At 34.9% G+C, this 72,089-nt stretch overlaps 3 protein-coding genes across 8 annotated transcripts; 2 read left to right on the plus strand and 1 right to left on the minus strand.

Moving 5' to 3' along the window:
- Window positions 1–22,945: 22,945 nt before the first annotated feature.
- On the plus strand, window positions 22,946–24,688 carry LOC145805446 (uncharacterized). The gene is made up of 2 exons (XM_082900577.1): window positions 22,946–23,789; window positions 24,165–24,688. The coding sequence occupies exons 1-2, from the start codon at window positions 22,946–22,948 to the stop codon at window positions 24,686–24,688; spliced, it is 1,368 nt and encodes a 455-aa protein (XP_082756703.1).
- Window positions 24,689–35,493: 10,805 nt separating this feature from the next.
- LOC114262040 (SNARE-interacting protein KEULE) lies at window positions 35,494–48,753 on the plus strand. 3 transcript variants are annotated; one of them, XM_028202372.2, is made up of 21 exons: window positions 35,494–35,893; window positions 38,136–38,194; window positions 38,733–38,814; window positions 39,950–40,028; window positions 40,525–40,575; window positions 40,718–40,814; window positions 40,941–40,973; window positions 41,609–41,734; window positions 41,815–42,006; window positions 42,099–42,182; window positions 42,277–42,375; window positions 42,454–42,530; window positions 43,378–43,474; window positions 43,800–43,925; window positions 44,008–44,103; window positions 45,497–45,616; window positions 45,727–45,804; window positions 46,850–47,043; window positions 47,276–47,366; window positions 47,462–47,551; window positions 48,316–48,753. In XM_028202372.2, exons 1-21 carry the CDS (start codon window positions 35,821–35,823, stop codon window positions 48,367–48,369), a joined length of 1,998 nt encoding a protein of 665 aa, XP_028058173.1. In that variant the 5' UTR covers window positions 35,494–35,820; the 3' UTR covers window positions 48,370–48,753. The 3 variants fall into 3 exon arrangements, with proteins under 3 accessions (XP_028058173.1, XP_028058176.1, XP_028058175.1); XM_028202375.2 differs by having other exon boundaries at window positions 35,533–35,893; window positions 38,733–38,829; XM_028202374.2 differs by having other exon boundaries at window positions 35,628–35,893; window positions 38,710–38,814.
- A 386-nt stretch (window positions 48,754–49,139) lies between these two features.
- On the minus strand, window positions 49,140–53,962 carry PHR1 (photolyase 1). Of its 4 annotated transcripts, none has more exons than XM_028202376.2 (9): window positions 53,457–53,962; window positions 51,935–52,275; window positions 51,592–51,832; window positions 51,151–51,308; window positions 51,005–51,041; window positions 50,714–50,772; window positions 49,803–49,884; window positions 49,645–49,716; window positions 49,140–49,542 (listed from the first exon to the last, which is right to left on the minus strand). In XM_028202376.2, the coding sequence occupies exons 1-9, from the start codon at window positions 53,763–53,765 to the stop codon at window positions 49,369–49,371; spliced, it is 1,473 nt and encodes a 490-aa protein (XP_028058177.1). In that variant the 5' UTR covers window positions 53,766–53,962; the 3' UTR covers window positions 49,140–49,368. The 4 variants fall into 4 exon arrangements, with proteins under 4 accessions (XP_028058177.1, XP_028058180.1, XP_082758501.1 ...); XM_028202379.2 differs by having other exon boundaries at window positions 51,592–51,791; window positions 52,059–52,275; window positions 53,457–53,899; XM_082902375.1 differs by lacking the exon at window positions 49,645–49,716 and having other exon boundaries at window positions 51,592–51,791; window positions 52,059–52,275; window positions 53,457–53,899.
- Between the last annotated feature and the right edge of the window lie 18,127 nt (window positions 53,963–72,089).

Raw genomic sequence — 72,089 nt, forward strand, 5'->3', positions numbered from 1 at the left:
GACATTTCCTAACTTGGCCCAATTTGTTCACAAATTACCCTCTCAATTGCCCCTTAATTCCATCTACGTAACATGATTGGGATTATTTTCCTGCAGCCGAGCTAAGAACGCCCAACTCTACCAAGCTAGAAAAGTTATTTAGTTTCATAACTCGTCTGGCCCTAATAAGTCTTGTCAGTTGCTCAGCACGTCCTTTCACCAATCTGACATGTCTAACACGATGTCATTCTTAGGATATATAGCAATCCCGGTTTTGACCTGACCTTTGTTATATTCCGGATCGGGTTTCGTGGTTTAATATTGTTATCCATGTCTTGTTTTCCCTCATTTGTCTTTGAGTTTGAGTATTGGAATGTCTTGGGCATGTTCGGAGCAGGTTAGTTGCTAGTTGTTCAAATTGCTGTGTCTAGAAATTTGCTTCTTCGCTTGAGCGAGGTTTCTTGCGCTCTAGCGAGCTTTGAGAGTTCCCAGTATTTTTTTCTCCAGACTTGCAAAATTTCTGGAAAGGTAATGCTCTTCGCTTGAGCGAGGCTTCTTGCCTTCGAGCGACGGTGTACGTCTATAAAACTTCTGAAGGTATGTATTCTGCGCTCGAGCGATACTTCTTGCGCTCTAGAGCAAGGTCACTTATTGTGTCTGGTCGCTCGAGTGACAACTCCTTTGCTCGAGCGAGCCTCGCGTATATCACTTCGCAGCAGCTCATTTTTACATAGAATTTTTGTATATTTTCACCCCAAAACCCTAAATCAGCTTCTTCTCTCTCTAAAATACACTCTCTCTTTACAAATACACCTAGATCTAAGGGTCTCTCTACCCTACTCCCTTTGATAAAGAGTTGGAGCATCTCAAGGACTGCCCTTTTATCCGAGTAAGAACGAGTTTGGGTAATTTTTGAAGTTCTTCTTCTTCTCCTTTGGGCTTCTACTCTTGAGGTAGGGATATTATACACTCTAATATGGTTTTTAACCTAGATATTTGTTGTTATGTATAAATGGTGGAATTTTAGAGGATTTGGGTAAAGTTAGGGTTTTGATTCAAATTGAAAGAGGGGTTTCTATGTCGGGTTCTATAAATGGATTTGGAGCTTTGAACATGAGGTTACCTTGGGTTAAAATGGTGAAATTTGGCCTTAGGGTTGATATTTGAAAAAGGGAGAGATTTTTGTGTTAAATAATTATTTTGCATAAATAATGGAATGGTTATGGAAAATATGAAATTGAGAGGATGTATGAATGAATGGTGTAGTTGGATTTGTTAAATTATTCACTGTAGACACCTCATTTTTGACCGTCCTCAAGATTTGGACGTCATCGTTTGAATACTCGATGATCATCCATGATTCATGTTCGTTTTGAGTTCCCGGAGGTCTCGACTGCGCGCCTTGCCTCAAGATCTCTCAACTTGTCTATTTTGTGCTTGGTTGTGAACCAAGGACTTGTGTTTTTGCTCCATAAGGAAAAGGGTGGCTTGTTGGCCATTCCCTCAACCCATCGGCCAAGGCATAAAGCCATCGGCCTTGTTTTCTTGCCATTGGCCAAAAGTGTTGGCTGATCGGCACTCTTTTTGGTCGGTCAGCCCTCATGTTGGTCAATCGGTCATGTTTTCTGGCTGAACCCTGTTCATCTACTTTATGCAGATATTTTATGCCAGCTGTGACAACTGGTATGCACAATTCACCCCCTCCATACACGTGTATGGAGGGATTTGGCCCTTGGCTTAGCTACTCTTGGAAGCTTTAAATTTGGTTCCCTATAAGAGAGAACCATCTCCTCCTTCCTCAAGGGTTCTAAAAAAATAGGGTTAGAGAAGTTGTATCTATTTATCTCTATATTTCCCTCTCTTTATATCTTTGTGTGTGTTTTTGTGCTCTAAAGGGTGTTTTGTTCTCACTATTGCACACAAACACCTAGCAATACACCATCCTTGGTTGCTGAGGTGCTAGGGAGTTGGTGTTAGGGTTTTTGAGGTGATTTTGATTAGAGAAAGTTGCTGGAGTGGTGTTCTTGAAGAGGTTCTTCAAGGGTGAGCAAACTTGTTTTTAATACCCCATTCTTGCTTAAGCTTTTAGCCCTTCTTCCTTGTTGTTTTAAGCTTAGCTCTTAACTGATAAAAGTTCTATTTTTACTTTCTTTACACCTTTGTTTAAGGTCACTTTTTGGTTTGTGGTTGTTTCCCCCCTCTTAGGCCTTGTTCGGCCTTGTTTAGAGCCATCTTTTTTGGCCTTTGTTCTTGCCTTTGCATGACCTTTCTACCACTGAAATCCAGAGGATTTTCAGTGGTGGGAAGGTGGTTTTGGAGTCCTAAATAGGAGAGGGTCATCCCCTCTCCTTGTTATCTTATATGCTTGCATAAATGACTTATATTGGTAGCATGTTTGTTAAGCTTGTCTTAGTTTCATTTCAGCAAGTATTTGGTGTTACTTTGCCATGCTATACCTTTGTCTAACGTTGGTTTAGTGGCATTTTGCATGTACCATACACTTGTAGTGTAAATCACACACACTAGCTTTATATGCTTCTTGTTTGAGCATGTCTTTCTAGCCTATGTTGTGTTCATTTCAATATGTTTTGGGTCTTGTTTTACCATGCCATACCTCTGTTAGGGTTTGGTTTAATAGCTCCTTGCATGCTCCATGCACTTGTAGTGCATTTCCATGAAATAGCCTAATGTGTCTCATGCTTTAACATAGCAATTTAGCATGCTTTTGGCTTAGCTCTGAGAAGACTTTGTTTATGTTTTACCATGTTTAAGGTCTGATTTGTGTTGTTTTGGTCATATATGTAATGCTTTGTATAGCCATAAGGCATTCTAGCTTGTTAGCCTTAAGTGTCCAAGTCACTAGCATGCTTTACTTAGGCCGTTTCAATGATTTGGCATCACTTGTTATGTTATTTCAGTCCATATAGTATGCTCATATACTTGCACTTATCACTCTTTTAATGTTTTAAAGAGTTGATGTTTTATGCCTCTTGAATGGATCATTGTGTATGCTTCCGTGCTTAGGTCATTTGGATGCCATCTAAGTGGATTTTTGGGCTTATTTTGATATGCCATAGCTCTAATTTTATTGGTTTAAGTCATGTCATGTTTGGTTTTGATAGGTGTAGTGTAACACCCATTTTATAGCCTTGCATGCCTTATGCTTTTGGCATTGTGTTCTAGCTTGTGTTGGCTAGTTTCGAGCATGTTTTTGGTCTTGTTTGGACCTGCCTTGGGACTGTTTTAGGTCCCCTTGGCCCTTTGGGGCTTGTCTTGCATGGCCTTGGTTTGAATCCCTTGGCTAGCCTTAAGCCTTGAGCCTTCTTGCATGATTTGCTTATTTTGTTTGGTTGATTTGGCACCTTTCCATGCATGATTTCAGAGCTTACAATGTATGTCACATGTCCATGTTTGTCCTCTTTTAAGTGCTCTTGAAAGTTGCCCTCCTATGCCTAGGTGTTGGACCATTTACATGTGCATATTTGCTTTGTATTTTCATGCTTCCAATTCATGACTTTGGCCACTGATTTGGGCATGTTTGAGAGTAGCCCATTTTGGTTGAAGTCCATCTTACCATGTTGTTGCATGCTTGTTTCATTTTGCATGTTGTTGCATGCTATGCATGTTTGCATATTTAGGTTGTATGCCTATTGCATATTGTATGCTTGCATGCTCATGTTGCATTAGATTTGTATCATGCTTGAGTTACTTGCATGCTTGCTTGCATGCTTAGGTTGCATTGCATTGTGTGTGCATTCCCTTGCCTCTTGACCAAGCATTATAGAGGTTGGGGGCCCTTATGTGTTTTGTGCATTTCATTTGATATGAAATTGCACACTTGGCTCCTTTGGCCATCATGCATTGAAATGCGTGATTGGTGGTCCGAGGGTCAAGAACTACACACCTTTGAGTCTTAAACATGATAAGGGGTGTAGTCGTGCAGACATTGTCTTGTAAATGTATTGCCATGCTCTGTTTGTCCTCTGTTGCAGCAACAGGAGCTTTTCATAAGAATAGATGGTCGATCGACCACATTCAATGCCGATCGGCTACAAACATTTGGCCGAGAGCCTTATATTTGGTCAATGACCAGTTTCCCATGGCCGATGGCCCTATCTTCTGGCTGATGGCCTCCCAGAATATCCATGAGGTGGTTCAGAAGTGTCACAGAAGTTGGCACAGTTTCTAGAGGTACAGAGCAGTGCAAACAGAGGCAACATGAAGCATGACAATGGATTTCCGAGCGAAGCCGACCGAGCATGCATTCGTCCCTCTTCCCGAGGCTGTTTTACTATTTTTTATAGCTTAATTAATTTGTTTAATTAGTTAAGTGTTGTGTAATAATTAATTAGCTTGTTAGTTAGTTAATTAGTTAATTTGTATTATTCTTTCGGTCCCTTCGTCGAGAGAGTGCAATTATGTAATAAGCGTGCGTCTATGTGATGCATGTCTTCCAACTCCCATTTCTTTCTCCCTTTTACTTAACCGCTTACGATGGTTAGTTCTAGGGCATATTTCATTTAGCATTCTTATGCTATGCATGTTTGCATCATTCATCTGTATTGCATGCACCGGGCTCGGTGCATCATACTAACTGCATTGTATTTCAATTCCAATTTGAATACATGTATCAATTGTCGCATTTCACATGCCTTTTTAGATTAGCCGAGCCTATTTCTAGTTTTATTTTGCCTGTGTTGCATTAGCCATTTTGACATGAACTAGGATTATGCATGATTTCTAACTAGTTTCTTGTTTTGGCTTGGAGTACACTGTGAGTGTTTATGTTTTAGCATCTTGCATGAGTGTGAGTGTTAACATGACAACATGCTTTCCATGAGGCTAATTGCTTATGTGATATAACTACCTGAATGCCTGTGGGTGAAGGTTGGATTGCTCGAATTAGAACGATTCATTGAAATCTATGTTTTAGCCTACTTGCGAGTAGCAAACTTCAAACCATTTCCAAACGAATAGATATGCGATGCTTTGTTCTAAATTAGGCGATCTAGTCTATACTTGTGTGTTGTGCGCATCACATAGTAATTCTAGCTAATAACCGGAATAAGAATGCATGTGTTTTAAAAAATAAGATATTATGCTTAGTACAGGCCGATCTTTGATCGGGCGAGCGGGGGTGCTCATAGATGACCTTCCCCAATCGTACCTAAGTTCTCGAGTCGAGGCAACTTTGGTGATGACGGACACGTGGCCTTAGGCACGAGTCAGGGTTTCCTAGATTCTCCCGAAAAATAAAATATTTAGGTGGTGGCTCTGTATCTGGCAAAGCAGTCCATGTTTGGCACTTCTTTACAAAAATCAGTTTTCCAAAACGATTTGCCGGATTTGGACTCTTTGGTGATTTATCAATCTCACATCGCACATTGTGAGATCAGATTAAGAACCGTGACATTTGAGTTCGAATTGTAGCATGAAGCCCAAGGGCGCGTCTACAGTTTCTGGCAACTCTGCTGGGGAATTAGAGAACTTGACTCAAACTCATGATACCTTGTTTTTATTACACATATGTGTTTCTTTGCATTGCATGTGCATTGGTGCGCCTAGGACACCGTGTTTGCCGTATGCTATTCCTGAACTGTTTATCGGAGGCTTGCTTTGAAAAGAGTGCCATAAGGCTGACCGGTTACAGGCTCTGCCACGACGGGAACACAAATCTCGGTTTTTACCGGGGCACCCTTTTTGACCATTCGACCTAGTGCATATTCGGAATCCATAGTGACTATTCCAAACTAGGACAGGTTGCTTACCCGAATATAAGTTGTTTGAAACCGCTACGTGCGTAGTGAAACCCTAGCTCCTAACAAAATAGAACAAGGAAACCCTACCCCCAATATAGGGGTGTTTTGGCTCTCATTTGCTTGATTATGTGCTTTTAGAGTGTGCCTCTACAAGGAATGTACATATCAATTTGCAAGTCTTAGTATCAGGCCCACGAGCATCATTATTTTGAGAATCAGTTATATCTGCAGGTATCAGGTTCAGTTTTGGGACAGTAATTTGGGGAACAGTGATCAGTGGTCGAATACAGTTATTCAGCTATGCTTATGTCTGTTCTGGTGAAATTGGTTTGAGATGCTGCCTATTTTCTCTTTCAGTTTAGAGATTCGGTTCAGAGCAACTAGTGTTCTCCTTCGCTAAGGCAAGGCAGAAAAGGGCCAGTCAAGGCTCACCGGTTCATCAGATCTGTCAGCCACCAGTCACATCACCTCTGTTCAATTCAGCAGACTCATGATGACACAGAATTCAGAAGATATTGTGGTCATGGCAACGTCACTAAACCAAGGAATCACCATACAAGGTGAGACCGATGTTGAGATACAACGTCTGCCCAGGTCACCTGCCGCACATCCAATCTGGGAACCTCAATTATTTCAAACCTATGAGCCCGCCACTTTTGAGCTGATGGGAATGATCGACGATCTTCAGAGATCTGTTGCTGATCTGGCCTACGAAATATCGGTTCCACTGTCGACCATGTCACATGCCGGGAATTTCATGTCGGAAGAGCCCCCGTTATTGGGGCGAATTGTAATTTAACTCAGTCAACCCGAAGCCATCCCAAGTTCTGGCAATGACATGTCAACAACAACAGGACTTCGCACTGATATAACAACCCAAACCTTTGACCAAGCTGCGGCTAGTGGAAAGAACAAGATGGGGGCAGACACAGATCCCTATGAACAACTTCTGCAGGCTGTTGAGGCTTTGAAAGCCGGAGGGCTGAACAAACAACAAGTGCTCGCAATTACTATAAAAACTATGGATGACACTTTCGTCACTCAGAATAAGGGCAGTTCAAGCCAAGGGGAAAATTAGGAGAAAAACCGTCGTGCCAGAGTCGTTCCTCTCAACCCTAATTCTGTATCCGGGAAAGATCAGAAAACCAAATCAACGCCTGTCAATCCCTTTACTAGTGCGTCCAGCCAAAGTCCACAAACCTCGAAGTATCTACCTCGAGGTCGCAGGGTTTTCCATGCCCTCTATATGCCTTTGTCCAAGGCTCTTCAAGTCCTTGCTGAAAAAAGGCATCTCAAACCCCTTGAGCCTCGGCCTCTCCCTAGTCGTTTTCCATCAAGTTATGACGCTACTCAGTACTGTGCGTACCATCAGCAAACTGGTCATAGCACCGACAATTGCTTCCATCATCGCCACGAGGTACAGGACTTGATTGACAATGAGGTTATTCTCCCACCAAGCTCAGCAAAGTCTATTGTCACTGGATCAGTGAACCTGGAGGATAATATGATGTGATTAGGGGATGAACCACCTGCGGGCGGCACTCAGTTTACTTTAGATATGGCGTATGGCACGCACTATTTTAAGCATTTATAAATGTTAGTTTTTGTACTTTCTGACTTGGGTTTTCAGTCAATTTTGTTGTTTTGTATATAGTCAGTCTTTTGTGAACTATGTCAGTTGGGTCTGTCTTGTTGTATCGAGTCAGTCCTGTTGCATAGGAGTCGAGTGATTCCAGGGGGCACTACCTCGGATATCACTATTTTGTTTTGTGTTTGTTTTTTCGTTTTCTTTTGAGTCTGTTTCTGCCTTGGAGCCAGTTGTGCTAACAGATCTGAATGAAAACAGCAATGTTTTTCACACTTTTGTGTTTGCTTCTGTCTTGCGCCGGTTGTACCAGAAGTTTGAATGAAACGGCAGGGCATTTTCACCTACTTCTTCTGTGCCTTTAAGTCATTGTATTGACCTAAGTTTTTTAAAACTTTTTGAACACTGTGGTGAAAACAAAGAGGAAGGAATTCCTCGGGAGTTGCAAAATTTGATCAATTGAGAGAAAGAAAGGCACGCTAAGCCCTTAATGAATGAAATCGTGTTTGTTAATGTGAGTACTGAGAAGGATCCTGGCTTGATCCAAATTGGTTCCGCATTGTCTTCAGCGCGAGTGACTAGTCGCTTTCTTAAAAGATTTCAAAAAAATATTTTGCGCGGTCCTGCGAAGACCTGTGTGGAATCGCTCTTGAGATTGTGCAGCTTAGGATCGCTCTCAGCCTCGAGACTCGACCCCTTTTGTTTTCAAAACCTTGAACCTGGATTTAGAGTGTTCAAAAGTCAACTGCAATGTGAGGCCTGTGTGGCCAGGTTTGAAGCAACCCTTGGACTAGGGGCAAGAAAAGTCAAATCAAGAAGGTCAGACATCGTCAAAAGAAAGCTTGCAAAGCTGGATGAGAAGCACCCCTCAAACTAGGGGCAAAAGATGTTAGATAATGCGCTTGAAGAGTCAAAGATGAAGATCGGCAAGAATGCCAAATCCCAGAAGGGAGAAAAGAAGAAAGTATTGCTGAAGGACAACCGAGTTCCTATCCACAACATTAGGGGAAAATTCAGCCCCTATCGAATGGACTTCTACAGCATCAACAAACAGCAGTCGTTCTTCTGGATTCAGATGGCTTCGAGATCCAAAAACCATTTGGCATGGACAAAGCTACACTTTTACCCTTGAGAGACTCGCTGGGCCGAAAACCCGGAAGGGCGACCCAGGCAAAAGTTAGAGCAAATGAAAAAAGAAAAGAAAAAAAAGAAAAATGAAGAAAATGTGAAAAATGAAAAGAAAAGAAAAGATGAAAAAAAGAAGAAAAGAATTGAAATGAAAAGAAAAGAAAAACAAACCTCGCAAGGTCGAAAACCCAGAAAGGGCGGCCTTGGCAAAAGTTAGAGCGCAAAAGGAGAGGTTAATACACGAGTGTACCTTAACCGGAACTACGTAAGGCTTGATTCCCATGTTTGGGATACGTAGGCAATTTCATTCTGAAGTCCAACCATAAACACTTCCAAATCGACTGCGTCTATGTAATGGTTTTGATCATCTTTGTCTTCTCTGTATCCGAAAATTCAGTTGTGATCGTCACTGTGAGGACTAATCACAGTGTGCTGTGGCGCTATCCAAACAAAGGGCAATTTTCTGTTGCCATTCAATGCGCTGTGATGCCATTTAGACAAGGGGGAACTTTCCGTTGCCATTCAATGCGCTATGATACTATTCAAACAAGAGGCAACTTTCCGTTGCCATACAATACCGTTCAGACAAGGGGCAATTTTCCTTTGTTATGGATCCTAGGTTGTGCATCTTAAGAGTAGATTCTGCTTTGGTCGAGCAGTGGCCATTTGCAAAAATAATTTTTGAGAATTTTTACTGAGGTTGACTAATTTTCTCGAAAATTGCTCCACTTTTCCAAAACTGGACCATTTCTTGGACCCAAAAAAGGAAAATTTTAGTGCTCATAGCCTGACTTGCATGATTTTAAATCAGAAAGTCGAACAAGTGTGTTAATCTAACTCTCATCTTGGTCAAAATTGTTTTGGTAGAAAGTCAAAACAAAAAAAAATAGTCAAAATAATGAACTAGGGGCACAGTTGAGTCAGGTGTTCTTTCTTTTCCCCATTGCCAACATACTTGCCAGAAGAGCACTCTACCCGCCAAAAAAGGGGACAGCTGAAGATAACAACGAAGGGCTGAAAGCTCTCTCATCTTCCTAGCAACAAGGTACCAAGCCAAGTGCGAAGCACAAACCGGAATAGATCAAGATACTCCATTCCCTCATCCGGGGCATCGACTAGACGTCACCGGAGGAAATAGCCGCAAGCTAAATATGCTGGGCATGAACCCACAACCTTCTTGTTTATCCATCAACCACTCAGGGGGAAGGATAAAAAAATCAGAGAGATTGAAGAATAGAGAGATGTGCGTTGAGAGAAGAAATGAGAAAAAGGTTTTGAGAGAAAAACCGAGCCTGAGGGTCAAGTGATGTGAGAATCGCATATAAGAAAGGGTGGGAAACAATACCCGGAGAAACTGGCTCCTCATAATCTGAGAGGTCTCTCGTCTTTGTAATACATCTAAGTGTCGTGTTGGTTGTGTTGTTTTTCTCGATTCTTGTTTTGAGTCGTTTCGAGTGTTACTTGATGTGTTTAGGTTGTTTACCTTTTGTTTTTCTTTATTGAGTCGTTTTGGCTGTGGTCAGTTGTAGGCTCAATACTCGGTTTAGAACTCGTTTCTCAATTTCAAAAAAAATATAAATCGTTTTGTGCTCAGACTGCTGTGTCATTCTCCACATTTGTGCAAAATAGAATTCGTTCTTTCATAAACCTCAGGGTCCAACCTAGGTTATGTCAGAATAGTGGAACCAGGACTTATCTGAAGCTATGGGTTTCGGATTGCGAAGCAAAGGAAAATTCAAAAAATTCGGAGCATCTGAGTATGTTTCGACTTATGCAAGTTCCCTCTTTACATCTCGTGCGTTCAAAATGAACAGAATACTGTGTTATGAGCTGTGGGTTCAGAGTGAGCAGTGTTCAGAATGGGCTGTATGTTCAGAATAAGTTATGAGCAGAATAAATTGAGTACCGTGTTATGGGCTGTGTGTTCAGAGAAACAGAGTACATGTTATGGGCTGTGTGTTCAGAATAAACAGTGTACTGTACGAACTGTATGTTCAAAGTGAATCAAATACTGAGTTGAATGTTCCAATGCCAAAACGGCGATCAGAAGTGCTCTCCCTAAATACCAATCCCTGCCAGAGGCATCTTGGCTATGTTTGCAATGAGTTCCATGGAGATCAATCGTGATGGTGAAAACTAGAGTTCGAATGGTTGTTGCCTAGAACGCAAAGGTTTGGAATTTCAGAGACTAAAGTCTGGTTTGAATACCCAGGGGTGTATCCCTGGCTTGAAATCTGTATGGAAGCCCCATAGGCTGAGGTAACGGGTATGCATCTCAATTCTGGATACTGAACCAACCTAGTCTATTACCCCGTTGAAGAATAAGGAAAGTTGTGAATATGATCAAGAGAAAAAGCGGCATCCGTGGTTCCCCCAGCAGATGTTGCTCCTTGCCAGCAATTCAGAGCCTTTGAACTGTGAGTTGAGGGTTAGTGTTCGGGGAACACAGGGAGGATCCCCATCGGAGTAGAGCGGTTTATCGCCACTCACCTTGTGAGGTGCTTTCTAAAGCGCCGCTGTGTTGGTATTATTGTATTCTTTAATCATCTTGCATTGTATTGCATTCTACCTGTCAGGTTTCTTTCGTGAACGGTATTGTATGTACGGTTTATTCAATAGTTCCGGTTCAGTTTGACTGATACCTTTCTCCTCTCGCGTTTGGCGCGTATTTGGATACCTTCCCTCTCTCGCGTGTGATACGCTGAGAGGCTTACCTTTCTTCTCTTGGGTGTGATACACTGAGAATTTTTACCTTCCCTCTATCGCGTGTGATACGCTGAGAGGCTTGCCTTTCTTCTCTTGCGTGTGATACGCTTAGAATTTTTACCTTTCGTCTCTCGCGTGTGATACGCTGAGAGGTTTACCTTTCTTCTCTTGCGTGTGGTACGCTGAGAAATTGTCCCTTTCCTCTCTCGCGTGTGATACGCTGAGAGCTGTGCATTGTTTTGCACTTTCTTTCTTTCTGAAACACGGGGATATGTCCCTATGTTTCTCTTTCCTTCTTTTTCGAAACACTCGGATATGTCCCTGTGTTTCTTCTTTTTTGGTTAAGAGCACTTGGAATATGTTCCAGTGTTTGTACCACTCCTTTCTCTCTCTCACGTGTGATACGCTAAGAGATGTACCATTCCTTACGCGATTTCAGCGTGTTTGGAATTTATCTCAGGACGCGTGACGCCGGGCCTGAGTGGGTTTTATCTCAGGTTACGTTGTATACGCGGGCCTGGGCGGGTTGTTTTGGACCTCCTCTCACGATTTCAGCGTGGTTTGAGTGTCCCATTCCTTACACGGATTCAGCATGTTTGGAATTTATCTCAGGACGCGTGACGCGCGGGTCGGAGCGGGTTTTATCTCAGGTTGCGTTGTATGCGCGGGCCTGGGCAGGTTATTTTGGACCTCCTCTCATGATTTCAGCGTGGTTTGAGTGTCCCGTTCCTTTCGCGATTTCAGCGTGTTTGGAATTTATCTCAGGATGCGTGACGCGCGGGCCTAGGCGGGTTTTATCTCAGGTTGCGTTGTATACGCGGGCCTGGGCGTGTTGTTTTGGACCTCCTCTCACGATTTCAGCGTAGTTTGAGTGTCCTGTTCCTTACGCGATTTCAGCGTGTTTGGAATTTATCTCAAGACGAGTGACGTGCGAGCCTGGGCGGGTTTTATCTTAGGTTGCGTTGTATACACGGGCCTGGGCGGGTCGTTCTGAACCTCCTCTCACGATTTCAGCGTGGTTTGAGTGTTCCCATTTCTCACACGTTTTCGGCGTGTTTGGGATTTGTTTTTCCTCCTCTCATGATTCCAGCATGGTTGGAGTTTCTCACCCTATTTTTTTTTATCTGCTATACTATCATTTCATTGCACTGTTTTGTGCACCTTACTTGCATTTTGCATGCATTGTATTTTGCGTATCGCGTTATTTTGCGTACATCATATGCACCTGTTAGTGCATTACATATTGCATCATTCGCGCTATTTTGCGCATCGCGCTATTTTGCGCACATCATATGCACCTCTTAGTGCATTGCATCATTCGCGTTATTTTGCGCATCGCGCTATTTTGCGCACATCATATGCACCTGTTAGTGCATTGCATCATTCGCGCTATTTTGCGCACATCATATGCACCTGTTAGTGCATTGCATTTTGCATCATTCGTGCTATTTTGCGCACATCATATGCACCTGCTAGTGCATTGCATCATTCGCGCTATTTTGCGCACCTCATATGCACCTGTTAGTGCATTGCATTTCATTCTGCTATTTTGCGCATCGCGCTATCTTGCGCACCTCATCTGCACCTGTTAGTGCATTGCATTTCGTTTGCGCTATTTTGCGCATTACGCTATTTTGCGCATCACACTGTTTTGTACACCTTACTTGCATTTTGTGTGCATTGCATTTCATTCGCGCTATCTTGTGCATCGCACTATTTTGTGCATTGCATCGCGCTATCTTGCGCACCTTGCTTGCATTTGTTAGTGCATTACATTGTCATGAACACTTAGGTTGCATTGTCTTGTATCCCTTCCGCATTGTTATGCGTCACACTTAGGTTGCATTGTCTTGCATCCCTTCCGCATTGTTATGCATCACACTAAGGTTGCATTGTCTTGCATCCCTTTCACATTGGTTATGCGTCACACTTAGGTTGCATTGTCTTGCATCCCTTCCGCATTGTTATGCGTCACACTTAGGTTGCATTGTCATGCACCCCTCCACTCGCGTTGTCACGCACTTCTCACTTGCATTGTTATGCATGTTTCTAACGATATTGTACCTGTTAAGTTTCTTTCTTTTGCAGGCACAATATTGTATGTACGGTTCATTTGAGGCTGGCGCGACCAGATAAACCAGACAGGTATTGTACATTCTCCGCGTGAAACGTAGTGAGAATTGAATAATTCTCTTACATCCTTTCTGCATATAACGTAGTTTGGTTTTTATCCGCTTGCTTAAAACTATTGCATGTTATGCTTCGTTACAGCTCCCTTTGCATGATCATAAGTTATGTTCGGCACCGTGCATGCCCTTTGCATTTTGCCCCTGCCTTCGGGCACATATCTTGCTATCTTGTATGCTTGTCTAAGTCTTCGACCTTGTCAAAGAGGAGTTGTCTCTGGGCTTTGATATTCACTCCCGTTATTTTTATGACTTTCGAGTTCTGTCAAAGAGGGGCAACTATAGACACCCCATTTTTGACCGTCCTCAAGACTTGGACGCCATCGTTTGAACACTCGATGATCATCCATGATTCGTGTTCGTTTTGAGTTCCCGGGGGTCTCAGCCACGTGCCTTGCCCCAAGATCTCTCAACTTGTCTGTTTTGTGCTTGGTTGTGGACCAAGGACTTGTGTTTTTGCTCTTTATGGAAAAGGGTGGCTTCTTGGCCATTCCCTCAACCCATCGGCCAAGGCATGAAGCCATCAGCCAAAAGTATTGGCCGATCGGCACTCTTTTTGGTCGGTCGGCCCTCATGTTGGTCGATCGGCCATGTTTTCTGGCCGAACCCTGTTTATCTATTTTATGTAGATATTTTATGCCAGCTGTCACAGCTGGCATGCACAATTCATCCTCTCCATGCACGTGTATGGAGGGATTTGCCCCTTGGCTTAGCTACTCCTAGAAGCTTTGAATTTGGTTCTCTATAAGAGAGAACCATCTCCTACCCCCTCAAGGGTTCTAAAAAAATAGGGTTAGAGAAGTTGTATCTATCTATCTTTATATTTCCCTCTCTTTATATCTTTGTGTGTGTTTTTGTGCTCTAAAGGGTGTTTTGTTCTCACTATTGCACACAAACACCTAGCAATACACCATCCTTGGTTGCTGAGGTGCTAGGGAGTTGGTATTAGGGTTCTTGAGGTGATTTTGATCAGAGAAAGTTGCTGGAGTGGTGTTCTTGAAGAAGTTCTTCAAGGGTGAGCAAACTTGTTTTTAATATCCCATTCTTGCTTAAGCTTTTAGCCCTTCTTCCTTGTTGTTTTAAGCTTAGCTCTTAACTGATAAAAGTTCTATTTTTACTTTCTTTACACCTTTGTTTAAGGTCACTTTTTGGTTTGGGGTTGTTTCCCCCCTCTTAGGCCTTGTTTGGCCTTGTTTAGAGCCATCTTTTTTAGCCTTTGTTCTTACCTTTGCATGACCTTTCTACCAATGAAATCCAGAGGATTTTCAGTGGTGGGAAGGTGGTTTTGGAGTCCTAAATAGGAGAGGGCCATCCCCTCTCCTTGTTATCTTATATGCTTGCATAAATGACTTATATTGGTAGCATGTTTGTTAAGCTTGTCTTAGCTTCATTTCAGCAAGTATTTGGTGTTACTTTGCCATGCTATACCTCTATCTAACGTTGGTTTAGTGGCATTTTGCATGTACCATACACTTGTAGTGTAAATCACACACACTAGCTTTATATGCTTCTTGTTTGAGCATGTCTTTCGAGCCTATGTTGTGTCCATTTCAGCATGTTTTTTGTCTTGTTTGACCATGTCATACTTCTGTTAGGGTTTGGGTTAATAGCTCCTTGCATGCTCCATGCACTTGTAGTGCATTTTCATGAAATAGCCTAATGTGTCTCATGCTTTAACATATCATTTTAGCATGCTTTTGGCTTAGCTCTGAGAAGACTTTGTTCATGTTTTACCATGTTTAAGGTCTGATTTGTGTTGTTTTGGTCATATATGCCATGCTTTGTATAGCCATAAGGCATTCTAGCTTGTTAGCCTTAAGTGTCCAAGTCACTAGCATGCTTTACTTGGGTCGTTTCAGTGATTTGGCATCACTTGTTATGTTATTTCAGTCCATATAGTATGCTCATATACTTACACTTATCACTCCTTTAATGTTTTAAAGAGTTGATGTTTTATGCCTCTTAAATGGATCATTGTGTATGCTCCCGTGCTTAGGTCATTTGGATGCCACCTAAGTGGATTTTTGGGCTTATTTTGATATGCCATAGCTATGATTTTATTGGTTTAAGTCATGCCATGTTTGGTTTTGATAGGTGCAGTGTAACACCCCTTTTGTAGCCTTGCATGCCTCATACTTTTGGCATTGTGTTTTAGTTTGTGTTGGCTAGTTTCGAGCATGTTTTTGGTCTTGTTTGGATCTGCCTTGGGACTATTTTAGGTCCCCTTGGCCCTTTGGGGCTTGTCTTGCATGGCCTTGGTTTGAACCCCTTGGCTAGCCTTAAGCCTTGAGCTTTCTTGCATGATTTGCTTGTTTTGTTTGGTTAGTTTGGCACCTTTCCATGCATGATTTCAGAGCTTACAATGTATGTCACATGTCCATGTTTGTCCTCTTTTAAGTGCTCTTGAAAGTTGCCCTCCTATGCTTAGGTGTTGGACCATTTACATGTGCATATTTGCTTTGTATTTTCATGCTTCCAATTTATGACTTTGGCCACTGATTTGGGCATGTTTGAGAGTAGCCCATTTTGGTTTAAGTCCATCTTACCATGTTGTTGCATGTTTGTTTCATTTTGCATGTTGTTGCATGCCATGCATGTTTGCATATTTAGGTTGTATGCCTATTGCATATTGTATGCTTGTATGCTCATGTTGCATTAGATTTGTATCATGTTTGAGTTACTTGCATGCTTGCTTGCATGCTTAGGTTGCATTGCATTGTGTGTGCATTCCCTTGCCTCTTGATCAAGCATGATAGAGGTTGGGGGCCCTTATGTGTTATGTGCATTTTATTTGATTGAATTGCACACTTGGCTCCTTTAGCCATCATGCATTGAAATGCGTGATTGGTGGTCCGAGGGTCGAGAACTACACACCTTTGAGTCTTAAACATGATAAGGGGTGTAGTCGTGCAGACATTGTCTTGTAAATGTATTTCCATGCTCTGTTTGTCCTCTGCTGCAGCAACATGAGCTTTTCACAAGAAGCGATGGTCGATCGACCACATTCAGTGCCGATCGGCTACAAACATTTGGCCGAGAGCCTTATATTTGGTCGATGACCAGTTTCCCATGGCCGATGGCCCTATCTTCTGGCCGATGGCCTCCCAGAATATCCATGAGGTGGTTCAAAAGTGTCACAGAAGTTGGCACAGTTTCCAGAGGTATAGAGCAGTGTAAACAGAGGCAACATGTTGCATGGCAACGGATTTCCGAATGAAGCCGACCGAGCATACATTCGTCCCTCTTCCCGAGGCTGTTTTACTATTTTTCATAGCTTAATTAATTTGTTTAATTAGTTAAGTGTTGTGTAATAATTAATTAGCTTGTTAGTTAGTTAATTAGTTAATTTGTATTATTCTTTCGGTCTCTCTGTCGAGAGGGCGCAATTATGTAATAAGCGTGCGTGTGTGTGATGCATGTCTTCTAACTCTCATTTCTTTCTCCTTTTTACTTAACCGCTTACGATGGTTAGTTCAAGGGCATATTTCATTTAGCATCCTTATGTTACGCATGTTTGCATCATTCATCTGTATTGCATGTACCGGGCTCGGCGTATCATACTAACTGCATTGTATTTCAATTCCAATTTGAATACATGTATCAATTCCAATTTGAATACATGTATCAATTGTCGCATTTCACATGCCATTTTAGATTAGTCGAGCCTATTTCTAGTTGTATTTTGCCTGTGTTGCATTAGCCATTTTGACATGAACTAGGATCATGCATGATTTCTAACTAGTTTCTTGTTTTGGCTCAGAGTACACTGTGAGTGTTTATGCTTTAGAATCTTGCATGAGTGTGAGTGTTAACATGACAGCGTGTTTGCCATGAGACTAATTGCTTATGTGATATAACTGCTCGAATGCCTGTAGGTGAAGGTTGGATTGCTCGAATTGGAACGATTCATTGAAATTCGTGTTTTAGCCTACTTGCGAGTAGCAAACTTCAAACCATTTCCAAATGAACGGATATGCGATGCTTTGTTCCAAATTAGGCGATCTAGTCTGTACTTGTGTGTTCTGCGCATCACATAGTAAATTCTAGCTAATAATCGAAATAAAAACACATGTGTTTTCAAAAACAAGATATCATGCTTAGTACATACCGATCTTTGATCGGGCAAGCGATGGTACTTATAGATGACCTTCCCCAATCGTACCCAAGTTCATGAGCCGAGGCAACTTTGGTGATGACAGACACGTGGCCTTAGGCACAAGTCAGGGTTTCCTAAATTCCTCCAAAAAATAAAATATATAGGTGTCGACTCTGTATCTGGCAAAGCAGTTCATGTTTGGCACTTCTTTACAAAAATCAGTTTTCCAAAACGATTTACCAGATTTGGACTCTTTGGTGATTTATTAATCTCACATCGCATATTGTGAGATCAGATTAAGAACCGTGACATTTGAGTCCAAACTATAGCATGAAGCCCAAGGGCGCGTCTACACTCACCTATAGAAATTTGATAAAATATCTGTTATATAGATTGTATATCTGTTTAGAAATATCTGTTTTACGCTATCGGTGGAGGATAACTATGATTGTTGTAGAAATTGCATGAGGATTAGCTTATGTCATTGAATATGACGGTGTGTTGAGACATTGAATATGTGTAATTGCTTGTCATTGAATATGACGGTGCTTTTAAATATATTGTATGTGTATAATGTTCTGAGAGGAGAAAAGGGATGTACTCTATGTTTGGGAGGAGATAGGTGATGGACTCTATTGAAAATTAAGTTGGCTGGAGTGTCCACGGTAAAAGTTTCGAAATCTTATGTATACATGGGTGCCGATCCCGTGGGCAAAATTTTCGTAAAGTGGCAAGATTGAAGTGTTTATATGATTGTTATGTTGATTGAAAACCATTGAGTTGTAGTCTCAGTTGGGTTATTTGGAAAATTATACACTTGGCTTATGAATTGAAGTGAAACGAAATGACTTGAGATGAATCAATGGAAATGGATTATGATTTAAGTTGGTTATGTATATTGAGCATTTATCTGAAACTTATATCTTAGTTAAACCTCATATATTGTGTTAGTCTATCTCTACTGGGCTTTGATTCACCCTACTTGGGGAACCATTTTCAAGTACAGGTGATATGCTTTCTCCAAGAACGTAGCTTGGAAAGACTTAAGAGCTGGAGGCTCTATTTTTGTTATTTTTGTATTTAACTGTTTATTCAAGCCGAGGGCTTTAAATGTATAGAGTTTATGACTCTCTTTTGTTGTAACCAAGTTAATGTTTTGGAAAGATATAAGCCTATAGGGTATTATTTTGTTATTATTAACTAGTATTACATGCTATAGATTCAGGATAAATATTTGTGAATGTATGATGCATGTAATATCTTTTGTAATACGAACTCTGATGATTGGAAATACCTTAAGTTTATTATATCATTTTCTCTTATGAGTTGGATTATTTGTATTATATTTTGGGGGCGCTACAGGATATATGACATTCCCCCATAGCCCTGTTCTCCTGTTACAACTGTTATGCACCTCCTAAACATTTTGACAACCCTGCCTTTTTGCTTTTAACGTATAAATCCTTCGATTTTGTAATCGTACAACGAGTCGCTCTTTATGTGTATTGCCGAACAGACTAACTCGGTTTACACTAACCCTGCCAACCTGCTTTGGCCGAGATAACTGTAATCCCAGTCAAAGAGTTCAAAATTTTGTTGGTCAAACCTGCCAACCTTCTTTAGTTGAGATAACTGTCATTTCGGTCAAAGAGTGTAAAAATTTTGTTGGTCAAACCTACAAACCTGATTTGGCCGAGGTAACCGTTATCTCGGTAAAAGAGTACAAAAATTTTGTTAGTCAAACCTGCCAACCCGATTTGGCCGAGGTAACTGTCATCCCAGCCAAAGAGTGCAAAAGTTTTGTTGGTCAAACCTGCTAACCTACTTTGGCCAAGGTAACTGTCATCCCGACCAAAGATTGGAAAAATTTTTGTTGGTCAAACCTGTTAACCTACTTTGGTCGAGGTAACTGTCATCCCGGTCAAATAGTGCAAAAAATTTTGTTAGTCAAACCTGTCAACCTGTGTTGGCCAAGATAACTATTATCCCAGTCAAAGAGTGCAACAAATTTGTTGGTCAAACCTGCCAACCCGTGTTAGTCGAGATAACTGTCATCCCGATCAAAGAGTGCAAAAGTTTTGTTGGTCAAACCTGCCAACCTACTTTGGCTGAGGTAACTGTCATCTTGGCCAAAGAGTACAAAAGTTTTGTTGGTCAAACCTGTCAACTTGCTTTGGCCGAGGTAACTATTATCCAGGCCAAAGAGTGCAAAAGTTTTGTTAGTCAAACCTGCTAACCTGCTTTGGCCAAGATAACTGTCATCCCGGTTAAAGAATATAAAAATTTGTTGGTTAAACCTGACAACCTGCTTTGGCTGAGATAACCATCATCTTAGTGAAAGAGTGCAAAAATTTTGTTGGTCAAACCTGCTAACCTGCTTTGGCCGAGGTAACTGTCATCCCAGCCAAAGAGTGCAAAAATTTTGATTGGTCAAACCTACCAATCTGTTTTGCCCCTAGTCATGCAAAGTTTTGTTAGAAAGAGCTGGTCAAACCTGCCAACCCACTTTGGCCCCAATTGGGCAAAGATTTTTTGTGCAGTTGGTCCTACTTGTCAACCGTGTTAACTCTCGCTGAAGGCTTTTTGTCCAGTATTGCTGTTGTTCCGGATTCTGCCTTGGCGCACGTCCCATTTTCCTCTACCCAGATGTGTTGGTACACTTTTTCTATCAAGGCTTCCATAGTAAAAGGCAACGTGTCATTGAATCCCTCCACTTATGACCCATTGGTAGACCCCGCTTGTACTGTGTAATAGCTAGGTTGGTAAGAGAGTCATCTATTTGGTTGAAGATTTCCTAATACATGTTATTGTAAGATTTTAACGTTTTCTTCTCGCCCATATCAATGGTAAGCAACTGATCTACCTCGACTGCCGTTTTGGTGTTCGCTTTAAACCTGGTGACAAACGTCTCCGTAAGTTGTGCCCACGAAACAATGCTACCTTCTGGCAACCTTTCAAACCAATCAAGCATAGGTCGCCTAAGCTTGACAAAAACAAGATGTACATTAGAGCTTCGTTCCGCCGATGTATGGCCATAACTTAGCGATAGTGGCTCAAGTGCATGTAGGGGTCTGACTTCCCTTTATAAGTAGTGAACTTAGGCTGGTTGAAGCCTAAAGGTAATGATGCGTTCTCTATCACCAGAACGAACGACGAACTTTGTAACCTTGCTATCGCTTTGTTTGCTGATTTGTTGGCAAAGCGCGATATTGGCACTTCAACCTCAACACTTCCATGTGTCTTAGGAGCCAGCTATTGTAGAGTAGAGACCTTTGGGGGTCGCGTGCCTGGGCGTCTTTTCTCCTTCGAGCCCTTTCTTATAGCACTGTCCGCAGGTCCGCCGACTTAGGCAACTCGATGTGCTAAGAAGTGGTTTGATGTATATGTAAGGGTTAATAATTGCTTCCCTTTTTATAAGACCTTTCAGTCCTCGTTTTCTCAGACTTAGAGTAAAGAGTCTTAGAGGTTCTTGATCGTGTGTCGCCTATTCTAAGGCTTCTACTTTCAGATTGCGATGGTGTGACTCGCTTATCGCGATCTCTTGAGTTGTAAGAATGAGTTCTGGCTTTACGGATCTCTTCCTTTGCCATGCCTTTGCCTTTCATCTGGTGCTTCATTGTCTCTATGTCAGCAGCCACTCTCTTTATCAACTCGTATTGTTCCTTCACGCGATCCTCCAGAACCTGAGAATCCATCATCTGTCTTTGTCCATCTGGGCTGTGAAAGCGACGACTTGAGCCCCGCTTTTCTCGTGCACCCCTTTGTGGGTTCCTTCACTAGGGGTCTAAGTCTGCTATAAGCGGGACAAAAGGCAAATCCTCACGCCTCTTGTCCTTTTCTGGAGTTTGTCCATCGATAACAGAATGAGGCAAGTCTTCGTTGTGCGCCATTGAAATCAGTTGAAGGAAAACTTAATCAAAAGGTTTGTTTTCTGTGATTCTTTCCCATAGACGGTGCCAATTGTACGAGCACGAAATAATCTTCTTGTATAATCCTGTTGATCAAGTTTGTACTCCTTCAAACGTCATCGCTTTACTACTTGAAAACACAAACATGAGCTAGCCGACGGGTGTGTGCTGAAAATCTCTCTGATGCCTAAGTCAGCAAATAGACAATAGACATAAAAGCTTTGTGTATTTGAGAGTAAGAATTGTCATACCTGTGCATAGGTCCTGTCATGAGCTTTTATAAATTTCACCTGGCACAGTTCTAGTAGGACTCCAACTCTCTTTAGCAGAGTCCTCCTAGGAATCACACTCCCAAAGATAATGCCTATTCTGATAACACCCTACTCACTACCAACAAAATGAGATGGTTGGCACAATCCTAGTAGCACTGTAACTCTCCTTAGCAGAGTCCTCTTAGAAGTCTCATGTCCAAGGATAATGCTTATCCTTAGAACACCCTTATCACTGCAAGCCAAGTGAGATGGCCATACCCTTATGCTCGGATAGACATTCCCGACCAAGCTGCTTTATCTCGATCCCCTGCCTTTCTGGCCGTGTGACCAGAAGCCGATCTACCAAATGGCACCCTGCTGAGCTACACATAGCTCGCCCCTCTCTGTTGACAATATCTCGGTCCGATAAAGGACTACCTTTAGAGAGCTAGATCTAGGCCCTAGCAACCCATCTCTGACCGGCGTAGTGTCTTCTTAGCCTAAGACCGAGCTACACCAGTTCTTATCTCGACCTATTGTGTGACCCAACTTCCAAAGAAGACCTTTCTTAGCTTAGCCCAATTTGTTCACAAATTACCCTCTTAGGTTTGATGTTGTTATATGATAGTATATAAATTAGTTTGCTAATTTATGGAGATAAATTAGTTATAATGTTATTGGTACCCCATTTTAATGATTAAGTGTTAAATAGGGTTATTTTAAGAAATAATGCCTATGGCCCTCCGTTGTTGGTAAATAAAAATTCTGATTAATTGAGATTCAAATGATACCAAAAAGGTCGGTTGGGTTTTAATTAATTAGTTTGTTTTATTTATTTTGTGAAAAGTATAAGTGTGACTAGTAGGAGTGTCGGCTAAAATGAAGGCATAATCTTACATGTTCATGCTATGTATCTAAACAATGGTTTGCACTTAAACAAATACTATATGGTAACCAAAAGGTGTCATATGAGTTGATTTGGAGGCCAAAAGAAAAATTGGGAATCATAAATCAATTTAATTTTTCTAAAAGAAAAAGAAAAATGATAACATGAGATGATATTATCATGGGTTGTAGCTACCCACCCAGTCAAGATATGTTCATTTATTTCAAAAGAAATTTTTGTACATGCAAGATTGGTTTCCCAATGCTCACTATGAATGTTTTAAATATAAGTGTTATATTTATGGGGTTATAAATTCTTTATGATTGTTTGAATAATAATTCTAGTGAGCATTACCATAGTAGATTCAAAATCCTGCATCCTATGGATTTATATATAGTGCAATACTTATATTCTTCTGACACATGTTTTTATTTTTATTTTTTAAAATATGCAATTAAAAAATGACCAACTTTAATCATTTGTCCAAAATTCTTGATGATAATCGTTTGACTGGATCAAACTATGTGGACTGGAAGAGAAATTTAACAATTGTCCTCACTGCTGAAAAATTGAAGCATGTCCTAACCACTGATCCACCTGTGCTTCCTGAGGTGGATGCCACTAATGAACAATGTGAGGCTGCTAGGAAGTGGCATGAGGAGGATGATGTTGCAAAATGCTACATATTGGCCCCAATGACTAATGTGTTGCAAAAGCAGCATGAGGGTGTTCCTACTGCAAAAAACATGATGGTTAACTTGAAAGAAATATTTGGAGAACAGAGCAGAAGTGCACGCCAAACAGCCATGAAAGGTTTGATGTCCACCAAAATGGTAGAAGGTACTCTAGTATGGGAAGATATTCTGAAAATGGTATTTTTCATTAACATACTGGAAACTTTGGGTGTAAATATTGATGGTGAAACTAAAATTGATGCGATACTTTCATCTTTACTAAATTCTTATAATCAGTTTATTTTGAATTACAATATGAATAAGATGAATGTTACACCATCAAAGTTGCTCAATATGTTGCAAGCAGCAGAGGATCTTATTAAAAAGAGCCAACCCACTGTGATGATGGGTGAGAATGAAGATTTTAGAAAATTCAAGCCCAAGGGCAAGAATAATTTTAATAAGAAACCTATGGGCTCCAAGTTCTCTGGAAAAACACTAGGTGTTTTTAAAAATGGCATAGATAAAAAGAAAAGGAAAGGAAATTGTTTCCATTGCGGAAAGCCTGGCCATTGGAAGAGAAACCGCCGTCATTATTTAGCAACACTGAAAAAGGACAAACCTTCGAAAGGTATGTTAAATCTGTTTGTTATTGAAACCAATTTATTTATTGGTCTTCCTAATGCTTGGTGTGTAGACTTTGGTGTGACCTCATATATTTGCAATATGTTGTAGGGGTTCAAAGAGACCAGAAAGCTTAATGAAGGGGAGATGCTAATAAAGTTAGGAACAAGTGCAACAATTGCTGTAGTTTCCATAGGAATTTTTTATTTGGAATTATCATTTGAAAGGACTCTAGTTTTAGAAGATTGTCTATTTGTGCTAGACATCTGCAGAAATTTAATTTCTGTTTCAAAATTAATTTCGTTGGGAAATTGTTTTTCCTTTTCTTCTAAAGTTGTTATTAAGAACAATAATAAATTTGTGGTTTTTGACATTTTAATAGATGGTCTGTACTTTATTAGTCTTATTGATAATTCCATTAATTGTGTTGAGAATGATATATCTACTGGTATGTTACCCCTTAAAAGAAAAAGGGTTGTTAATCAAACTTACATGTGGCACTTGAAATTTGGTCATATAAATTTAGAACGTCTAAATAGATTGGTCAAGGATGGGCCTTTAGATTTTTTGGAAATTGAGCCTTATCCAATTTGTGAGCCTTGCTTACAAGGAAAAATGTCTAAAATTCCATTTCTAAGAAAAGGAATTGAAGCGATAGAAGTTTTGGGATTAATACACACAGATGTTTGTGGTCCTATAAATCACATGGCAAGAGGTGGTTTTTACTATTTCATTACATTCACCGATGATTATTCTAGGTATGGTTATTTGTACCTAATGAGACATAAGTCTGAATCCTTTGAAAAGTTCAAGGAATTTCGTAATGAAGTAGAAAAGCAACTTGGAAAAAGCATCAAAGCTCTTCGATCAAATCATGGGGGAGAATACATTTTAGATGATTTTTGAAATTATTTAAAAGAGAATAGTATCATATCTCAATTAATGCCCACGGACACACCACAAAATAATAGAGTGGCAGAAAGAAGAAGTAGAACCTTATTAGATATGGTTCATTCAATGATGAGCATGTCAAAACTGCCAATTTCCTTTTGGGGATTTGCAATAGAAACTACTATTTATTTGTTGAATAGAGTTTCTACTAAATCAGTTTCTAAAACTCCATATGAATTATGGACTGGGAAAAAGCCTTGTCTAAAGCATATTAGGATATGGGGTTGTCCAGCACATGTGAAAAAGCAAAATGTTGATAAACTGGAATTGAGAACTGATAGATGCATTTTCCTTGGATATCCTAAGATGGCATTTGGTTACTGTTTTTATAATCCTAAAGAACAAAAAATTATTGTTAGCAAAAATGATATTTTTTTAGAAGATGATTATATTTTCAATGAAAATAGAACAAAAATTGTTCTTGAAGAAGTAATTGATATTTCAATGGATGGGGTAAGTAGTCAAAGTGAAGGAGAAATAAGTAAGCCCACTAAACCAATTATTGCACAAGATCCTCGACATGGTTAGACCTCCAATTAAGTTATCCCTGTTAAATGAGATTTATCAGATGGAATCAGAATTGTCTGATGATGATCCATTTACATACGAAGAGGCAATTAATGACAAAGATGTTGGGCATTGGCAAAAAGCCATGGAATCTGAAATGGACTCAATGTATTCTAATAAGATTTGGACCTTAGTAGATAAATCTGAGGGTATTAAACCCATAGGTTACAAATGGATATATAACAGAACATTAGGACCCAATGGAAAGGTAGAGACCTACAAAGCAAGATTAGTGGCGAAAGGTATAACCAAAAGGTTGGTATTAATTATGAAGAAACTTTGTCGCCAGTAGCCATGCTAAAGTCCATAAGGATTCTTTTGTCAATTGTTGCACACTATGGTTTTGAAATTTGGCAAATGGATGTTAAAACTGCATTTTTGAATGGCTATATTCAAGAAGAAATTTATATGCACCAACCAGAAGGTTTTATATCACATGGTGCAGAAAATAAAGTGTGCAAATTAATGAGGTCCATTTATGGTCTCAAGTAAGCATCTCGAAGTTGGAATATTCGTTTTGACGAGGCAATCAAATCGTTTGGCTTCTCGCAAAATATGGATGAACCTTTTGTTTACAAGAAGGTCAGTGGGAGTGGCAAAGTATTTTTGGTTCTCTATGTTGATGACATACTACTCATTGGGAATTATGTAAAAGAAATGTCAGCAGTCAAAGTATGGTTATCTAATAATCACTTCGCATTGAAAGACCTTGGTGAAGCTACTTATATACTTGGGATCAAATTGTTTAGTGACCGAAAGAAAAGATTACTTGGCCTCTCACAAGTTAATTATATTGACAAAGTCCTGGCAAGATTTAGAATACAAGATTCCAAGAAAAGGGTTCCTACCCTTTAGGCATGGAATTCATCTCTCTAAGGGAATGACACCAAAAACACAAGAGGAGAGAGAAAAAATGAGAAATATTCCTTATGTTTCGACAGTAGGAAGTCTCATGTATGCAATGCTTTGTAGTAAGCCTGACATTTGTTCCTTAGTGAGCGTTGTGAGTAGATACCAACCCAATCCAGGTTCAGAGCATTGGACAACAGTAAAACACATTTTGAAATATTTGAAAAGGACTAAACACTCTTTTCTAGTGTTTGGTAGTGAAAATTTGGTTGTTGAAGGTTACACCGATTTAGATTTTCAATTTGATATCGATGATAGAAAATCAACTTCTGGTTTTGTGTTCACTCTTGGAAAGGGAGCAATAAGTTGGAGAAGTTACAAGCAAGATACTACTGCAGATTTTACAACTGAAGCAGAGTATGTGGCTACAAGTGAAACTGCAAAGGAAGCTGTTTGGATTCACAAGTTCATTCAAGAACTAGGTGTTGTCCAAACAATTGAATCTCCTATAATTATTTATTGTGACAATACCATTGCTATTGCACATGTTATTGAGCCTAGGGCTCATCGAAGGACAAAGCACAGTGAGCGTAGATTTCATTTGATACGTGATATCATTCATAGAGAAGATATGTCAATAGCAAAGATTGCATCAGCTGAAAATGTTGCTAATCCTTTCACAAAAGCCTTAACTCAGAAGGTTTTTGAAAAACACTTGGGGATAATGGGTATTAAATACATATGCAATTGGTTTTGAGTGCAAGTGGGAGAATGCTAGCATTTGTGCCCTCAAAAACCAATTTGTTGACTTTATTGACTAATTAAATAAATTGCTTGGCATTTTATTTTTGCACTTTGTATATTATTATTTTGCGTAATGTTATATTTAATGTTACATATGATGTGAACATAAGGTCCCCTGGGTAACATTGTAGAAAAACATGCTAATGGTTAATGAACCAAAAGCTGGGAGTTATGATTTTTCGATGCCTTGTAGACCCAATTAATGTTCTAGGCTGTGGGTGTTGATTGGGCTTCACATTACTACGGCCTACACCTGTTTTGTTGTTATATGATAGAATGATTAACTCTATCATTGAGGTAATGACCTTAGGCAAATAGGTAGGTGCTATACAACAAGTACATGCACTGAACATGATCAGTTTTGAAAACACCTATTAGCTTGCTTGGTTCCATTTTTCCAAAAACACTTTTCAGAAAATTCTACTTTCTTATTTTTCGTATTTTTTTTTTGTTTTTACTGAATTTTTTTAATATTTTAAGCAATTTTTTTACTTTTTAGACACACCTAACATAAATACATCTAAAAAGTAAAAAAAATCTTTTAAAAATTCACTAAATACCAAAAATACAAAAAAATATAAGAATTCAGTACATTTTTTTGTATTTCTACGTATTTATTAATTTTTAAAAATATTTTTTCACAATTTTTTTACTTTTTAGATACATCTGAGTAAGGTGCATCTAAAAAAGTAAAAAAAATGTTTAAAATTTTAAAAATATTCACTAAAAGCAAAAAAAAAAAATACGAAAACCAAAAAAAAATCAGTTTTTAAAAAACTTAATCCAGAAACTCAAACCAAACACACTGCATGGAATGATCACTATCAGTTTAAAAGGTAGTTCTATTATAATGCACTTATTTTCCTTTAACTTGAGAGGTTTGTATAAATTAACCATTCATTTAACTTTGATATTGTCAATCGTTGACGCCAAACCAAAGGCAATACATGGACATGTTGGGTTATGTGAATGATAATTGATTTATATATGTGCTTAACATGGAATCCACCATTCTCAAAGTGAGAAAGTATATTCAAGCAATTTTTCCTATTAACATTGGACCAAAAGAAAACCGGCTGGTAACTTTTTCATAAAAATATTTTTATACATATATAATTACAGAAGTACTATTTTTGAAAAATGTTTTTGGGGTCCAATTAGAAGAAGGAAAAATTTAGAATTCGGTTACATGAGTTAGGGCTTTTGATAATGATAAATTTGTCCATACCTAATAGCTCATGTGGAATATAGTTTGGTGAAAGGAAGTTTGTGACTAATTGTAATTCAGGGCCTCACTTGTAATTTTCTACTTTTAGGGGATTAATTGTAATGCGTTGATGGACATTGCAATTAGTGGAAGTTCTATATTATCTATTTAAAAGATAATTAATGAAAAACTGGATAAGTTGTATCATGCATATTTAAGATAAAAGATACGTCTGTTATTTTATCTCTACAACTAAAAGATAGAGATCCCTAAGGATCCAACCTACATGCAAACTCTATCATATGTTGTGTATATATATAAGATGTATTTGATTTAAAAATTGGCCATTAGAATTTTTAAGGTCTGTAGAAAATATATACACAAAAATAAATCAAAGAGGGTGCAAGGTGAATCACTTTGGAGGCGAGACATTTGGATCGGTTGGTGAGGTATTATCAACAACACGCTTGAATTGAGGTATTTTAGATTGTGTAATCAGGTAGTGTTTCTTTGAAAAATTGTTTTTCAAAATAAATTATTTTTCTACAAACTTTCAAAATCATGGTTTGGATGTTATTCGTCAACTTATTATTGTGTTGTGGGCAATTTGGAAGCAGCGAAACAATGTTGTATTTAGAGATAACTCATTATCTTGTCAACAGGCCATTGGCCTAGCCAATGAATTGGTTTATTCTTTGACTAGAAGAAATAGAGCACAAGAGCAAGATAGTTTCCAAATGGAAGATTTTGTGAATGAACCATCCTCCTCAAATAGGGAACACAATCATTGTCTACTTGCAGCTAATGATTTCATTGATGTTTGTTTACAAGAATATGATGTGCTGGTAGATAGATCATGGCGACAAGTTGATAGTAGCACTGGAATAGCGTGGGTTTGTAATTATGGTGATGGGAAATCTGTGGCACAACGAGCTTTCCAAATGCAACTTACGTTGCGGTGGAAGTGACGGCTTATTAGAAAGCGATACAGTGGGCAAAGGAACAAAATTTGTGCAAAGTTAGTATATGGATAGACTCACAACTTTTGGTGGATGTACTATGTAATAGAGTCGGTCCTTTTTGGTCTTCTTGCACTATCATAGCAGATATAAAGTCGGTTAGTAAGTATTTTGATTTTTTTGTGCATGTAAGGTTAAGCGTTAGAATGTTAAACTTGCACATAATTTGGCCCGCTTGTAAATAACTTCCCCACTTAATGTAATGCTTGTTGTTTATGTGTTTCTCAAAACTAGGGCTGGGTATATGGTTATCTGAGCTGCCCAACTCGCCCACCCGAACTGATCCACATACAAATGGGTGGTTTCGTAGATATAATGCGGGCAGATGTGATTTGGAATATGGCAAGATTATGGGTTACGGGCTTAGCCCACACTCGCAAGAACTCGCCTGTATTTAGTATCTTTTTTTTTTTAAAACCTGGACCGCAATTATTTTATTATTACATTTTTTCTGAATGTAAAAATTAATGAATAATTACTTTTAGGTAAGCTTAGGATTTTAAATGATTTTACTTTAATTGTATTGTTGGGTAATAGATAGTGAATGAGATTGGTGATCTAGTTTAGGATTTTGAAAGATGTGCTTGTGTTAGTTTATGATTTGATTTAAAAGTTTAGGATTTTGAATGATTTGTTTGTGTTAGGAATTGATTTTGTTGTGTTTTTAGTTTCATAAGTTTTAATTTATTAATTATTAATGTTAGAGCATTTTAAAAAAAGGAGAGAAAATGACCCGTAATAATTTTTTAAAGAAAAAATTTCAATCCACAAACCGCCTGCACATCCGTGAACTTTATCCGCACAAACCGCAACTCATACTGCGGGCGGCTGGGGGTTGAATTTTTCCCAAACCGCATACATGCGGACGGGTCCAAATCAATCCGCAAATCATCCAAAACCAAACCACAACCACCCCTACTCAAAACCAAAAAAAAAAAAAAAAAGATTCATTTTTGAAATACAGAACCACTCAGTTATTTTTAAAATACATAGCCACTCAATTGTTTATCAGAGTGGTGCTTGATGTTCTTATCTATAAGATTGTAACAAATGCAAAATACACCATAACAATAAAAGTAAAAACAACAAAATAGAAATTCTAATATAAAAAATCTCAATTTAACCAAAACTTAATACATATTTCCTAAAAAATATGACTCGTACAAATTAATGACTAAGAATTATAAAGATGAGCAATACTTGCAATCAATTCAAGCCATAATTAATAATACATAAAAATATATTACATTTAGTTTATTATATGATGTGTCATCATTATATTGGTAATAGACATGAGTGGTGTGTTCTATTTAACCAATGTAATTATGATAATTGAGATAGTAAATATAGTGTAGTATACAAATATAATCATTATAGTATTATTCTTAAAAAATTATTTACAAATAAATAAAAAAAAATATTATATTTACCTTTAATAACCTTAAATAGAAGAAAGGGGCCAATTACATTGCAATCTAAACTCTGCCAAATTATTTATATATACACACAAATGGTTCATCAGAATGTGGGAGGGACCATAACCACCCCAAGCCAAGCCATGGCTCCATCCCTGCACCAACTTTCTGTTCATTCCTTTCAAATTCTAACCCTTCTTGGCCTTTCCCTCGACCTTCCCTCTTTGCTATCTACTGCTCATCCACTTTCCTTCCTCTCAAACCCTAACCCTTCCTCGCCCTCCTCTTCTATCTCTGCTACTTGTCACCCCTCTCATTCCCTCTCTTTCAAACCTTAACCCTCTCCAGCCCCTCATCGCCTCTTATTGCCTTTTTTCTTTCCCTAAGACCATCTCCAACGGTGAACCAAACCTGGCATCAAATTTAAAATTTGGTGAAAAAGCCACTTTTTTAAGCTCCAACGTTTTCACCAAATCGATATCAAATCCAGAATTCAGCAAAAATGGTACCAAACTGAGTGCAGGCGAAGCATTTCACCAAAACACTGTTCCTAACCGTTGGGATGAGACGAACGGGTCGACCATCCGGTTGACCAACCGGTTAACCAACCGATCGCCCCAGAGAAAGTTCAGACAGTTCACAAAAAGGTTGAAACCAGTCAAAAAAAAAAAAAAAAAATTTTTTTTGCCTAGGTGGTCGACCACCCGGTCGACCGGCCGGTTGACCACCCGGTCGACCACCAAAAGTTGAAAAAGTTCAAAAAAAAAAGGTTCAAACCGGTAAAAAAAAAAAAAAAAAAAAAAAAAAAAATTTGCCGTTACCGGTTGACCGGCCGGTCGACCGGCCGATCAACCAACCGGTCGCCCAGCACAAATTTGATTAAACGGATTTGATGTTGAACCGTTGGAGCGCGAAGTATCAAATTAAAGAAATGACCCATTTTTGACTCAGATTTGGTGAAACATTTGGTACATCGTTGGAGATGCTCTAACTGAGTCCGAATCCTCTCTAGCCATTCCTCCTGTCAAGGGCTAGGATTTGGCCACGTCACTTTGGCCAAAGTCTACGGCTCAGATCAGATGCTTGGTAATAATAATTAAAAAAAAAAATTGAATTTTTTTTCATTCAACACATCAACAGAGCTTCCCTCTCATTTAGCTTCCCTCTCATTCACTTTTTCCCTTCCTTTTTGAAGCTCTGGGGCGAATCGAAGTCGGCGACGTCGAACATCAACGGTCTGTCCCTCTCTCCCTCTTATTATCTTGTTGAAAAATTCAAACATGAGCAATTGGGTATGTTCAAGTATAATTTTACACTAATTTTTGTTCATTTTTCAAGAACCCAACAAAATGGAGAGAGAGAGGGAGAGAAAGAGAGAGAGCAATGCTATAGTAAAATTTTGAGTGTTGGATTTGAACTTGAGAAAGATTAATTGTAGATGATGGTAACAAACAGAAAGCAATAACATCATATGTCCATGAAAATTTCAAGCGTCATACCTGAATTCTTGTTCAATCCAATTCTCTATCCTTTGGCATCTACTTGAAAACCAAGTCAAAGAAAAGCCAAGAAACCAAGAGAAATTGAGAGACCCATATGAGAAAATGATGGAAAAACAAGAATTGGCCAAAACCCATTAACATTTACGAGGAAAAAAGTTCAGATCCAACAGAGAAAATAGCAAAATAGTAGGTGAATTTTGACTTTTTCTCTCCAGAACAAAGAGGGAGAGAGAGAGAGAGTTGGGTGTTGGTTAGGAGTCCGAATCTGAGCCGTAGACTTTGGCTAAAGTGATGTGGCCAACTCCTAGCCATAGACAGGAGGAATGGCTGGAGAGGTTGGCTGGAGAGGATCTGATCTCGAAAAAGTTTGAGTGGTAGTGGAAGCTAATATGTTAGCGATAAGGAGGAGAAAAAGTGATGGCTGATTGTAGATTTAAAGTTTTTGGGTTTTATTCTTATTGATAATTTGACTTAAAAAATGACATTAAGAAAAATCATAAATACAAAGTGCCCAATAATATATTTTTAGAGTGTATTTAGATATTGCTGCTGCAATTCTCTTATTTTATTAAATTTATACCCTCTCCCGAGTGTAATGCAAAATACTAAAATTTTGGTGGGTAAAGCATTATCATTTCAGGATGCTCTCCTTCTCACGAATCCACTAAAGATTGTTGCATAGGATAGCATTAATTAAGACAATGAAAGGAAAAAAACCAATCGATCCATAAAAAATTTCCTTGTATTCTAGTTGAGGGATGATAGAGAAATAGGACTTGCCTGCAACACGGTACGGCCGTGTCAAATGCATACCCGTCGTGAACGCGTATGACTTTTCTGGCCATGTCAAAAATAAATATTCCTTTCATATCAAAATATTTATTTTTTATTTTATTTTTATTATGTTAAAATATTAATTATTTTTTAAAAATCAAGGAGTAAAATAATATGAATTTGTTATTTTATCCATCTTTTAAATTTATTAATAATATAAAAAATATAATTATGACAATTGATATTTCTCAAAACATGTAATTCAAAAGGTAATTTTAAAAAATTATTTTTTTTAAAGAGCAATTATTATATTATTAAAAAAAAGTTAGACTTTTCAAAAAAAAAAAAAAAGATTATTATTTTGGAATGAATGGAGTATAATTTGCTGTTTCTGGAAAAAAGAACCAACAAAGAGAATGAAATAATCACACTTCTCAGAAAAGATTATTAGTCTACTTTATTCCAAACCATCAATAGAATTAATATATTTATATATGTGATTTATTTAATTTGATTATATCTAGATGCATAATAATATTTTTCAAACAATTAGCCTTGCTTGTCATTTTCTAAAAAATTTCAAGGGCAAATTACAAACACCCCCTCGAGGTTTGGTGAAAATACAAATTCCCCCCTGAGGTTTGAGAAATTACAAATTGCCCCCTGAGAGTCAAATTTTCATAACAAATTAGAAAAAATTAGGGGGGAATCTGTATGAAAATAAAAACCTCAGGGGGCAATTTGTTATGAAAATATAAACCTCAGGGGGTGGGATGTAATTTCTCAAACGTCAAGGGGGAATCTGTATTTTTACAAAACCTCGAGGGAGGTGTTTGTAATTTGCCCAAATTTCAAATGTCAAAAAGTCACTATCATATTTAAATCATATCATCTTATTTAAGTCACATCACTTCTCTACCATATCACTTCAAACCCAACGTATATCCAACTCATATTTAATAAAAAGTCAAAAAATTACATTTATTTAGAACATTCCAAACAACTCTTTAATTGCATTTTGTTGAATGATATTAAAATATTTGTCACTTTACTATGGGGTGTTTGGCAATAGGTTTTTAAATTTTTTTAGATTCAAATAGCATTAAAAGACAAAATAAGCTAAAATAATTAATAAGATAAAATGGCATATTATGTTTATAATCATTTCACTTTTTCTCTCACAAATATCACATCTAACTACAAAAAAATTCACTATCTTCCCAAATACAATTATTTTAACCTATTAAAATAATCAAAAACTAAAATAATCTATTAAAATAACCAATTTTCCAAACATTCCATATAAGACAAAATGAATTAATTTATTCAATCAATGTGTTAACAAAAGTGATATTCTAAAAAAAAATATTAATTTTATTAACAGATAAAATGAACTAATTTATTCAATCAATGTGTTAACAAAAGTGATATTCTAAAAAAAAATATTAATTTTATTAACAGATAAAATGAACTAATTTAAAGGGTATTTATTGAAATTAATATTTTAATAACTAGATTGACACAAAACAATTTGGGAGAATGAAATAAATTTGTTAGGACTTGTTTGATAATCATTTCGTTTCCAGTTTTCAATTTATATTTATAAAGTTTTTAAAAATTATCATAAAAATTTGTTTGATAATTTTTTTGATTTATAAATGGTTGTCTCAGTTTGTAAATTTAAAAAAAAAACGTAAACTCAAAAAATGAGTTTATGTTGGTTTTTAAACAGAAATTTAAAAATTTGACAAACAAATTATTATTTTCAATTATAATGTGTATGATTTCATTGTTATAAATAATAAAAAATAAATATAAATATTTTAGGCCTGAATAAACATATTTTTTAATTTATATTTTTAAATTTTTTTAAATATTTTATTTAAACCAAATACATTTATAATTTATATTTCTTAAAAATAAACAAAAGTTAATTTATAAAATTTTTATAAACATAAAAATATATATATATATATATATATATATATAAATGTTACCGAACGCTGCCAATGGAGTGTTTTGGATTTTAATTTTTTTATTTATTTTGAATCACATCATCTTCCATAATTTTTATTTATAAAAAAAAATTAACTTTTTACTGGCTTCTTAAAACACGACTCTAAGACCATCTCCAACCCTTCACCAAACCTAGCATCAAATTTGAAATTTAGTGAAAAAAGCACTATTTGAAGCTCCAACGATTTTACCAAATTGGTATCAAATCGAAAATTCACCAAACGTTTCACCAAAAGGAGAACAGGCTTCGCATTTTACCAAAACACTGTGCATGACCGTTAGGGGAGACCAACCTGTAAAAAAGTTCAAATAGTTGAAAAAATTGTATTTTTTTTTTGCCTTATCGGTCGACCAGCGGGTTGACCGGCCGATCGACCAACCGGTCGACCACTAAAAGATTCAAACAGTTCAAAAAAAAAAAAAAAAATTGGCTTAATCGGTCGACCAACCGGTTATTCCGACACAGATTTAATAAAAATTTGATGAAAATCAACCATTGAAACACTCTATATCAAATTAAAAAAAAAAATTATTTTTTTATTTAAATTTTGTGTAAATTTTGATTCATGCTCTATTAAATTCAGCATTGAAATTGCACAAGGGTCTTGAGTCGTACTTAACGGCGGCGTCAATAACCTTGTTCGGTAATCTCGATAGAGATGAGATCAGACCCGTCCGATCCGGTTGGACCGTCGAAGCCGTTTAATACATTTCAACGTTCGCCTCCTCCTGGTCAATAATAAATTGCATTTCCAGGACTCATCTTTCTTTCCATTTCTCTCTCTCTCCCCCTAAATTGCCCCTTCTTTCTCTCTCTAAAAAGCAACCTCCTGAACTTCGATCAGTACGATCTGTTTCCCCAAATTCTTCGATTTCGATACATTGATCAGTTGAAGAAGAAGATTGAAAGAGTAAATCAAGAGTTTGATTCGCCATGTCGATGTCTGATTCAGATTCTTCGTCTCAGGGCAGCGAGTACAAGAACTTCAGGCAACTTACCCGCGAACGTTAGTCCTTCTCTCTCTCCTTACTCTTTACTGTTGTATATGTTTCTTTTTCAACTATGGCTTTAATTCCAACAAACTTGTGATCATCTGTTATAGCCACCTGTTTTGATTGGGGAAAAGTTAATTCAATTTTGTCTTCACGAATTTGTATTAGTTTTTCTTAATTCGATTAGCTGTTTGTTTTAGCCACCACCAATTCACTTTAATTCAGTTGATTGTTTAGCTTACGGTATGATTGTTTCAAGATAGAATATTTTTTAGTTTTTGTAATTAAAATGGTGTTTTTCATCTTATATTTTTTTCTGGTATTTTGGCTAAATTTTCGTAGAAAATGTTTGAAAAAAAAAAAAGAAGAAGAAGCATACTTTACAATCTCGAATTCTCGTGCAAAAAGAAATCAAATTCAGAGAATGAAACTATACAATCTAACACATGTGATTCTAACTAAACAAGCAATGATAATCACTTTGAGTGAGTTAAAACCTGAAAGTGAAGCGTTTTACGATGTCCAGAGAGATATATGAATATCCATTGGGTTTGGAGAATACAAAGGGTTAATTTTTTTTCTTCAAAATAGATTGGTGTGTTCTAATTATTTTGGAAAACAACTTATGGAAGGTTGGTCCATAAGTAGTTTTATGTTGCTGGGGTAAAATGTGATTTACAAAATAAAAGTTTTATGGAGCTTAATGTGCAACCAAACTTCATAAAATGTGAAAATATTTTTAGGGAATTCTGTTTACACCGGAAAAAAGAGAGTTTTAATTTGCTTGTTTTGTAAGGTTTTAAGAACTCTATCTCCCCCCCTCTCTCACACAGACACACACATATTGATGTATACATCTTGATTTATTGTCACTGCCTTTATACAAAATTGTAGTTGGTTGGGTCAAGGTAGAGGCTTGAAACCATGTGATTTTGTACTATGGATGTAGCCTTTAATTCGTGACTTAAGAAATCAACTGATGCAATTTATTAATAAAAATGGACACAAAATTTTCTTAAGACGAGAGCTTAGTTGTCAAAATTGCCTACTGGCTTGAGAATTGTGATTTTATTATTAAGAACAAGAATCGAGTTAAAATCACATCCTATAATTGCAGTTCTAACTGGGGTAGGACCACTCAAATATGTGAATATTAAATAAATCAAACAGAAGCTACCAAGGTACAAAAAAAAGAAAAAAGAAAAAATGTTGAGAACTTGTATAGTATTTGCAGTTAAGAAGAATGATTATATCAATGTAAACCAAATTAAACCAAACCAAACTAAGCTTTGTATCCTAGTAAGGTGAGATTGGTTATATAGATAATTTTTTGTCATTCCGTTTTGTTAAGTTTTATATGCTCAGTTAAATTATGCTTTGTCCCCCCAGCTCGGATAAGAAAGAGGATTGTGTGTTAGGTAGTCTGGCAATTAACACATAAAAATTCCCATTAGATCTCTTGTGAACATAAATTCTAATATGAATAAAATGAAGAACAAATCGAAAAAGGGACAATAACATGTACTAGACTTTGTTACTATGCTTATATTTAACAATTTAAGTGATAGTGTACTGTTGACATTTAATATATATATATATATATATAACAACTAAATAAAATAAATATTCTTACAATATATTTATATATAACTTACATAACCGTTTCCCTAGGCATTCTCAACTTTTAGATCTTCTATGTGTGCAACTGAGGATGAGAGCAATTATTATTGGTTGGAGCACAACTGAGGTTTTGTGTCCAAATACCTAGTGTGCATGTTGGACAGTACTATAAAGCTAGGAACAATGATAATAAGGTTGGTTTCATGTATGGTGTATTTAAGAAAAGCTTGTAGGTGTAGGGCTTTACTATGTAGAAGAAGTAACATTGTAGGCTTTCATAGAAGGTTAAGTGTTTGAATTGGATTGGTTTTGGAGGTGTTCGGTTGTGGGAAATTTAGGAATATATTGCTGGAATGGCTGGATAGCAGCTAATAAGAGGTTTTGGGTGTTAGGCAAAAAGCCCTGTAGGCTGTAGGGTTTGGAGACAAGCTTTTAATTCGCACTTGCCATTATGTTGCGAGTGTGATTAATAATTATAATTGTGCATGCCTCCATATCTCATTTTTATCACCTATGAGGAACCTAAAGTTCGTTGATGCAGACTGATTTATTCTGTTTTTTCTTGTTTGATATCACTAGAAACTGTGCATGGTACATTGCTTATCTATTTAATAACTTTTTAATTTATATTAACAGGGTTATTGTATGAAATGCTTAGATCAACGAAAACTGGGGGCTCGAAATCAACGTGGAAGGTATCAGCAACTTGTTCTAAAATGTCATTTGCAATTTGAAGACTATTGTTTTGCTGATTATTTCAAACGTTTTGTGGATATTTTCCATGCCAACTACATTTTGAATCATAGAATTGTTATTTCTAGTCATAGTACCTGCAAATTACTTCCAAATCAATACCATTTAGTTTTCTTTTGTGCTTTGTCAACTGTTGCATTAGGTTTCATAATATAAGCATTGGACTATCTACTTCTATTGTTTCTGTTCTGCATTCAAGTTTCCCACGGGGCCGCATATAATTTTTCTTTCCTTTTCCCCCTCCCCCCATTTGTAGTAACCCATGTGCAGAATAGAGAACTGGTACTCTTCTTAGTTAATGCAGTGACTTTTTTCCCTGCTCCTCTATGTCTTTCATAATTTCTTCTTGCTCAATATTATTTTCTCTCTTGTGATTTTTGCTCAATAGTGCTCTCTGTAATACTTAAAAATTATTGCCCTCTATTTACTTCAAGCTTACATATTTCAGACCTGTCAGTTAGCTGACACTCTTACCTGTAGGTGCTCATCATGGACAAAGTGACTGTCAAAATAATGTCTTGCTCATGCAAGATGGCAGATATCACAGAGGAAGGAGTTTCATGTAAGACATAAGAAGGCTAGTCTCGATAAATTTTGAATTCCTTCGTCTCTATAGTTGCTTAGATGTTTCTGCCAAATTCATGCATGTTGTTTTTTTTTTTTTGGGTGAATATTCATGCATGTTGTTGGCTTTGCGCATAAGTTCATATTTTCATCATGTCCATGCTCTTGGCCAGGTTCCACATTTTGCCCTTTTTTTTGTTGTGTTCTTGTCTATGTTAATAGCTGTTGTAGGCCTGTTGCATGAGTTAATGCTTTAAAATACTTCATATTAAGAGCATGCAGTGACCACTTTTCTATTTATTTTTTATATGTTCTAGTTTTTCTAATTTGTTGCAATGTGATTGATGTTATTTAGAGAATGCTGGTGTCATTTACAGAAGCGCTGTTCCTAAATGGTTTGAATGTTGAACATTTTGTCATCTGTGTTGCAATGTATTTGGTCGGTCTTGATTATGGCAATTAATGCTGAATCTTACAAACCAGTCATAGACGTTGAATTCTAGTCTCGAGGAATCTGGGCCGGTCTTATGTAATTAAGATGCTGTCTGGTTGACAGAAAAACTTCATTACTATCTTCATATGAACTGGAGGGCATGCGCACACGCGATGCGTGTGCAATATTATATTTATATTAACATTTACAAAAAAAAAAAAAACCATAATATCTACAAAGAACCCAGAAGAAGAAGAAAATAAATAAATAATAAACAACCACTTTGTAAGACTAAAGAGAGAATGTGTATGTGAAACAATAAAAAAATAGTTTAAAAAATGCAGAAATAGAAAAGTAGAAAGAGAGTATGTGTATGCAAATGACCTGTTAATCACCATTATTATTTATTAAAATCATTCTGTTTTAATAATACAAACAACAAAAACTGCCTAGTTTCGGACAATTTGATCTCACATCTGAATTTGGGAAATTAATTTACCTTTTGGTAAAAATTCCTTTCTGTTTTCTCCTTATGATGGCTTGATGCAGAAGTTAGCAGACGTGCAAAGGTGACAAGTTTTGAATAATAGACAATGGCTTGTGGGATGTGAAAAACTAGCTACACTGACATATTTTCCTCCTCTTGTTATTGGAATGTTGGTATTGTTTTAAGTAGTTGTCATTTCTATTTTTTCTGCAGTGGTGGAAGATATATACAGGCGAAGGCAGCCATTGCCCACCATGGATGCCATATACTACATCCAGCCAACCAAAGAAAAGTAAATAGTTTCTGTTTTTATGTTCTGCTGCATATGGTATTGATTTTTGTACTTAATTTCATTCAGTCTGTTGGATTTAGTTGGTAAACAATAGTTTCAGTGATTTAAACATTCACTGCTATATTGGTTCTGAGAAAGAAATGCTCCGTTTTGATAGTTGTGTATAAATTCATCTTTCAACTAAATACTGGTTACTTTGACTTGTATAGATTTTTTAAAAACTGAATTCATTTATGGATATGAATCTGATTATGCTGTGTTCTCCCTGTGATTTTGGCAAATCGCAGTTTTTGGTATTTTGATTTCCCAATTTGGTGTTTTTACTACATTTTTGTAGCTATTTTAGATTTATTATTATTAGTATTTTTTTTATTAGTCAAATATTCGTATGTTAGTGACATTTCTGTAAATTTATTCTCCTTTGTTTTTATCATGGTTTTTGGATGGTAACACCCACCCACCATCTCTCTCTCATGCTTTTTTTATTGACATGCAGTGTTATTATGTTTCTGTCGGACATGTCTGGAAGAGCACCTCTATATAAAAAGTATGTTAAGCATTTTATTTTTTTTTAAATTTGATATTGTTTGTGCAATTTAATTTCTTGGAAGTTGTAATTTTCTTGATGATTTTTATTCCCTTGTTCCCCCCCCCCCCCCCCCCCCTTCTTCTTGCTGTTCTGTTTCTAGGGCTTTCGTTTTTTTCAGTTCATCTGTTCCACGAGAATTGGTTAATCAGATCAAGAGAGATGCAGCTGTGCTAGCTCGCATAGGTGCCTTGAGAGAGGTTATGATTTATTTGTTTTCTTCAAGATTGTTCTTGATTCTGTGATTTTAGTGAATCAATTTGCATTTGTCAACTGTTTTTTAGTATATTTTTGCCATTCTTCTCATTTTGGTGGGAAATATGCAGATGAACTTGGAGTACTTTGCCATCGATAGTCAGGTACATTATGCTGATGCACTGAAATTTGTGTAAATTTTTAACAGTCTGATTTCATTTTAGCTAGAACTCCTAATCTTTTAGTTTCCGTAAATATGTTCCAAAAATTACTTAATAGAGAAGAAAGGGGAGAGAGAGAGAGAGAGAATAAATATGGTTTAGTCACTTTCGCATTGCATGTCTGTGTCCATACTTCCTAGCTTAAAACTTATTATTACCTTTCCTAGCACCAATAAATTCCTATTGAACTTTGTCAATTTTTAAAGCAAAACAAACTTCATAAAGAAGAAAGAGGTTAAAATATGTAGAGCCATGAATATGGGTTAGTCTTCCCATGTTACGAGTAACATGAGTTGTGCGGTTCCTCTATGCATCTCTGGGTAATGTTGCTCCCAAATTGTTTGCTTCTTCAGGGATTTCTCTGCAAGAAAAACCAAGAACTTATGAAACTCAAGATTTTTGAACAATTTTATCTCACTGTTATTCTTAATATTCAGCAATTTAATCCATGCATTCCTCCCCCCAACCTCCCCAAATAAGCCCGCCTACTGCCCAAAAAGGCAATTAGTATCATAATATGATCAAAAAAATATTATTGTATATCATGCTTCTTCTCAACTGTTGTTTTAACAATACAGGGATTTGTCACTGATAATGAGAGGGCTTTAGAGGAACTTTTTGGGGATGAGGAGAGTACTCGCAAAGGTGATGCGTGTTTGAGTGTGATGGCTACTCAGATTGCTACAGTTTTTGCTTCATTACGAGTATGTAATTTATGACTCTTAATTATTAATCTGCTTTGTATTAAACAATTCTTAAACATGCATGATCTTGTGTTTTTCAGGAGTTTCCTTTAGTACGCTATCGTGCAGCCAAATCCCTTGATCCAACCACAATGACAACATTTCGTGATCTAATTCCCACAAAGCTAGCTGCTGGTGTTTGGAATCATCTTATGAAATATAAAGCTAACCTCCCTAACTTCCCCCAGACAGAAACATGCGAGCTGCTTATCTTGGATAGATCTATAGATCAGGTTCTTGGATGCATGTGTCAGTTAAAATGTGCTTACTGCCTTGTCTACTTAGATTATAATTTATACTAAATATGCTTATTTTGCATTCCTAGATTGCTCCTGTGATACATGAATGGACATATGATGCCATTTGCCATGATTTATTAAATATGGAGGGAAATAAATATGTGCATGAGGTAAGTCCTGTGCTGAATTTTATTCTTTCTGTGAAATTGATGTTTAGTGTCCTTTGTCTACTGCATATCATAACCAGGCAAGTATACTTCTTAGGTCCCAGGCAAAGCAGGTAGTGCCCCTGAGAAAAAAGAAGTTCTTTTGGAGGATCATGATCCCATTTGGCTAGAGCTTCGACATGCACATATAGCAGATGTATGTCTCATTTGGATAATTTTTTAGGTTTGAATAGAAATATCATGGGAGCTCTTTGATCATTAACTTACTTGTCAGGCTAGTGAACGATTGCATGAGAAGATGACAAACTTTGTATCAAAGAATAAAGCTGCACAAATTCACCACGGTTCGAGGTCAGTTTAACTATTTTGACATCCTTTCATTATCAACCCAGTTGACATGCCATAAGACATTAGCGGCAGCCTATGTTGAATATTATTATCCCCCCCCCCCCCCCCCCCCCCCCCCCCCCGGGCTCAGCGTGATAGCATGTGGGACAAGAGGTTGTTCAATAAGGAAGACATGGTGTAGGTGGATTTTCTTGTCATGATCTTTTCTCCTTAGAAGACAGGTTCAAGTGGGTGTGTCCGCGGATATATGTCTACAATTCTTTTGGCCTTAGGAACTATAGCACGTGGGAATCCCACATTTCCTTGTATTGAATCCTGCAGCAATTTATTTCTGGCCTTCACATCTCATTATTTAAACTATTACCTTGCCTGCATAGATATTTTTGTGTCTAGTATGTTCATCCTGCTCTTGTTTGAACTTTTTTACCACAATGTGGAACCCCTGCTCAACCCAACACCCCCCACCAGACACAAACCCCTCATGGGACAGGTGATGCTCTACCTCTCACTTGTATTTAGCGACTTAGATGTTGTTGCAATGGGCTTATTTCAGGATTTCATTTATTTCTGTTCTTTTATTTTTTTATTTTTTTATATTGACCTGTTTTTGGTTCTCATGACTTAAGTTTGGTCACATGGAATTGATTTATGTTTGTGTCCTTATTTTGTAAAATTTTGTTTTAATAAAGTAATGAGTAATGTGCAAATGTAGATGTTGACTTTGGGACTTTGGAGCAATGTTTCTTTTTGTGCTTGCATTGCCCTGATTGGATGTGTTGATAACTTGATATTATGATATACTGTCATAATATTTCTCACTTAGTGAAGTTTTTTTTTTTTTTTTTTCTAGAGATGGTAGTGAATTATCTACTCGTGATTTGCAAAAGATGGTGCAAGCATTGCCACAATATAGTGAACAAATGGACAAACTTTCTCTCCATGTAGATGTGAGTTCCCATGCATATAAGCATCATTTTTTTGGAAATTAATAGTAAGAAGTGGATTCTATTTCTCTTATGATCTAAATATCAGGCATGTTTACTAGCTAGCTAGTGACTTGGTCTACTCAATTTTTTAAACTAATTGCATTTTCATGGAGTTGCAAGTATGCATGTGTCTGGTGCAAGTATAAGTTATGGCATGGGACACAGTTTTTACTTGCTTTGACTTGCTCCTCCATAAATCGCAATTATTTTGAGTTGTTCTCATGCATTTGTTGGAAAATTTTCCTAGGAAACATGGCTTCATGCTAATATGTTTGTATTGATATAGATTGCTGGAAAAGTTAATAATATTATCAAGGAGATGGGGCTTAGAGATATTGGGCAACTAGAGCAGGACCTTGTCTTTGGAGATGCAGGAACCAAGGATGTAATTAACTTTTTGAGAACAAAACAGGTGAGAACTTGTAGTTATTGAAGAATAGATGTGAATAAAACCTTGAATATACGGATTCAAATAAATTACCTCTGTTATGCAGGATGTAACACGTGAAAATAAGTTGCGCTTGTTGATGATTTATGCAGCATGTCATCCAAAAAAGTTCGAGAGTGATAAAATCACAAAGTTGATGGAGGTAGGCCCCTTTCCTGTCACTATTTTCTACTTTTACTACCATCTCTTGTTTACTTTGAGCTTAGTGGAGCTACTACTGTTTCTTCCTTTCTCGAATGGCTATTAAAATAAGTGTCTTATCAAAATGACTTTGGGTCTAACACATGTATACAGTTCATCCATTACACTCAATTTGGAGCAGAGAACTACAATGTTTTTTTCTGGGGCAACTCTATGTACCATGCATTTGTGAACGGATGTAGTACACTTTTCAGTTCTCTTCTTGCTGAAGTTACATGGGTTTGCACTAAACATCAGGAACAACATTCTTGTGTTTATTTTGAGGGTTTGATATATCCATTAACTAAATACTATGGATGCACAAAGAAAATTTTACTTCTTTCTTTTTTTAAGGAACCTCTCCAAAGGAGGGCCACTTTGGACCCACTAGCAGGGTGTCCTCCGGATACCTGTAACCACCCATGAGCTATAGGGTATCAGGTAAGCCAGAGAGTCACCAACATGAGTTGAACACAAGACCTCCGAGTTTTACTTGGTCCCAATGATGACGTTTGAACCACTAGGCTACCTTGATGGGTTATTTTTGGCTTTTCTTTTCTGCATATATATATATGTTTTCATTGTAGGAATCTTGTTTTGACATAGATCCACCCTGAACCAAAAATAAATGATTATAACTATTGCTAAACAAATATTGCTTTTGCATCCATTTATGCTTATGGCACATCAAGGTCTTTAGGAAGAAAAAACTGCAAACCCGTGCACTTTGATAAATTTTCATACTTCTTCAATTTATACACATCTGTATATAGAATCTTGATTTCTATTTTCTCTAATCCATATTCCATCCTCAAATTATTTAAACAAGTTGCATATTGTTTTATTAGAAGTTGTATACAGTAATTGTTTATGCACCTTGTTAAATGGGTGGCGGAACAGATGTGCAGTTTACACGTCATGAGGTGGAGCAGAAGTGGGGAATGGGTGAAACAGGGTTGGGGTGGGTATGGAAGGGATTCACTAGACAGGTTCAGGGGTGGGGTAGGGACCACCAATCCATACCTTACCCATTGCCATCCCTAGGAATAACTCCCGTTTAGCAATAACAACACTAGGTTGAATTTTGTAACTGTTTTGCAAAACAATTATCTGGGATGTCATTGGAATCTTAACTATTTTCACATGAAAAGGATTCATTGAAAAGGCTAACAAACCCCGAATTAAAGATTGAACATATTTACGTTTTAACAAATCAAGCTGGTTGCTGGTGCGTCTTAGAGTCATTTATACCCTGAGCAAAGCTGTTAATCAGGTTGGTTCAACCAGGCCAAGGTTACAATACCTTATGACCAAGCTTTACATACTTTCAACTATTTTTTTATTTTTCCTTTCAGTTAGCTAGACTGTCGCCTGAGGATATGAATGCTGTCAATAATATGAGATTGCTTGAGGCATCATCAGATACCAAGAAAAGTTCAATTGGAGCTTTTTCTCTGAAATTTGATGTTCATAAGGTAAATGAGCTTGGTTGTTTTAATTTTTTTCATGCTTCATGATTTCTTTCTGAAACATGTAGTCTCAGTTATTTTTTTCTCATCATTTTTTTTTTTTTCAAATACTTCAGAAGAAGAATGCTGCTAGAAAAGATCGTGATGGTGAAGAAGTGAAGTGGCAGCTTTCACGCTTTTACCCCATGATAGAGGTAACATTCCAGTTAGATTTATTTGCTCCTGCTGGCAGGGCTGCTTTTGGAAAAATAGCCGTACTATATCATATTTTTGGTACTTCTGAGATAGTAATGAATATTCTGTTACTTCCTAACATATCCATGCTTGTACAATAGTTTTTAATCTCCAACACCTATCCAATACTTATTAGATACTCCGGATACTTATCCAACGCATATTTGATGTAAGGATGTTGCCTTCCTTGTATAGATTTATGCTCCATTTTTTTCGACAGGAAAAATTTACTATGGAAAATATTTTTGTTTTCCCATATTCGGTTGACCTTGAAACTAATGTGCTAGTGGTTGTATAAGTGGTGGTGTTGATGTGGTTGGTGGGGGCCATGGTGTGGTGGTGGTGGTGGTGGTGGTAATAGCTATGAAGCATACACCAATGTGTCCAATAAGTGTCTCATGGTCATTTTTTAATGATAGGCATAGCCAAAAAGTGATGAACACAGCAAAATGAGTATCGAACACATGTCCAAAATTAAACTTTTCTATTTTTAATCATGGACAAGGGAAAAAGAGTATCAGACACGTGTTTGAGAGTATCCATGCAATGTCAGTGTCTAACATGGACACGTCACCATTTTAGAAGTGTTTGTACATGAGCCACTTGTACTTTCATGCATTTGCAATTATTTTACCATCTTTCCACTTTTTTGATATTTCCCCAAAACATTTTCAGCTGAAACAAATGGAACATTAATAGTATAATCATAACAAAATTTTGAGGGGTTTTATATGATGGCCTATATTTGTATGAAGCAGCAGATGCAATGAGAATAAGTTATAAAGAACTTGTGCAATTTTTATATTTTTTTATTAGTAAACTGAGTGTAGATTAAAAAAGGTGCCAAGGGAGTGGCAAATGACTATCAAACACACACACCAGCCAAATGTAAAACCTTTTAAATAACCCGGTTTTGGGATTAGTCATGTTATGATCTTTTCAATGTCATATTAATGCTTCTACAGAAGGAATTGACATCTGGGCTAAATTCATGTCATCTTTCAGGAACTAATTGAAAAACTTAACAAAGGTGAGCTACCAAAGAATGACTACCCACTTATGAATGACCCAAGTCCAACTTTCCATGGGTCTTCCCGGGCTACGTCAGCACAAATTAGTCAAGCTCCTGCTGCTCATTCAATGAGACAACGACGGGCAACATGGGCTCGGCCTCGAGGCTCTGACGATGGATATTCAAGGTATCTTTGTGGCTGCTTTTTTGGATATTCTCTCCCGATTTTGATTACACTATTTGTTTACGAATAAATCTCTTTATATAGTACCTTTTTTCCCCCTCTTTTGCAGCCCGCTCCCCTTTTTTTTTTGGCTGCAGACAAAAAGCTATTATTGATTTCTCTTCCTTTTGCAGGCATTATTTCCATGATAATATCATTCTAGAATGTTAATAGTCTATTACTTGCTTGCTTGTAGTGATTCCATTCTAAGGCATGCATCTAGTGATTTCAAGAAAATGGGCCAACGTATTTTTGTATTTATTGTTGGTGGAGCAACTCGATCTGAGGTATGAATATATGTTGTTTCTTTTTCTTTTTAAATTCAGTACTGCTGCTCCTTTCTGGCATCTATTTGTTCTTATGAAATTGACTTTCTTTTCAGCTACGAGTTTGTCACAAGCTGACAACAAAGCTTAAGAGGGAAATTATTTTAGGGTCATCCAGTCTTGATGATCCTCCACAATTTATTACGGTATGTAGCTTCAACTTCTAGTTTAGATGGTCTTGAATGGAAATTCAAATTATTTGGTACTTGGTCATGACGAGAGATGTAAAAATAGATTAATGAATTCTACAATGCATTTTCCTGAAAAATAATAGTTCATGCAATCAAATTTCAACCACCCCCTCTCACATCTCAAGTGCCGAGGTACTAAATGATTTTTTTCTGAACTTCATCCTAAGTTATTATAATTAATTACTCTAATGTAGGCTGAAATTTTTATGACATTGGAATACGTATTCAAAAGTTGTATATATTGCGTATTGTATAATTTAGGAAATATGACATGGAATTTCTCTCTCTTATCTAAGTGAGGCTGGAAAAGTTTCGTTACTAGCACATGTGAGTTCCTTATTTTTCAATCATTTGTAAAAATTAGAGGATCCAAGTATCTAAATTGGGTACAAATGTCGGACACATATCCTACACCCTTACCCTTGTCATATCCCATGGACATGGTATTTATCTAAAATGCTTTCTGGATCTCTGTATTTATATGTCCAATTTTAATATGAAGATAATGATTATTTTAACTAAGCATTGATACCATACTAGATTACAGAAACATCTATAAATTTTCATAATTGTGAGCAATTATAGGACATTATGTTGATTTTGTGATAACTAGGTTCAATTGTATAAAATTGTTTGGAGGATGCTAGAATTGTGATAGTAACCTAAATAAAATATGTAATAGTAATTGTGGTAATGACATATGGATGTTGGGTTTGCAGAAACTGAAGTTGATGACGGCATACGAACTGTCACTGGATGATCTTCAGATTTAAAAAGACATTGGTGAAGCAAGAAGCTGGAAACACAATTTTTTCACGGGCTGGTTTTTCAGTTTGTAATCATAGATCGATATGTATCTTCATTGATTCCATTTTTTTAACAGTGATGTAAAATGTCTGGTATGAATATTACAAGCTGAACAATAGAGTTTCTAGCATGGGTTAGGAGGCAGGGTTGGGTCTGTTAAGATACGGTGCTGTTGATAGGCCTGTGCTTTGTATTGTAATTAATGGGGGGTAAGGTCTTTTTAGCGAATTTTCTTTTTCCTTTTTTCTTTTAGTTTTTTTTTTTTCCTTGGAAGTGACCACTACCTTTCATGGTGTGTATATGACAATATTTGACTAATTAAAAGACTAGAAAACCCAGCATTTCGCCAAGAATGTTTAGTGTTTTTTCTCTTATTTACTTGATCAAAAATGGAGTGTCTTAATATTTGCTATCGTGTTAATATTTTCTATGTCTATACAGGTGCTGATTCTACAGTATGCTAGTGATATTTTCAGAGAATTATCTTATGAAAACAATACTGAAAATGGTATATGAGCTGATGTAACTCAGACTAATGAAGAATTGTGTGAAAAATTCTTCCAAAAACACATAAATGGTTGATAGACAGCTGAATTATAAGATTTTCTTCAACAAGTGGATAATGATTTTGGAAAGGAAAGATATTAATAGATATGCAGTTCTCACATTTCATTTCAAAAAACATAAATGGTTGATAGGCAGGTGAATTATAAGATTTTCTTCAACTAGAGAATGATTTTGGAAAGGAAAAATATTAATAGATATGCAATTCTCACATTTCATTTCAAATTCTTGTAAACCCTATGAACGAAACTGAATTTCATAAACAAGTACATAAATAAATAATCTACACAGCCAAAAAAGACTAAAATGGCACGTGTCTTCAGCCCAAAATAAAGATCAACTCCTCTTACAAATTGTAAACTACTTGACACATTTATCATATATGATGGAGCCAAAAATAATTAAATGCGAAGTTCCTTTTTCTTCTCATTGAGTAGGGTTTCTGCTTTCCGCTTCTTGATTTCACCAACCAGCCTCTTAACATAAGCAATGTATCCATCAACATCAAATTTCCTTTTACAGCCAGCGTAGTTCATGTATCGTATTTTCCCAAAAACTGGTCGTTCTTGCCAACCCTGCAAAGCCATTCAAGGACACAACTCGATGCAATCATTGAGAGTTCTACAAGGATTTAAAGAGTTGGTTATTATTTTCTTTAAAAAAAAAATCATCTAGACCTGATCATGCACACCACATATCGACCACATGCAACCAACATATCCATTTGGATCTCTTCCATCTATTTCATACTGTATGCAAAGTTCATATTAGCAATGAAACGTGACGGAAATTCAACCATAGCTACATGCACACAGCGAAGAAATGCTTAATTTACCTTATCATTTAGATATATTGATATTGCAAGAGCATCTTCAGGCCCACTTGTCCATTCAAGAATCTTTTTTGCCCAGTACATCCTGATTACAGTTCTTGACCTCATTAGATTAACAGATTAAAATTGACAAATAATAATAATAATAATTGGAAAGCAAGCAGAAGAATAAATTTCCAATCTACTTCAGAGATCAGAAAACCAACTCCACATGAATCATTGACTTTGTTTATTATTCAGTAGTTGATGATGATGCATCAAGATTATATTTTTAACTTGATCGCTGAGACATGGTCCTTCCAGATGAAAAGTCACAAAGACTTGTAAATGAAGTGTGATCGAGTTTTCTCATGAAGTATTTAGAGATAGGAGTTCTATTAGTTGTGTCTACCATTCCATATCTGTGTAAAGTGCAACAACTTGATTTCCACAATCCTTCATCAGCGGCAGCTCAAAGTGAAAACCAAACTACGTAATTAAGCCTAATATATCCTCGTTTCAACATCCTATCATACAAAGGCATTTCCAACAAGAACTGATTATTTTGACAAAAACCACTGTCAAATATATGACATTTGTGGCAATTCAAGATTCAAAGAAGCTCAGATATCATGCAGTAGAAACACTCAGTTGACAAATTATTTCAATAAGCACATCCTGATTGTGTTGGAGAATTATTATTTTTTATTTTTGTGTGTGTGTGAAATGGACAGTAGTTCTTTACTAGGGAAAAAAAAGATTGAGCGAGTGAAGGTTACATTGATTCTAATTCTTAAATACACAAGAATCTGAATTAAGAAGTATCTGAACAAGACAGTTGATGAAGATATAATTCCAAGAATATCAACATGCAACTCAATATATATATATATATATATGAAAGGAAAATTAGGAGGCATAGAGAAAAAACTTGCCGCATAAAACCATGCATCTTTCCACCATAAACCATCTCCAACTGAGAAGCATTCCAGAGCTGAAAATTGCAGCAAGATACACTTTATAATTGTATAGCAGCATCAACAAACTACTATAAAGGTTCCATAGCAAACTACGGAGAAAAAGTTAATCAGCTGGCGTACACTGGATCCACTAATTTTCAATCAGCAGGAATTCCTAGCGACGTAATTATTAAAGAATGACAATCAGGAAAACTACACGTCATTACACTTTTTTAAACATATTTTTCAAGAACATATTTAGCTTACAGGATCAGCAGTTTGCGCCTTCTCCAATTGCTCCCTCCTACAAATTCAATTGTCCCATATAACGTCAGTCAGCATATGGAATCAACACAGTGACATAGACTAATCAAATACATGCTGGCTACTGAAATTGAAGCAATTCTACTCACGTGTAAATGTGTTCTCGTTTATCAGGGGCATGGACCAACAATGTTTTACGTGCCCATTCCCATGCTCCCTGTAAAGAATCATACTGAGGCTGGTAGAAGCAGAAGTTATCAGCAAGTTCTCTGCGCACAATCAACTCCTCCAAGAATGCATCAACTGCCTTCACAATAGTAGTTCACAAGGACAAGTAAAGAAATGTGCAAGATCTATTAAGCCATTGGTAACACACAAGATACAGCTACCTAGGGAAGCCAAATATAGTTAACACCTTATCAGGGTATTTCAACTTCCAATAAACACATTTACTCCCTTTTTTAAAAAATAAATAAATAATAAAGTAGTAATTAAAAAAAAATTATACAGATCAAGTATTGAAAATCAACAAGTACTTCAACCAAAAAGGAGAAGCTGCACCACGAAACCCAATCTTTGAGACTACAAACCTGAGGACAAAGCTTCCTGACATTACGTGCCTCTATGGCACACCGCTGTGCTGATATCTGCCCAAAATGCAAATATGGAGAGAGACCAGAGAGCGCTTTAGGTTTCAATGGGTTATTCCTGTCTGTGGAGTAGTTCTTTAATCTCTTTGTCAAGAACCCACTTTTACTTCCCATCAAGACTTCCATTGCAGCATTTTCACCTGGTTCGCACCATTCAAGTTCAGGAACTTCTGCTCCTTTCCTAATCATATCAAATTGAACTACTGACATTACAGTGACATCGAACTCTCAATTGAAGCAAAAAAATTAAAATTCAAACCATCAAATTGAATTAAGATCTAACCTTACAACCTCTGTAATGAGGTTCTCCCAATCAACAAAACAATTCGTGGCAGCCCACTTTTTAATCGGAGGTCCCATTTTAGGAAAATCAATCAGATACTCAGGAAGCAATTTATTAATCTTGCCCCTTAATGTCTTAGCACTGTATTCCAATTTCTCTGATGCCACCCAAACCGGTACTACATTGTGGGCATCAACTTCATGAATTGACACTGAATCACTCACCCTCTTGCAGATTTCATCTTTCCAACTTTGAACTTCCCGTAATGGTGAGAAGTCCGTGACCAGAAGTGAAGCACCACATTCTTCAAGAAAAGTGGGAATTGTCTCTATAGCTTCTCCCTAAATAAACCAATCCCCAAAACAATAAGCTCCAAAATTTAATAATTAGTTTATCCACAAAAGGTATATTAATAATAATATAATTACGTGCCCATGGATTTTCCCTTATTTTGAGATCCAAAAAGCTTAAGGCTGCACATGGCTGCCAAGAGAATGATAGGGTAAACACTGACACTTGTACTAGTCCTTTTCTAGCCAAAAGATAGAAAATGTTAACCTCAATCAGCTAAATTGTTGTTTCAAATATAGTTTATTTGGGGTGTTGTTCTCTCAAGCCATAACGAGTACAACTTTGAGTGCAATCCAAATTTCTAATTTGCTTTGTTTTCCTTCACTTTCTCAAAAACCAAAAACAGCTTCACATTTAACATTTCATCCCATCATCCAATTTCCTTAGTTTCCTCATGCAGGGGCAACACTACTCTTTAAGGAAGGTATGGAATTGAGTACATAAATATAATATATATATATATATATATATGTGTGTGTGAAAAATGCTTCAGAGCTCTAAGTGACCACCCCCAAGCCACCCCTAATGACATGAAATGGATCATGTGAAGGGGTGGACCCACACTTCTCTCTTTTATCTCTTTGTCTTCTCTCCTCTCTTCCACCTCATTAGAGGTCAAAATGGGGATTATGTATTAGGAGATGTAGCACCACTCTATATAAATATATGTATACTTTTAAAATTATTCAATTTTTATACTTTTAACACTCTAGCCCACACCATTGAACACCCAGTTGGCACACTCCACTTTGTGTAAAAAAATCAATTGCAGAACCAAATGTGAGATCAACCAATAAATGATTGTTTAGTTTCATTATTACATTAAAAATGATATATTAGGCCTAGATTAATGTTAGTTAGCACTGTAAATAGAGAGATACGGATCTACTTAATTTAACTAATGAAATGGCCTTTGATAGGCTGCGTGCAGAAAAAAGATTCATGTAGCCGACCCCATTTGATGGGACTTAAGATCCAATTTGATGGGATTTAAGTCTTGGATTGGTTTGGTTTGTTGAACAATGGTATCACCTATGTTACAATTCTCTTTGGTCATGATTTTAGAAGTCTAAATTAGTAAAAAATTGTAAAGTTTAAGTTTTTAAATAGCTACCATCATAAAAATTATTAAATTATTGTAGAAAGATTCAACTTTAATATATGATCGTACCTGAAAAAGAAAGAATGGAATATGAAGAGTGTCTTGAATATCGCGATGAAGTTGTTGAAGACCTCTCAACATGAACCCTAATTGTCTCGCCTTTGCACCCAAAAACTCATCAAACAGATTAAAACCCACAGCTACAGGGACACTGGCCTTGTTCGCTTGATCAACAGCGTGGATCAGTGCCCAGTTGTCTCTCAACCGTTGATCTCTGAACATCCAGTACACCACAGGTCCCATCTCTCGATCCGACGGTCTTGATCCTTCCTTCAGAACCCTAACCCTGCCCGATTGGACCGAAGATGGGTACGCCATTGATGAGAAGACTCTAACGAGACTAACGTGCGCAGGGAGTGAAGCGGAGCGTGATCGGAGGAGGCTAATGTGAGCCAGGGGTGTGAAGATTAGCTGCTAGGTTGAAGGGGCTTTGGGTTCGTTAAGGATTTGTGAAGAGAAAGAAAAAAAAGGGAGGGAAATTAATCGGTTAAGGTTGTGGTTTCAAAATTGAACACGTCGACGGCTCAGATTGATTGGTTACAGTTTACTTGTTTTTGATGATGGGCCTAGTGGGCCAAGCCCATATTTTAGATTTGAGCCCAATTCGGCTGTTGGGAAACTTACCTTGGGCATTCTTTCAAGGCTTCAAACAACATGGCCTAGTAAAATTGTTTTAATGGGCCCAGTGGGAAATGGGAAATTGAACCATATAATATATTTTTTTTTTTCTTCTTTTTTTTGTTATATTTGGAAGTTAGGAAGCGCCAGAGTGAAAATATGAGAAAAGTATATTATATGTACATCGATACAACAAAATGTTTAAAATATATATATGTGGATATTGCTAGAGTATAGTCATAAAATTAAATAATAATTTGTTGTAGTGCATGAATCAAATGCAAAAAATAAATTAAGTAATAATTAGAAAAACAAAGAACAAGAGAAGAAATTGATATGAAGATGGGTGCTCCAAGAAAGAGATGGTTGTTGAAAAATACAGAAAAGAAGATAGATTGACAGTTGGAAGAAGATAAATAAATTACATCTGCATATCCGTATAATATTGAATAAGTACCCAGCACTCGTATGACTATATTTTTGAAATACTCAGGTTTCTTTTGGGAAGTGAGTTGACTTTTTGACTTTTTGATTTTTTTGACTATTTTAGCCTGGGGCTAAAAAGCTTGGTTGGGAAAGTGGGTTGACTTTTTTGGTTTTTTTATAAGAGAAATAATGTAATGATTATAAGTTGAATGTAATATTTTGTCTAAGTTAAAAAATCTATTTTGTTTTTTGTGACTATTTTAATCCCAAATCCACCCAAACGATCTTCCCAAACGAAGCCTCAAACTTCATAGATGAAAAGCCTTGACAAGATGCAAACACTTTGGAGGATTCCGGCCGAATAGACCAGTTGGTTGATTCTCGGAGACTTGTATTGTATTTTTTTTATTTGTTGTATGAAGGAGTTCCATAGATAAATAGCCTATGGATTGATAGTGTATGCTGGCTGATCTCTTTCAAATTACAAACATGAGGACCTTGCCCAAGTCATTTGGCTTTGGCATTGCAGCATATATGAATTTGTTAACTTAAAAAAATGTCGATGCTTATGACTTATGATGAGGACAAAGGGCAAGGTCCTAAAATGTTTCATAGATGAAAATATTCGTACCTATATTCATGAACATTTTGTCTTTATCTATACATTTTGTGTCCGATATTTTACTTTTTCAAACTAGAAATCCATAAGCTATTCACTTTATAGATGATTCTGCAACAAAAAGAAAGTATAGAACAAAGCCCAAAGTGACTAGCTATATAGGAACACTTTCAAAGTGACCAATAAAAACACAGGCCACTGTTTTCAGGGTCGTATCAGCTTTTGGGGGGACTTTGGATCCTATGTTGTTACAGTATAGAGGAAATATAATATACCTCCACCTCCATACATGCATTTTTACACACACTCCCTTTCCAAAAGTTATTCTTTTGTTGAAGTAGCTTTTAAAACACACCTTCTGTCTGTGCCTACCATGGTTAGCAAAATCCATCCTACGACTCCAGTCTAGTCAAATGATCTGGATAGCATTTTAAATTCTTTAGAAGTTTATAGTGACTATTATCCTAATTATAAAATTGTGTAAAATTACACTACGATCTTGATCTTATCCAAAAAAAATTCTCATTATTTATTTCTAATAAAGGGTAAGTTTGGACCAAACTCTTGAAATAACCCATAACAATATTCCAAGTCTTGGGTGTATAAGCATAAAAACTCATTTAATCACAGTCATCTTTTTCCTTTAATATTAGTTCTTCTACAAATAAAGTGGTAAAATTGTAGGACATAAATTTGTTTTTAAAAGAAGACCCACCACATATTAGATCCGTTAAACAAGAGGAGAAACCCAAAATTAGATTTGCATAGACAGTTTGAGGTGTTGGCCAAATTTTCAGAGAGTTACTCTAATAGTGAGGTTGAAAAGAAGGTAGGAGATGTTTACAAAGGTTGATATTTGAAAAAAGATATGGGAGATAAAACATGTACGAAAAAAGATTTGAGTGAGTCTGCAAAGTCCAATTCATGTATATGAAGAAAGAGTCGGATAGGCCAGCAAAATCCAATATTTCTATTTCGTCAGGGTGTCGAGAGCAAAGTAAAATCCAAAGAGGTGTTTTGCAAAAGGGTGAAATTTCTAAGCTTGGGTTACCAATTGTAGAGATGAAAGTGCACCGAGGAGTAATAAGTGGGGAAATTACAACAACAAAAAATGAAACCTTGAAGATAGTTCAAAATGAAAAATCAATGATTTCAAAGTGAAAGTATTTCGGAGAACTTAAACAATTTTTGGATGGAAGACACTACCTGTGTGTTGGATGTAGTAAGAGTTTAAGCTTTATTTTGGGTGTTGTGTTTATGTTCATTGGCTTCTTGTCAACCAAGTACTGTATCAAATTGAATTTAAGTCTTTTGGCTTTTCCAATTTGATATTTTTTATATGTGTATATCTCCAAACATCTCCTCTAATTTATATGAATATGAAAGATGCATGATATTAAATTCCTTATTAGGGATTTTTTAATTATTTTGAAATTATTTAACATACATTATCATTGTAAATAATTTATCATTTTATTTTATATTAAAAGTAAAATTTTACGCTTCTCGATTATACGTTCTGATTCACAATCCCACCAGTCATGCTTAAGATTCTGATTTTAACAATATTGGTGTTTCAAAATAGTAGCTAACATTTTGGCATCCTAACACACCCCAAGATATATATATATATATATATATGTAGTGAAGAATTCTATTAGACACATCTCATATCATATGCACTCTTAGTTATGACATTATTTTGAGATATTTGGTTACGACTTTTTTTTTAGTTATGATTCAAAAAGTATAGAATTGTACTATTTTCTTCTATAATTACATTGTGCATAATCTTTCCCATATATAGTTGACTACGAATTTTGATTATATTTGAATGTATGAAATAAACTAAAGCGGTTTTGAATTTGAAGTTGGAAAAGTTGTGTGACCATGTGATCATCTAGAGCATCTTATCTTGCCGTAGTCCTTAAGGATCAATGATGTTTTTAATTAGTTGAATTGAAGTCTCAACAAGAAGGCCTCATCTATAATAGTTGAATCTAAAAAGATTATACAAAACAATGGCAAAAGGAAACAAATAACCAGATATACATAACCAAACTACAGCTAGCTTTTCACTAGAACTACAGACAATCTACTGGCGAATATGGCTTTTTGTTTGCAGCAAAGGAGTTTTTTTTTTTTTTTTTGTTGAAAAGACAAGATGATTGATCGGGTAGTTGAACAATCAAATGATTTCATTTGGTAATGGAAGTGTCTAAATTCATAGTGAATGACTGAAAGTTTTTCATGCTGCTCATATATACCTACCTAGCTATATCGTTAGCAAGGAAATTAATAAAAGCTTTCAGTTGTTGTTTGAGTCAAAAGTGGGGTTTTAGAGAGGACAATAAACTCATTCAAGAATGTTGTAAACGCAAATCCTATCTAATTAAACTCATTAAAAAAATTTCTAGTACAAACTTGATCATGAGTACCAAAAGTCATTTCCCTTTTGTCCCTTTTCCTAAATGCACAAGCAACCATTATAAGCTCATGACTCTGAACAAGGGTCTTGTGCTTCATTTGTTTCCCCTAGAAGAAAAAATATATATATATATATATATATAAAAGAAAGAAAAAAAAAAAACCAAAAAATTGGATCGTGTGAGACAGAATGAATCCAATCTATTCCATTTATGATGCATTATTATTATTATTATTATTATTATTATTTTTGTAAATTAGACTTGAGAATGAATATTACGATTAAATGATCCTTCTCTTCCATATTTATTTTAGTGAATCAAATACATACTCTGCACGTTACTATTGTACCTGGATGATATTGGATTTTGTTTCACACCCTCTCTCATTCATACGGTGCTCAATTGATAATACCTATTGTGAGTAGGCCAAGGAAATGCGCCCTATCTATCCTAAGTATTTCAGTTCTGTTACTATGTTACATGGTTTTGGATATATTATAATTTAAACCCAAAAACTAGTTGATGAGGTAAATGTGCACTTATATACTGCACATTACTTTTGTACGTAAACAATACAAAAATTCGCTTCACACTTTCTCCCGCGTATAACGTGCTCACTTGGCAATCTATAAATCTGAAGGGATCTCAAGTATGCCCATATTTGGTGCCTCAATCAATGCATGCATTTTTCTCCATCTCAGACTGCAATAGTAAGAGAGTTGATCATTGGATAAGATTGCATATACGCTTTTTTCTTTTTTCTTTTTTGAAACAAGATTGCATATGATTTAGACCTTAATGTTGAGCATCGCCTGGGTTCCCAAATGGCCCCCGAACAAAAAATCCAATATTACCTAACTCGATTAACCCATTTCATGATCCGTCATAACCCGCTTGAGTGTCCATCCCATCCCAATCTATAACAGATTGTTTAGGATTTTAAATAAAGGTTTGTAACCAGAACCCGCTCATAAATCCGGACCATAAGAGCCCACATAGATAAGTCTAATGTTTAGTTTGATTTTTTTTTTTTTTTAATTCTTTTATCTAATGTTTAGTTTGATTTTTTTTTTTCCTCATGTTTGAAGTTTTTATTTTTTTCTTTTCAATTTTTTTCCCTCCACTTGTAGGCATCATATGTTATTTGATTATTTTTTTATTATATGAGATATAAAAAGGTAAAAAAAGAAATCAAAATACTTGAATTATGTTGGCAAAGTAAACAAGAAAAATGATTAATGAAAATATTTAAATATATTAATGAAAAATGTGTAGAACTCAATAATATAAGTGTAATAAAAAATGTGTAGTCTGGCTCGATTTGATTTTGGCCTGTAAAATTTGGACATGAGTGGGACATGATTTTAATTTTTTAAATAGACCCGACTCGTACCAACCTCTTGACCGGTTAAAATCTGAAAATAATAAGAAGATAAGTAAACCCAACCCATCACATTGATTACCCCTAAGCAATGATTTCAGATGCTTGGTTTGATTTAAAACATAAAACTTCTATTAAATTTGCTATATCTAGAAGCTACTAGTTATATTGTCACAGACACACCATACACAGGGAAATTATTCAATATTCTCAGAGCATTACGTAGTTATACTCCAAGCCAATCACCAATTACTTAGCTCTATGTTATTCTCTCATCCTCAACATAAATTGTGGGCCCTGACGCCTCTCCACTAATCAAAACTTTAGGGAGCACCACGTATCCATACTCCGAGAGTACTGAATAATCACCCACACATGAGCTATTTGTAACACAAAATAAACTCGAATCCCTTCTATAATTAATCATCAAAAAATAAAAATAAGCATTTTGTTTTGGAAAAAAATATTCAGAAATTTACAGGTACATAACATGTCTGTAAAATTAGAGGTATTTATAATCCTCGTGCACTATCTCTATCTGTATTGAGACAATGATATTTCATTTTCAAATTCTTCCATTATTATTATACTTTTTTTTTCATCATCACAGTATCTTGCATTTCTTTTGGGAATTAGGTCACCGTATCTTTACACATGTAAAAACAATAGCAAACCATCCACCTAACCAACCAATGTGGACCAAGTCCACCATATTTGTGTATCTTTTATGTGGGAACAGATTGTCCACAGTTGGGCATTTTAATCTCTCAACAATAATGTAAAAAATAAAAATTGATTGGCTGTTGCTATAGGATCAAATCACATTCATCTTTTAAAATACTGATTATTTATTCTCAAAATCATATTTACTATTCATTTTTTTAAAAAAAAAATGTAATTCAATTATGTGGTGTGACTATAATTATCTGATTAACTTAAGTTTTTGTATATATGATTTGTTTGAAAGATGACTCCATAAGATGAACGATTCAAATCAATTACTTAAATCCTGTTGTGGGTTCACCAAAGCCCAACAACATGATTTAATTGGTGTAGGTTCTGATGAAACTAAGGTAATCTCAATTAATTAGTGGAGAACATGAATTTAGTAGGAAGTAAAATAATAATAATAATAATACTAGATTAGTGAAAAACTTTATAATATTAAAAAAAAGTTAATAAACTTTCCCATTAAATATATTTATGTAGGTTTTACTTTTTATGATATTTTTCCTTCATTACTTATATACAAATCATGCATGTGAAGATATTAGCTAATATTATTAACAATTGTATGTCTTAACCTTGAGGTTGTCCTGCATGATTGGTGGGTATGCTTTCTACACAATTATTCAAGGTTCAACTCTTGGGGTCAGGTCACAAAAAAAAAAAAAATTCTTGTGAATTCTCTAGTTCCGACATTGGTGGCCTGCCTCTGACCAGAGGAATGGATTAGTCAAAATGTAGGTAAGTTGATCTAGACACCCCTTCTCGTTGAAACTCCACCCCAAAAAAAAATTAAATTAAATTAAAATTAAAAAAACAATTGTATGTCTTTAGTGGTAAGCAACCCAATAAACTTGAAAATACATGGCCACCAAATAAAATACTTTCTTTATATTAATAATTAAGTGTACAATTATGCAACTATACATAGAATATGATACATAAAAGAATAATCAAATCAAAGCATTATTGTCAACTGGGAAAAGAAAGGTTAAATAATTGTGTTCCAAGAAATTATGTTAAATGGAGATTTGCCCCCACAAAACCACAAAAGCAAATCCTCATTTTGTCTACTAAGCCCATAAAACAAATCATAAACCCACACATATAAAATATAGATACAATAATATTACAAAAGCTCACTATGTAATTTAGATTTATTTTAAACATAAATCTCATAATACATAATTTTAATTTTTACTGTACACTCATTCTTGATATAAATCTGAAAATGAAAATTTTGTATCCCTAATGATGGGAGGTATTGTTGGATCAGACAACGATGTCTACTTTAGTAATTCATAAGAAAATGTTGAGTCTAGAACGTGTAGTACGATGTGTAATTATAGAGAAGGTGAAGAAAATTAAGAAGCAGTTAATTGGAATAATAATGGCTAATTAGATGAAATAAGTAGAAGAGAATTGTAGCAATGATTTGGTTCGTTCGTGAAAGCTAAGTTCTAACTGAAACTTAATTTATAATGAAAGAAAGAATACAAATGAAGAGAGAGAGAGAGAGAGAGAGAGAGAGAGAGTAGTAGCAGTAGTAGTGTAATCACAACCACTCACTCACTCCCACATTGTGCCATGAGTGTTGTCGCAGGATATCCGAGCTGCTGTAGGATGCTCTCACGTGCCATTCTCTGTATAAGCACGAATATAATCAATACATGTCTCCATCCACGTGTCATGACCAAGATTTTTACAATATCCTCATCATTAGTAAAATGAAATACATAGCTATTGAAAAAAATGAGGATACAAGTTTTTATAGGATCCAATTTTTACTACTTTATGAATTGAGATAGATTCCCTCGTATCCAAAATGTGAACCGGAGGGTATTGCTTACGGCCATTTTATAATTTGAATGATTTATTTTGTTGGATGTTTATGTATTTTATTTATATAAAAATTTAAGTATTTACTTTAATTTAGGATATTTATCGATAAATCTTATCTTATAAACTAATATTTTAATTAGTCCTAGTTTTTTTTTTTATTGACCTGTTAAGTCTTATTAGTGAAGAGTTTCTTTCCGTGTGGTCTTATTTTTTATTTTGGTAGTGTTTTAGTGAACAACTATATCTTTTTATTAATATGACATGTATGATATGATACTCAAATGTAGTAGATATTAATGTGACACTTCAATGATGTGACACTCTAAAAAAGTTAAAAACTCTTTAGTGTAATTTTTGCTAAATGTGACAACGTGACGGGTATGATGTAATACTCCAAAAATATGACAACGTGACGAGTATGATGTGACACTTTAAAAAAAATAAAAACTCTTTAGTATATTTTTCTCAAACGTGACAATATGGCGAGTATGATGTGACACTCTAAAAAAAATAAAAACTTATTAGCGTATTTTTTCCAAACGTGACATATGTGACATTCCAACGCGGCGGGTATGACGTGACACTCTAAAAAAAAAACTAAAAACTCCATAATGCAATTTCCCAAACGTGACATGTGACACTCCAACGTGGCGGGTATGAGGCGACACTCTAGAAAAATTTAAAACTTTTTAGTATACTTCTCTCAAATGTGACACTCTGACGTGACGGGTATGATATGATACTAAAAAACTCTTTAGTATACTTTTTACAAATGTGACTCTCCAATGTAGTAGGCAAGTGAGTCATTAAGACTAAATGGATCACAAGAAAAAATATGTGACTATTTGAATTTCAAGTCCAAAATATGAGACTTATTGGTCAATCTCCCTTTAATTTATCATGTTTATAAATAAAAAAATAAAAAGGGACAATTATGTTTTTTAATTTTTTTTTTTTTTTTTGACAAACGCGATAAATTGAATAAATTACGATTATCAAATCGACCTAATTTCTTTTTGTGAATAAAATATATGAAGTATCTGAAAAAATTAATAGTTTAAATTATCGAAATCAGACCCGTGATGAATTTCACGAGCCCAACCAATGCCCTCCGGTCCAATTTAGACTGAAGGGAATCATCCTACTTATGAATGTTACTTGAGTACATAATTTTTTTGTTGCTAAAACAATTTTTTTACAGATTTGATTCAATTACATCCCACTCTTGATGTTTTGAAAATTATATTCTCACCCCTGTAGTTAATAAATTTATTTTACAAACCTCCTGCTTATATAAAAAGTAACAATTCCTAGTAAAAAAAAAATAGATGAAATTACATTAAAAAAAAAAAGAAAAAAAAAAAAGAGGAAGTAAAGTAGGAAAATAGAAGATATATGAGTTCAATATCTTCATTCCGTCTAAATAATTACAACGACAGGGGAATAGTGTAATTTTTCAAATGTCAAGAGTGATATGTATTAAACTCAAATTTCAAGAGGCGGAAGTGTAATTTACCCAATTTTTTTCTTCACCTTCTGGCCAAAGAGTAATGGTTCAAAATTTGCAATCAAATAATACTGTCTTTGTTTTTCTTCTTTTTTGATTGATAAAATTGTGGTTTCAGGAACAAAAACTATATATATAAGGTTCAAGTTTTTTTCTTTCTTTTTTTTTTTAATTTTTATAATCATGTTGCATAATAAGATTTTTGAACAAGACTAAAAATTTCATATTCACAAAACAAATAATATTCAACGAAAATTAATTTCATATACTTTCTTCAAATTCAAGAAAATTTACTGAGTCTCATAACTTTAAAATAAGGGTAAATTACATTGACACCCCTGAGATTTATGTTTATTACAGTTATTTTCTTCACCTTTTAGAAATTACATCTCCCTCTCTGAGGTTTAAAGTTTCATTATAGATTGTTCCCTCCAGCAATTTAATTTTTTTAAATACCAATTTTGCCCTCACTGGATAAATTACATTAACACCCTTCACATTTTAGAAATTACAATCCCCTCTCCAAGGTTTAAAGCAGCATTATCAATTGCCCCCTCGGTTAGTATTAGTTGAAAAAAAAATTCATTGAAAAAAAAATTATTTGAAAAAAAATTTGTTAGTCAAATTTTTAAATTCTTGTTTAAAAACCAACGTAAGATAAAAATTACACTCGAAAGATAAAAATTATATAAAAATGATAATTATTTTTTATTTTTTATTTCTTAACCGAATTAATTTTTTTTTTTTAAATTCTAAAAATCAAACCATACATAACTTAAGAATTTTTTGATAAGTCATTTCTTACGTTAGTAACTTATTTAATTATTTGTTAATTTTACGACATTTTTACCATCTGAGGCCTGTTTGGTAACCATTTCGTTTTTAGTTTTCAATTTATATTTACCAAAATTTAAAAAACTATCATAAAAACTTGTTTGATAATTTTTTTTAGTTTATAAATGGTTGTCTCAGTGTGTAAATTTGAGGGAACAAATGTAAATTCAAAAAATGAGTTTACGTTGATTTTTAAACAGAAATTTAAAATTTTGACTAACAAATTTTTTTTTTCAAATAATTTTTTTTTCAAATAATTTTTTTTTTCAATAAATTTTTTTCTACTAATACTAACCGAGGGGGTAAATGATAATGCTACTTTAAACTTTGGAGAGGGGGTTGTAATTTTTAAAATATGAAGAGTGTCAATGTAATTTAGCTAGTAATTAAAAAAAAATTAAATTGCTGGATGAAGCATTCTGTAATGAAACTTTAAACCTCAGGGAGGGGGATGTAATTTCCAAAAGGTGAGGGGGAAAATTGTAATAAACCTAAACCTCAGGGGGTGTCAATGTAATTTACCATTAAAATAATTATATTTAAATTTATTCTAATAATAGGTATTAACGGTGTTAAATTTGATAATTAAACTGTAACAATCCAAAAATTTAAGTTGTCCCTTAAATTTTATACTAGTATTATGGTTGTATGTGATAATATATTATTAAATAAATAATAATAAATACATAATCTAATTTGGCATTGGATCATCAAATATGGGATTAATTAGGGATTATTATTTGGGCCTAAATTAACAGAAATATGAAATTATAATACTAGTTTGGCCAAATTAAAGTTAAAGATAGTAAATAAATAAATATAAAAGTAAGAGTAAATAAATAATAATATTGATAACATTAATAATAATAATTGGTGTGATAGTAAAATAATTAATTAATTTTCTATTGGTATGCGATAGAGTGTAATTTATTTAGGGATTAATTTATTTATATAGTTATATTAGAAAATTAGGCCAAAATGTAATTATCTTAAATATTTATGTGTAAGTATAAATCAATGTAATTTATGATCAAATCTAGAAAGGGATTTGAGCTGTCATGTGTTGGACTCAGGAGGCTTTTACCTCCCTATAAATAGGGAAGGGTTGATCAACTCTGTGGAAAAGAAAAGGAAAAAAAGAGAGGGGAAGAGACACCTAAGTTGTTGATAGGAGGAACTTATAATAGAAATGTTGTCATAGTGGAGTAAGTCTAAGGGTCAACATTAAGGTGAGTTATATTATACCTTGAGTTACCATAATATATTTTACGTATGTTTTGACTTATCATAATTGTTAATCATATTAATTTTGATGATATCTAAAATATTATTTGCAAATATCTGAATTTTTTAATATACATATTATTTGACACAAAATATTATCTGTTTAAAATATATATATTTGTTAAATATTATTTAAATAAAAATATTTTTGAAAACTCTACTATTCACTTTTTGAAAAATTAGACTGATCACTATTTACTTTTTGACAAAATTAAAATTGATTAATTATATTGATTGATTGGTTGTATTATTTTGACAAATTTGGTATTAATAGGTTGTCTTCTTTTGACAAAATTGATATGTAGGGGAAGGTTATATTTAATTTAAAATATCTACAACATATACAGAAAAAGAGTTTATATGATCAGATCTATTATAAATATTACTTAAAGGGATTTTACTATATATACAAATATTTGATTAGAATATTATATAAAATGCATATAATATAAATAGAATCCATCACCTAAGCAATTAAATTTTTTACACTACATTGATTATATCATATTACAATAAAACAAGAAGAACAAGATAGAGTTATATATTATAACAAAACAAGATGGAGCAAATCATTTGCTTGTTTGAAAGTTGTGAACTTTGTATTAAAATGTCTACAAAAACGGTGGCTCCATGTTTGAAAAAGGAAAAGAAAAAATTAGTTTTACTTTTATCTTTTTTATTTGCTGACTATTTAAAATCAAGGAGCGTGCTTATGTAAGTCGTGATGTCAGCAGCATGCTTATATAAGCCATGACATCAGCAAAGAGCATCCAACGGGTATATTTTTGTGTATAAATAGAAGTGTTGTGTATGGAGAAAAAATCAAGAATTTGAAGAGAAAATTTTCTGTGAGCTCTAAAATTCTGAGTATATTGTATTCTACTCTTTCACTTTCAGATCTAAGTCTAACCTTTGTTCTTACACTTTCATATCTACTCTTTGTGAGAGAATTATTGTAAAAGAAGGTGTAAGTACCACTTATTCTTATTCCTTATTTTTGTGAGAGATTTTGTAAGAGTAAGGCATTTATTATTGAGTGAGGCTCAATAGATAAGAGTAAGTCCTGTGTTAAATCCACAAGCTTGGTGGTGTATTTATTCAATTGATAGTAAAGAAATTCTCAAGGAGATTCCATGGGGAGTGGACGTAGGCCTGGCGTGCCAAACCATTATAAATCGCAATGTTTGATTTTATCTCCTTATCTCTCTTACTTTTATATTGATAATTATTATTATGTTTTTTTTATTATTTATTAAAATTCTGAATATTGTGTTAATTTTAATATTGTGAAATTTTTAATAATCCAATTCACCCCCTCTTGGGTGGCCTAATCTAGGATAACAATAATTTATTTTATACAAATTGTATTTTATTAGTTATATTAATACAAGTTATATTTTATAAATATTTCAGTTACGTGGATTAATTTCTGAACTCTATTTGTTTAAAATGAAACCCATGGATATGTTTATTTAAATTTTAAATAATATTTGAGTATAACCTTATAAACAATTTTGTTTTGTAGTACCACCACGGGAGTCCTACGCCTTGGACGAATCAAATAACCATCGGCTTCTGTTTAGTCACTTTGTAGTCCTCTATTGTCATGGATCTATTAACCTCTGTTATGTGCAGAGTAAAATGCTATGCGGAGATAAGTGCTACACTATTGTGAGAGTCACCTCTATAATTCGTATGAGCTATCTATTGAATCCGTATTTCTGTTCTGACTGTCACTCTTGTGACCTCTGTTCTGTTCTGTTCAGTACCGTGGTTATGATTATTTATTTACATAATCTCAGTTTTGCTACTTAAATGATTATTTGTTCAGACTAAGTTATCTTAAATATTCTAATTACATAACTATCCATAGTTATTTTGTGTCCCTTATACTCTTGACATAATATTTCTCACTCTGCCATGTGCTTATAGTTATTTACCAATTTTCAGGAAACAGTGCAATTTAGAAATAGCTTTTGGAAAGTCTTAGACGCGAAGCTGCGGAATAGATACACACAACACTTTATGATATTTTTATATATAAATATCGGCCTTTTGGCCAATAAATTTTGTAATAAAAATAAAAACTCTAATGATTATTTTGGTACCCTCACTTAAATATTATTTCCACTCACATTTATTAATTTGTTCAAGAATTGACCGGAAGTAATTTCAGTCACTGGCCATCACGATACTTAACTTTTGTGTACGGGAAGCGGATCGTAACAAATGGTATTAGAGCAATCATTTATAAAATAATAAATAAATAAATAAAAAATCATCATTGGAGTATAGGACACACGCACATTTAAGAAGTAGGATAGCGGGCAATTAGTACATAAATATTATATTTTGTTAGTTGATTTAATTATATTATAATTTTATATGATTTTAATTATATTAGTATAATTTTATATGATTATATATATATATATATATATTTTTTTTTTGTGTGTGCGCTTAATTTGTGAAGGATATTAAATAATTTATATTTGTTATAGTAAAAGAAGAAAAAAAAAAAAAAAAAACAACAAAGGATGTCGAGCTCAAGCACCCACCAAAATTATAATATAATTAAATACATATAATTTTCAATTCAGTATTTAAAAAAAAATTCATTTTGACTTTTTAAAAGTGGGTTCAAATTATAAAGATACTAATTTTAAAACTATTTTCCATCAGTGAAAAGTTCACAGATAAAAAAAAATAGGAGTTCATCTCAAATTCCTTCAACTTTTGTATGTGATTTTGTTGTTTCATTTCCAGTCGCTTGTTTAATTATGTTCTCATTTTTTTCTTTTCAGAAATAAAACCAATGAAAAGTTTTTAAAGCCACCACTTGTTTCTCATTTTGGCCCAAAATAATTTTTAACAACTAAACAGTGAGTTGTTTTTGGTAAAATTTTTTGGAGGTAATATTTTCTATCAGATTAATCATATAATATATATTTATCAGAGTGCGCAGCTGTTAGTTTACACATATAACGAATTTCGAGGATGAAATTTTTTAAAAAAATGAAGATTGTAACAACCTGAAAATTTAAGTTGTCCCTTAAATTTTATACTAGTATAATGGTTGCATGTGATAATATATTATTAAATAAATAATAATAAATATAGAATTTAATTTGACATTAGATTATCAAATATGGGATTAATTAGAGATTATTATTGGGGCCAAATTAACAGAAATATGGAATTATAATACTAGTTGGGCCAAATTAAAATTAAAGATAGTAAATAAATAAATATAAAAGTAAGAGTAAATAAATAATAATATTGATAACAATGATAATAATAATAATTGGTGTGGTAGTAAAATAAATAATTAATTTTCTGTTGATATACGATAGAGTATAATTTAATTAGAAATTAATTAATTTATTTATATAGTTATATTAGAAAATTAGGTCAAAGTGTAATTATTTTAAATATTTATGTAAGATAAGTATAAATCCATGTAATTTATGATTAAATCTGGGAAGGGATTTGAGCTGCCACTTGTTGGACCCAGGAGGCTTTTACCTCCCTATAAATAGGGAGAAGCTGATGAACTCCATGGAAAAGAAAAGGAAAAAAAAGAGAGGGAAAGAGGCACCTAAGTTGTTGGTAGTAGGAGCTTATAGTAGAAAGGTTGTGATAGTGGAGTAAGGCTAAGGGTTAATTGTCAACATTAAGGTGAGTTATATTATACCTTAAGTTACCATAATATATTTTACGCATGTTTTGACTTATCATAATTTATTTTATACAAGTTGTATTTATTAGTTATTTTAATACAAGTTATATTTTATAAATATTTCAATTACGTGGATTAATTTCTGAACTCTATTTGTTTAAAATGAAACCCATGGATATGTTTGTTTAAATTTTAAAGAATATTTGACTATAACCTTATAAACAATTATGTTTTGTAAGTACCACCACATGAGTCCCACACCTTGAGGGACTTAAATAACCATTAACTTCTGTTTAGTCACTTTGTGGCCATCTATTATTATGGATCTATTGACCTTTGTTCTGTACGGAGATAAGTGATACACTATTTTGGGAGCCACCTCTATAATCCATACGAGCCACCTATTGAATCAGTACCTCTGTTCTGACTGTTACTCCTATGACCTCTGTTATATTCTGTTCGGTATCGTGGTTATGGTTATTTATTTACATAACCTCAGTTTTACTACTTAAATTATTATTTGTTTAGACTAAATTATCTTAAATATTTTAGTTACATAACTACCCATGGTTATTTTGTGTCTCTTATACTCTTGGTATAATATTTCTCACTCTGCCATGTGCTTATAGCAATTTACCAATTTTCAGGAAACAGTGCAATTCAGAGATAGTTTTTGGAAAGTCTCAGACGCGGGGTTGCGGAATAGACACATACAACACTTTATGATATTTTTATATGTAAATATCGGCCTTTAGGTCAATAAATTTTGTAATAAAAATAGAAGCTCCAATGATTATTTTGGTACCCTCACTTAAATATTATTTTCACTCGTGTTTATTAATTTGTTCAAGAATTGGCCGGAGATAACTTCAGTTACTGGCCATCACGATATTTAACCCTTGGATATGGGGAGCGGATTGTGACATAAACTATTTTTTTTACTTTTATATTTTCATTTTTCAAAAAAAAAAAATTGTATCAAAATCAACTAATACAATTAAAAAATCTTTTCAAGCATAAACCCATTTTTCAAACAGCACCGTTAATTTGTTTAGTCTGAATTTGCCCGCATAAGTCTAATTATAATTTACCTAAAAAGGTGTAAAAATATAAATAATAAATTATAAATATGCTTCTTGAGATTTGGTTAAAATACAACATATTCATTATAATTTAAAAAATTACGAATAGTTTATTGTTAAAAAAATTTATTTAACAAAATTAATTAAAAAAATAAAATTTGTATTTACTCTTCCATACAATAATAAAATTACCTAAATTATTAGTAATTGAAATAAATTTTTAACATCATTAAAAATTATTAATTAATTTAATAAAAATACTATTTATTATAAAATTAAAAATTTTAAGAGGTACGATATAATTTTCAAAATTACAAAAAAAAAAAAAATCTTTTTTTAACAAACTTCATGGCATATTCATAATCAGTAATGATTTACACTCTTACAAAATATCACCCTCACAATTTCCACTCATTTGTGATTGCCCTAAATAAAAAATAGAAAAAAATAAATATATATATTATTAGTTCATATTACTGTAAGAGTGGTGGAAGTCTCCCAAAAATGATCCCAAACATTTACCATTTATAATTTATCGAAATATGAATATTACAGCCTGGCAAGAAACTTTACAGTGACGTGAGCAAGAGGGAAAGTAGTGCATCATATGTAAGGACACATGACGTAAACAGATCCCATTGTATACTATTCTAGGAATCATTGGTCCAAACACGTAACAAACAAAATGGTCCCTGCCGACCGGCCAGTTATTGTCAATAGTAATATGCTATGTCAATTCAATCCTTAAAATTGAATGTTATTAGTAAAATTAAATTAAATTTGTTTAATAACTTTATTTACAAATTTAAGTATTTATTAAAAATTAAAGTAAATTTTAACTCACAAATTTTTATTTAATTTTAAATGTTAAATACTAAAATTTTAATTTGCTAAGAATATGCCATATAGTTCATGTATAGGTGGAAGATGCAAAGTTGGTGTTTTTTCACGTGTTCGTTTATATCAATTTTATCATATAATAATTTAAAATATAATTTTTGATCAATTTTATTTTTTTTGAAATCATTAATTATAACTCAATTGTGTTATATAATCCCTAAAAGCAATTCAATTTCAACATCTAAAAAAGGGATTAAATAATATACCACCACATCCTAAAGTTTCAATTATTTTAAAAATATTCACACTTTAATAAGTGTCAATAAACTGTTTTTAAACTCATCTCTTCTAAATATAATGCTTAAATTTTGGAAAGAATATGGTAGTGCAATAATCAATCAATCTATACATGCCACATATTATGCCATGTATTTGTGAATTCATGGGTGTATTTGATTGGACGGACTGGATAAGGGGGATTAGAATCCATCGGACTTGAGTCCTGGGACTGTGAATCCCCCGGACTATTTGGTTGGATTAGATATGTATCGTGTATTTGTTTTTTCATGGGATTAGATGTCTGGAAATGACTATTTTTAGTGAATCCAACGTTTGGTTGGACGGACTAGATAGGATAAATGAACAAAAGATTATTTTACCATTTTTCAATTGTTTACTAAGTAATAGCAATATTAAACATATCTTTAATATTTTAATTATTTTTAGCTAGATTAAATAAAAATTTATTTTATTTTATTTTTTACACAATTAAATAAATTTTTTTAAATAAATAAATAAATACATAAAATATCAATAAAAATATATATTATTTTTTAAAATTAAAATTTTAAATAAATTTGTTTTTAAAAATAATAATAATCAAACAATTAAATTAAATAAAACATCTATTAAATTTAAATAAAATATAAACAAAATTTTAAAATAAAACATCAATAAAAAATTATTTTAAAAAATGAAATAAATAAAACATCAATAAAATGTTAAATAAAATGATCATTTTGACCACCTAATTCTAACAGTGGATAGTCCCTCCAAAACTATCCCATACCCCCTAAGACACAATAGTCCCCTACATGGGGGATAAGGACTCCGGCAGACTAAAAAAAAATTAAATGGCGGATAAGGAGCACTATTTGGATTACAATCCAAATAGTGGATAGTTCCCTCTAATCCGGCGAATCAAACACGCCCATAATGTCGGTCAGATATAAAAGAGTAGGGAAATTTCAATGCAGTGTAGGTATTGAAAAATATTATAAATAATTAGTAAATTATATAAAAATTAATAATTAAAAATATAAATTTTCTTAATAATCTATAATAACTTTTTGACAATATCTATGGCAAGGTTTGG

The sequence above is a fragment of the Camellia sinensis genome, chromosome 13 (assembly GCF_055761805.1).
Source record: "Camellia sinensis isolate YWXY chromosome 13, ASM5576180v1, whole genome shotgun sequence".
Taxonomy (NCBI): Eukaryota; Viridiplantae; Streptophyta; class Magnoliopsida; order Ericales; family Theaceae; genus Camellia; species Camellia sinensis.

Bases quoted from the DNA above. Each gene is read 5' to 3' on its own strand.
- LOC145805446 (XM_082900577.1), top strand. From the start codon at position 22,946: ATGACCAACTTTAATCATTTGTCCAAAATTCTTGATGATAATCGTTTG. The intron at 23,790-24,164 runs GTATGTTAAATC...ACATTTTAATAG, and splicing joins AAAGGACAAACCTTCGAAAG to ATGGTCTGTACTTTATTAGT.
- LOC114262040 (XM_028202372.2), top strand. From the start codon at position 35,821: ATGTCGATGTCTGATTCAGATTCTTCGTCTCAGGGCAGCGAGTACAAG. The intron at 41,735-41,814 runs GTATGTAATTTA...TGTGTTTTTCAG, and splicing joins CAGTTTTTGCTTCATTACGA to GAGTTTCCTTTAGTACGCTA. The intron at 44,104-45,496 runs GTAGGCCCCTTT...TTTTCCTTTCAG, and splicing joins AAATCACAAAGTTGATGGAG to TTAGCTAGACTGTCGCCTGA.
- PHR1 (XM_028202376.2), bottom strand. From the start codon at position 53,765: ATGGCGTACCCATCTTCGGTCCAATCGGGCAGGGTTAGGGTTCTGAAG. The intron at 51,833-51,934 runs GTTAGATCTTAA...TGATATGATTAG, and splicing joins CTCATTACAGAGGTTGTAAG to GAAAGGAGCAGAAGTTCCTG. The intron at 51,309-51,591 runs GTTTGTAGTCTC...ACTATTGTGAAG, and splicing joins TCAGGAAGCTTTGTCCTCAG to GCAGTTGATGCATTCTTGGA.